Below are 72,089 nucleotides of genomic sequence, written 5' to 3'. Positions count from 1 at the left end.
TGCATATGTTGTTGTACAAATTTCAGGCCCATCTGTGATATGATTTTGGGCATTGTTTGGAACTGTTTGTGATGCTTTTTATCCCTGATTTCTTTATGGATTTTCTAAGGCATGGATGCCACTTTGATGTGGTATGAGGCCCACATCCATTACCCCTTGATTGAGACCTATAGGATGGGCCAAAGGAGGCTGACTGTCAAGAAATTTTTGGACAGTCCAGCAAGGTTACATGTTGGAAACGATCATTTTCATCTTGATTTTTGGAGTAAGTGGGCCACTCTAGTGGACCGCACTTGCTATCCATATGTGGGACCATCAAACCAACTAATTTTTCAGTGATTTGGGCAGGCCTAGGCGCACTTCATGAGGTGTCAAACATGGCAACAGTAACATTTTCTGCAGCAGAAATTTCTAGATATGCATTGCTGTCCATTTTTGTAAAAAATACTTAGCTTGTGTTTGAAATCTTAAAATTTACTTCCATGGTGGCCCACCCTTGGTAGGACCCCCCTTGCATGATCATAGGCCACTAAGGCTATCAAATTTTTAGGGCAAGTGGCGGGACCAGCCACCTTGCTGGACATCCCATGGTTGTTGACGTCAAGCAAGGCTGGCCATCCCACCATTTTATGGTCCACCTCGATGTAGTGTTTCATCCACCGTTCATCCATCTTATGTAGCCCACCTTGAGCTTTGGTGTGGGCTAGCCGTCCAGGCCATTGGACCATCCAGGCCAATGTGGGACGCCCACTACTTGGGCTGTTGCTGGACCTTTAGTCCAGCAGTACGGTCCACTTGTTTATATGTTGATGTGTTGTATGTGCACTCCCTGTGTGGTGGGATCCCCTGTGTATGATGTTGGACCACCCTGAACTTGTATCCCAAAATAGAAATTCATATTACTGGGCTCCAGCAGGCCCAGGTAACTAGTGGACTAAAAAAATCTAGCTGCAGAAAATGTCAAGGGTCGAGCAAAGCTCTACTCTTGAGATTTCGAACATCACTTATGCTTATGGATGATGATATTCAGATTTTTTCATATTCATGAATTAAGCATGCATGGGATTATACTAAATAACACATCATACTCCGGATTTAATGAAGTTAAGCAAGTGCAGAATTTTAAAACATGTCTATGTAAGTATGCAGGTGTTGCACAAGATTTCTTCCAGAGAATGAGTACGTGACCGAGTTCAATATATACATGTAAATTTTCAAAATGTACAAAAAGTGGTAGTGTAAATGTGTTCAACTAAGTCCTGATGCCCAGAGTCCCCTGCGCAATGGTACGTGGTCTACATCGACCGGCCCGATAGTTGGAAGTAGGAGAATTCCTCCTCCTCATCCAAGAAGTCCTGCTCTAGAGTATAGACGTCGTCTATACCTGCATCTAAATCAATATCTGGTTGGTGTTTTAAAACATCGTCCTAGAGTGGGAGTAAGTGATCAACTCAGTGGTTCTATAAGGCAAAAGTGACACATGTTATCAAGTCAATCAAGCAGTAATAATAAAGCAATCATAAACAATCACTTCCTAACTATTCTCTTTAGTGCAGAAATGGAGTGCAAGTAATGATACATGCCCTCACCCATCAATGCTCCCTGACACGCGACTCTGATAGCCTATTTCGCATATGACAACACTTCCTCAAATGGGCAACTCCAACACATTTTTGCCACATGCTAACTAATGTAGTGTGATGCATGATCATGTTAGCCAAGTGATTAATTATGCTCATTCACACAACAAGTTTGGGAAGCTAGGGTACCTCCCTTTTTTACATTAACCCAAATCGAACATTAGGCATCAGACAACTGCAGTGGTCCTACTCCTATGTTCTAGATCCATTTAGGTTCGTCACTCCTAGTTAAACACATATGAAAGGTAAGTTGCAAGAAGTTGTGCTCACAGTCACTACGGGGAGGCTCGTCACCCCAGCGTAGGCCGACAGCACGAATACGATGTCCCATACCACCATGCCCAACTTACGAGTCTTAAGGATCGTGGTACCATGGTTAGAGGTGGGTCTTTACATTGGTGAGGGGTACCTATGATTCAAATAGTCGCATCCATACATGATGAACACATAATAGGTCAACTGGCTTATTAGGCAGGCTCAATTAGTACAAGCGCACGTTGACTTAATCGACATGGAATGCATATGATCCCCTCGTGGCCTAGCCACTGCCAACAGGTGTCATACGACTCGTATTCGTCGAGTTTACCCAAAGTGGTAAGACTAATTTATCCACCCAAACATGGACGTTTACCAATTGTCTGGACTACATTTGTAGCCCAATCATATCCACATGCTACTACAACCACGTGTAATATCTATCCCAGCATTCAACAAACAATCCAAGGGGATTTCTCATTCGGGCATTTCATCAAACACATAGGTCATGTCAAATATAACTTGCATTTTATCAATTGATTTCATAGAGAAAAACATACTTATGCATACGATAATAGGGAATCATACCTTAATACTTATAGTAAATACAAATCATCAACAATTTCTCATTTAAACAATTTATTAAACACAGACTACGTTAGTTACAACATATGTTTTATCAATTCTTTATATAGAGAAATCTATATGCATATGACAATGATGAATCCTAGATTAGAAATCATAACAAGCACTAATCATTCTCTATTTCCCATTTAGATATTTCAACAAACACATAGGTTGCATCATTTACTTATCATAGTTCATAGGCGTATCTCATACAAAAATCAACGTATTTAAGATAATATGGTAGCAATCATGACAAGCATAAATCATTAGTTGACATGAGAGCACTGATAAATCGTAACCTAAGCGTTTATAATCCACACCTTTCGTTTGTATGCTCAACTTGGACTCGGTCCAAATTCTATGTTTCGAAAAATGGAACGTCGGGCACCTAAGTGATGAAACTGGTTAACTAGGTTGACAAAAAACTAACCTGGAGCTCTACATCGACATTAGGGTTGGTATTTCTTACCCGAAATTGTAGCCAAAAGAGGTTTGGGTAGCGAAAAAGAGGCGGTGATTAAGCACGTAGGTGCATGAGAGAAGATTTCCCACAGTTACAGCGATCTCCCCAAGTTTCCTCTTCTCTATTCTCTCTTTTCTCCTCTCTCTCCCTCTAAGGTTTGTGAAATTCATATATGGGAGAGAGTGAAATTAGGGTTATTTATTGCCTTAGATGTGGTGTAAATAGCCCCAGGGCCACTTTATACTATATTGCTACCCTATGCGCGACCGTTTCTGACGAACAGGGTTCTTAGGGAGGCCCACTGCTCTTCTATGTCATGGGGTACACTCCCTGACAATGGGTCCATGCCAGGACATGATTTCGGTGCGATCAAATGAGCCGATCGACCGTGGAGAGCCCGTGTTAGATCAATGATCATACGTGTCCAATCAGGGCCACAGTTATACGGATGTGTGCAGGGAAATTTCCTTTCTTCATGTGTAAAGTTTGGTCACAAACCAATAGTCAGAAATCCTCAACTTTGCGTGAGAGCAAACGGCCCAATTCACTTATTCAATTCATTTTCTAAGGATATTCGCGTTTCCCATACACTTAACTCATGGGTCAAGTTGGGCATTTCTAGACACTATCTAGGCTTGATTCCTGTGATAGTTGTCAAGCCCAGTAGGACGGACGTCTTCCTATAATTTCACGGTCATTGGACCATCGACGTGCAGTCTAGGTCCGTTACCGATTTTCAATGTACTCCCAAGGGTGACAGGCCCTTGGGATTTCTCCTAGGTCTTAAGATGACATTGAGTCAATGGTACTTATGGTTTTAGGGTTTCCCATTTGTGAAAATGGTGGCCCAAGCTTAATCCACTGATTATTTACTACTTAACTAAATCCCGTCTAAATTATACGATAGGATACGGTCCTTGGGTTGTTCAGCCTGAGGTTATACTCGAGTCTTTATACAGATTTTTTCGAGACGTTACAGTGTGGGGTCCACCATATTGTGAGGATTTGTAGGGATACTTTCATGCTCTTATTCCCTTAACATTTGCGCTTAATTAATGCATTTTAGAGGCCCACTTTGATTGGGTTATATGGACCTAGGTGCAACCAAATTTAAGGACATCTTGTAGGCCCAAATGGGCTGGAATGTCCTAGCTAGGCCCAGTGGATCTATGGGCTATGTCCATCATTATGTTGGGCTAGTTGGGCTGGAAATATATGTATGGATTGGCCCCTTAGTTGCCCACCAAATCAACTAGATTCTTGGGCTAAGGTTTTAAGGCCCAATTTGCTTAACTTGAATATGATTCTTGCCCATGTGATTGGGATAATGGGCTGCCCAGTAGGCCCACCATAATGTATGGACTTGGTGACCTTACTCTTGGGCCATAACCTTCCCTTTGGGCCCATGATATTAGGTATGGATTGGGCCAAGTATTGCCCTTTGGACCCTTGTTATGTATGTAGGCCTTGGGCCATTTATTTGAGGCCCAACATGTGATGTATGTGGTATGTATATAACTACCCATTTCCTTTGTATGATTGTACTCGGGCCCCGGGCCTTGATTCTTGGTAGAATGTTAGTGGGATACCTTCTTGGGACAATAGTGGTTGAATGTCTACATTTGTGGCCCCATGGTAGGCCCACTTGCATCTATGAGTGGTTAAAGGTCCACCATAGACTCTTGTTAGGCTCATTCTCATCATTTAGGCTCATGTCATTGTTTATCTTAGACTTGTGGGCTACCCCAGGCTATTAGGCCCCCACTAGAGGTTGTACTCCTTATGAAAAATTGTCTAAGTACCTAGACCCTACTTGGTTAGGAGGAGAGTACATCTTCACCGCATTGACATCTTTATTCATCTTCATGACCCACTCCCATACGCATCATATGCATGCTTAGCTGAGATGTGATTGGTCATTGGGCAGGATATTTTGGTATTCCCTGAGGGATGAAGTACCCCCTTTTGAGCACGTTGGATGCTTGAGATTGATGTAAGGTTGATTGTGTGATTCATGCATCTGCATTGCATAGCACTTGGATATTCGCCCTTACTTCATCAAGGTCACAGCCTCCACAGGTATATCATGGATGGCCGTGTTTGGACACTAAAAATATTACTTGACCATATAGGGCACGTAGGATGTCCTTAGGTGAAAGCTCCTAAACCTTCATAGTACCAGGAGACGCCTCAACGCTGAGACCGAGTGGAAAACATAAGCGCTCGAGTGCCTTATACCATTAGGCCGCGACTCCCACTGTAGCATGGTCGGTTAAGATGGGGTGTGGCCTTACCCACCTGAGTTAGGGGGCAATAGTTAGGCTGAGTCTGACTAGTTTATGAATGGGTTCACTACCGTCAAGCCTTGCTGGTGATTGACTGTCCACAGGCGAGTAGTGAGGTCTCTTACGCTCGTTGGACTGTGCGGCTAGGAGAGCGGCAGTCGGCTGGCAGTGCATTTGATCCCAGTGGATTCCCTACAGTGAAATTATATTGATATGTGGACTTGATATGAGGATTGACATTGATTACATTGCACCTTACATTAACATTGGCTATGTAGGCCTCTAATGGATCACCTTAGTATGGCACCCAGTACTCATATGTTGCATTGCATAGCCTTGGTGTGACTTATAGCATTTATGCTAGTATAGCATAGCCTTGGTATGGCTGGTGGCATTGATGGTATTCATGGTTCATGCCGCATTCTTCTACGTACTCTAATATTGCATTCATGGCACCTGTCTTGCACACACTTACACCGCCCTATAAGCTTTCTGTATGCTTATACACGATTGATGCATGCAGGTGATTCTAGGCCAAAGAGCGGAGCAGGAGCTAGAGCATGCCACTGATCCTTTTGGAGTTTCCTTTATATAGACTCTATATTTCCCTTTGCACCTTGTATCTTGTAAAACTTTAAATTCTTACTGGATCTTGTAATGTGTTCCTGTAGTTATTTCCTGTGGTTACTATGTTATGATCTTGGGTATTCTCTTATGGATTGGACTTATGTTATAGAAATCCTCCTTATAGAATCCCAGGATCAGAACTTAGTGAATGGGTACCAGGAGCCGAGATGGGGTACTACGGAGGCTATCGGTGCTGGAATTGGCTATCGAGATTCTAGTGAGTTTTAGTCACCAAATCTGGGGCGTGACACCTATCCTATTAAATTGGAAGATATATCAATAAAATCAATCTGAACTTTCATTGACCTAATTCTCAACAGATGAGAGTTGTGAGGATTGGAAGTGATTCCATCATCTAACCATGCCCTAGAGACAATGAAAAACAACAGGATATACCAATCCACAACCAACATAGGAGAATTATGAAGGTTAGAAGAGATTTCATCACCTAACCATGCCCAAGGAACGATGATGAACAACAGGATTTACTAACTTCACAATCCCAATTCAAAAATAGAATATACTCAAAGTTATTGCAGATCCATTGTAATTTGAGTCACAACAAACCATTAAAAACTAAAAGTATTCTTTAAATATCAAATTAGAATCAAAGAAGTTCAACAAGAACAAGAATCAAACAAAAAAAAAAACATCCTAATCATGCTACAAGCTTCACCCCTTAGCCCTAGCTAAGGGATTTAGCCAACCATAGACATGATTGGATTCAAAACCCTAGAAGAGAGTATTAAAAACTAAGAAGAAAGGAAGAAAGAATTCTTGGATGATGGCTTCACCCCTTGCTCTGCTCCTCCAAACCCTAGATATCCTAAAAAAGACTTAGGAAACCTATATTTATAGGCTACTCTCCGTAAAATCGTAAAACCGTCTCAACTTTACATAGTACGCATAACTCTGCGTAATGCCTTCGATGTCATCAAAGGGGTTTGAATCCGGAAGTCATATCATTTTTTCATTAGCATTGCATAAGTCTCTGCATCATCGAACCTTCCTTCATTGTCATCAAGAAGTCCTTCGATGCCATTGAAGGGTCTTCAATCCATCAAAAAAGTGTCCAAAACAGTCCAACGAGTTACTTCAATTTCGTCAATAAATTTGATGCCATCAAACAGTCTTCGATGTCATCGAGCATCTTCTTCGAATCATCGAACATTTCTTCAATTCATCGAGAATTGCATCCAATATGTCCAGCAACCAACTCAATTTTCCTGTGAAAATTTAATGTCATCGACCTATAATTGATGTCATCAAACGATGTCTTCGATGTCATCTAACAGTGGTCGATGCCACGGATATTGAAGTGAATTTAAGCACTTTGTTCTTCCGATTTCCTTCCTTCACTTAGTTTTCTTAGATCTTGGGGTATCGAAATCTTCAGTCTTGGTCTCCAAATATTCATTGCCTTGGTAATTCTTGAGCATTAAATCCATGCTTTTAGCATTCTTTTCAATCCAAGCTCTTAAAATCGCCTTGTAACACAAACATGTATAAAATATACCATTAAGCTTATCGTATTCATAAAACCAAGTTATAAATGGGAGAAAATATGCAATATTTGATTCTTAACACTAAACTCCGCTCTCATACCAATTTTAACGCCCTGTGTTTTCAAAACTCGAGTATATGACTCATTTTCCAAAAACCTGAGTGTTAACCTTTAAAGATATCAAAATTCCTTCTGTATGTGTGTGTGACCAGTTTAGCGGAAGAGAAACAAATCAAGCATAAAGAAAATTTTCATACCCATTCAAAATATTTGCCCAAAATGACTTATACAAACCAATGTCTCTTTGTTAACAATTACAAGAAATACATAATTTAACAATGAGAAGTAATGAAATGTATATAAACTTGAGCCGCAAGATCGCGCAACTTCTCTTGGCAGATATAGCCATGCATCCCTGATAATTGTACCCTGTTCTTCATTAATCTGGATATGAATATTATTTAAACCACCTGTTTTACCTATATGGTTAGATATTCGATGAATGAATGGCCAGCTCAGTGTGAATTCTCCTCAAGATTACACATCACCACATTAGTTAAGCATAGTTGTAAATAAGAAATCATACAAAACAAGCCAATGCAATCTTGTTAAATGCATGGATGCATGAATGCAAATCAATTGGGGATGCTCATCTAGTTCACTTTTAGGCGAAACCCATGCATGTGGTCAGTCACCATCAAAAGTACATCCCGTATGTGTGTAGTGCCAAACTCATAAAAAATGGGTCGATAGTTAATGGTCTGAGAGCTAGCGAAATGATACTACGAGTAAGGGCATATGCTACAACATCCAGAATTAACCACCCGTATTATTGGTGGTCTATGAGCTAGCAAAATGATACCAGGGCACAAGCTACAAGATCCAGAATTAGCCATTTATCATTGCCCGTATGCTATGAATGTATGATTAGCCCAACCGTTATTATTCCGATTACATCTAGCCAATTTAAGAAAGCTCAAAGGTCACTATGGGGGGCTCATCACCCAGCATAGGTCAACAGCTAGAGCATAGTGTCCCATACAACCATCCCCGGCTCTTGAAATTCTAATATTGGGATGTTTAATGGAACCTCATCGACTAGTGGTCTATCATAGTTCAACATGTGGATTTACCATCGCATTGTTGTACAAAAATAATACATCGAACCAACATAGGGCAAATATCAAAACTAAGCCACATAGGGCAAATATCAAATCAAAGTCACATAGGGAAAATATCAAATCAAAGTGATAAAAAGACCATCCTCAAAAGCACGTAGACACAACAACCATGGATGGTAGGCCCACATCAATATTTCATTTAACCCATCATTCAAGTAGCCACTAAGTTGAAGGTCCATTATAATCACAATTAATCAAGTTACATCCCAAGTATGGATGTACATATATAAGTGGGGTTCTTCACTGATAAATATACCAATTCAAGTTCCAGAAGCAATCCACAAGTAATCCACAATCATGAGAAAATAAACAAGTGCAACATATAGATGTCCATGCAAGATAACTATTGAACGCATAATCTAGAATTCAATTCCAACAACTAGCACAAGTAATTATAAGATAGAGATATCAATTATCAATCAAAATTAAAGCAAAAACTATCACTTAAGCTAATGGGAAAGTGAAAAGTTCAAGGGGAAGAAATCATCATCTTATGAACTTGGAAGCACTTTTTAAGTCCCTAGAATGAAACATTATACTTTAGATGCAAATCCTAAACCAAATCATCACCAATGGATAGTTAGGATCAACCTAAGAGTTTTAATTACGAACCCTAATGTAGCTAAATCCACAACCCCGATCCTAGGGTTAATATTGGAAAATTTAAGTTTCACGACGTACCTCTAGCAATGCAACTGAATATGCATTTATACAAAAGGGGCATATAAATTACTAACCTCTCAGCATGAAGTTGTACTATTAGATCTAGATCAACCAAAATTGGATGCAACTCAATGAAGTATGAATTCAAATGGAAAAGTTGGGAGAACAAGATCCCTGCACCCAATCTAAAAGCATAAATCCATAAACTTAGATTCTAATTAAACTCTTAAGTAAGGTTTAAGAGGGAATACTACCTTGCAAGCTCAGTTCGTACTTGACTCGGTTTTAAACCAAGTTGACTCGATGACTCCTCTTCCTTCATCTTCTTTACTCTCTTTCTTTCTGACCTGTCCAACAAGTTTGCTGGACCAAGATCAACCTGTAATTTGGTCAGCAACTCAGCCAAGTCGAGTTGGTGCGGCACAAATGCACGAATTCGACTCATCTCACTTTCTTTCTTTCTCTACTTCTCCTTTCATTTTCTTCTCTCTCTTAGCGATGGGGCATCCAAAAACCCTAGATATGAACCTGTAATGCCCTGAAATTCTGGGGTCAAGCATAACCCAGCTCCCGAGTTCCAAAACATCACTTATGCAACATATTTAATGATGGATGTATGTTGACTGTATTAGTGCATAAAACATGGAATAGATTAAGCCAAAACATAGATATAATTCAGGGATAAGTGAAGAAAGCAAGCGGAAGACTTATAGAAAAATATGTGTACAAGTGTAAATCCCTGAAGTACATATACAACTAGGTTGTATGAAAGTGTTACTTATCAAAATTAAAGTATCAAGTTACATCATTTAAATTCCCAAAAATAATCCCAGCATCCCGCGCATCAGACCAAGGCTCGCTAGAACCCGTCTAAAAACTACATACAAGAGAAAGCAGCCTTATCATCATCCATCTCCCGCTCTGCCTTAGAAGTCGCATCAACATCTGTAACATCAGAACCTAAGACAGAGTCTGGTGGGTGTTTAACACCGCCCCAGAACGTGGGAGTGAGTGATCAACTCAGTGGAATAATAAGGCACTGGTTAACATGTTTTCAGTTCAATCAAGCAGTAATGATAAAGCAGAACAATTAAATAAATCCTAGGTACTCTTGTTAATGCAAGGATGTATGTAAAATGATGCGTGCCCTCACGCGTACACCCTCAGCTTCTTCATCTTACGTTATGCATGACACCACCTCAAAGTGTGCCACATCTACAAAGCACATGCAAATACGGTGCATGGATATGATTAACAAGTTGTTATTAGTCCATTTCATACAGCAGGATTGGGAAGCTAAGATACCTTCCTCATATCACCATCCAAACAGTGATCCATTCTATGGTCGTCGGTCCTAGACATCTCATATGATCATATGTTTGAGGTCGTAGCAAAGGGCTCGTCACCAATCAATGCACGCCTTTCATACCTTTACTACCACAGTTCGGCTCGTCACCTCATTTCGGTATCCAGATATGCTCGAGGTCACTACAAAGGGCTCGTCACCAATCAATGTAGGCCGACAGCACGAATATAGTGTCCCATACCACCATAATCGGCTCACGAGTTTAGTTGCTCACTGGTCACTACGAGGAGGCTCGTCACCCCAACGTAGGCCGACAGCTCGACCACGGTGTCCCATACCACCATGTCCGGCTCATGAGTCTTAGCGGATCAAGTACCATGGTTAATAGGATTTCACTGGTAAGTTCAGTACCCTAGATTCAAACAGTAGCGTCCATACATGGTGAACATACATCGGACAATCGGGTTACTTGACGAACTCAACTAGCACGAGCGCACGTTGGGTTGAACGACATAGAGTGTGCAAACACTCCGCGTGGCCAAACCACTGCCGACAACTCTAATACGACTCGGGTTCGTCTAATACGTCCTACGTGGCGAAAGCAACCTCAGCCATGATCTTAAGGTAGATTACCGATTTCCTAGACTAATGCATAGTCCCAAACACATTACACTACAACAGATATATGAATTGAAAGTAGAATAGTAAAAGAAACAACAACTCAAATCATGGTACATAAGCACTTGAGGAATATCAACTTAACATAAATGTAAGCACATGTAATGCTTGAAATTAAATGACAAGGAATGTAACTTGCATAAAGGAAATCATGCACATCAATAGGAGTGTTGAGAAGCACTTCTCAACGCCCGCAATTAGTGTAAGGAGTTACACTTTAGATCATTCATGCATTCCTACAAACACTTAGAATACATGATACAACATATACGACGTATGTTGCAAAACACACCTTTGGACAATTCCTTTTACCAAGGAGTCGTCATACATGCATCTAGCACACATACATGACAAATAATCATGGCAAACACAAGTGCATATTTTATACGTATACGGTACTTTATAAATACACATAGAATACACAAATCTCAATATCACGCATGCATATCAGGAAAGCGACGTAAACACAACATTTGGCATGTGAAATCTCATCCATAACAAGAATAAATCATTAACTGACATTGAAAGCCTTGAAAACCATAACCTATACACTTAAAGTCCGCACCTTAAGTAAGGAAAGAACACCGAACTGATTTCAGACAAGTTGTCTTCGTCAACGGCGCTAGAATACCCTAAAACAAGGATAGAAATGAGATACAACAACACCAAGACTAATCTAAGCTCTAACACAGATTAGGGTTAGGTTAACTTACCCCAAGATGAACTCAGAATCGTCAGAATAACGATTCAAAGTGAAGGTTCAAGGATGTAGAAGAACAAGAAAGAATCCAAGATGATTCACCAACTTCTCTCTCACTGTCTCTCTCTTTTCCACTCTCTTTCCAAGCTAGGGTTAGAGAAAATTCGTATGGAAAAGAGAGCTAGGGTTTAAGGACTATAAATAGGCCTCATATTGATGAAAATAACCCCAGGGCCAAGGTATACTTAAAGTATAACCAAAACCTGCCTCTTACGATCTAACGAAGCACTTTTGGTGGGCCTATAACCACGTAAGGTCGGACTTAAGCTCATTGACCATGGATCTAGGTTAGGCTGAGTTTTCGTACCGACCGACTCTTCAGATTAGCCGTGGCGGACCACACACAATTCAACGGTCACGGGATCTCAATCAGGTCCATAAGCACAAGGATATGCCTGGGCCACCTTCCCTGATCAGAGGGTAAAATTGGGTCAGAATCCAACGGTCAGATAGCTTAAAATCATCGCGCAAGCGACAAGACTCAGATTTCATAAAAGCTTATTAAATTCCAACCGTTCTCACACTCTTCACTCCGACCTCAATCAAATCGACCCAGAACATCGTCTAGACTTGATTTTCAAGATGATGGTCAAGCCCAACATGGTGATCGCAACAGCCTAAGATCATCGCTATCGGACTTTCGACGCGCGGTCCAGGTCCGATTCAGAACTTCCAAAAATTCCCCAGAACAACTGGATTTAGCGATGGATCCCAGATTTCAGAGTAACATAGCGCTAACTAATTTACAAGTTTTGAGTCATGCAGATCTAATTTAAAGTGACTGATGCGAATTTCACAAGCAATTGAGTATAGCGTTAATTACCCCAAAAATAACTACTTAAGGGAAGATTAGCACAAAAATTTCTAAGGTCGTTACAGAACCAGACTTCCCCCAACCTACCTCTACTCAAGAGTAAGTTGGTTTGATGCAGCGACTTAGCACCATGACTAGACAACGTCTCGGATGCGGTTCAACACTTGTGTAACAACAACCCAACCACCCTTCTTCATCTTTCCATTCTCTCTCTTTTTTACTTCTTCTTTTGCTAGAACTCCAGCAATGCCCGTTTCGGACACGACTTGGGCCACACTTCCACTCAACCAAGTCAGGTTAGTGCTACAGCCTGGTTCGGTAATTCTCTCTTTGTCGTCTCTCTTTCACAATCTCATCCTTCCTTTATCTTTTTTACTTTCTTCCGTTTCTTCCTTTCTATCAACATCAACAAGCTCGAGACTCAACCTAACCGAGTCTGAGCTAGTCAGTGACTCGATTTGAGTTGGGCAAGTGTAGCACAGCGGCAGCTGGCTGCTCCACTTTCGGACTGTCTCTTTTTTCCACCTACTTCATCCTCCTTTTTTTTTTCTTCCTCTACATTCTTTCCCTCTCTTGTAGCTGTTACAACAATCCCTCTTGACCCAAGTAAACTCGCCCAATAACCCAGCTAAAGCAATGGAGAAGAAGGTTGCCATTAATGGCGTTTTCTTTTGCATTGCTTCTTCCTTTGTTGCGATTCTTGTGGAAGGTCTGGCTAAGCTTCAGTGAGCATATAGACACTTTTTTTTTGAACCTTAGGGAAGGTTAGAGTGGTGGGTTCGAGTTTGGGAAGACTACAGTTAGTTTTTCTCGAGTCTTTTTAAGAGACACGAGAGAGTTGTTTTCTCTCCCTTCTTATGGGAATACCTAGATTTCCTAGGCCGTTGGATGAAGATTTAATGACTGGGATGTGATCTGCTGATGGGAGTGTTTGCAAATAGTTGGCGCAACCAAAATCGACCGTTGTTTGCTTGGGAACCGTAAACCGTGTTATTATGAGTGGAGGGTTGTGATAACACCGGGGTGGATGGCTAAGATGGAAAAGGGAGTGAGCATGCGGATCACAACAGCTGGCAGCATGCAAACAAGATTTCCATTTTCAGAAATTCTCAACCACATGCAACTCTCCTTTCGCTCGAGTTTGTGCATAAGCACATGGGCAGATACAAGCGAAAGCTACAGGGGCTTAGTCATAACTCACGTCCGCATTAGATGGATGGTTCAAATCATATAGGCGAATAATGGTGGTGGGCCACAGAAGTCACAAACGGACGTCATCCATTTAAATCACAGTAGCAGGAAAGAGGGAGAGAGACCTTCCTCTTTGGGTATCCTTGGTCAAACATGGTTTGACCAGGCTGGGTAGTTTGGTGCAGCGTGGGAGTGCACAGGTTGTGTACTCGCGACCCCTAAAGTGAGGCCCACTAAAATGGTTTTGATGGATCCACTCTAACCATTTGCTCTAGGGGTCCCCATTAGAGCCTCTAACCAAGGACCAGGTAGATCTAAAGCTTAGGCAGGCCCCACAACTTGATTTGTGTGATAAGATGACACTTTCTAACAACCTAATGGCTGGATTTTCTTTGATCTTAATCCATCCCTATCCAAAAGGTCATAGGGTCCAAAGGCTATCCATGTAGGAATGAGTTGTGGGATTTTAAGCCCATGTAGTAAGGCCTTATAATTTTAGCTTGTGTGTCACTCAGACCTTGGTCTTGGAATTAATGGATAATGGATTTGGTGATTTGGGCCCCACAATTGATGTTCTTTTAGGATCTACCCAGTCTAGGAAGTTCTATAGTTTTAAATAGTAGATCCGGCCAAAGGTGGGGTGGATCTAACGCTCAGGTGGGCTATACAACTTGATTTTTGGGTCCTACTTGCGGATTCCCATCAATCCGATGTCGGATCATCTTTCGATCTGACCTTCAAGGTTTCTACAGGTTCCTAGCCTTTTTTTAGCTGAAAATCATTGGTATATCTAGTGATTGAATGGCCTAATTATAATGTTTAAGTATTATATCATCTGATAGAGTTTTGAAAACTAGATGAATGATGGGTTGATTGATCCGAATCTTTAGAGGTTGTTTTTTCGTAATTAGGTGGTCAATTTCATGATCAGATGATAAGTTGACCAATAAGGTGTTGTGGACATTTTGAATAGTGGATCTCATGATTCAAGGTTCTAAATCTAAAATGGTTAGTTAGATTTGTCCATCAATGAAATTAGAATAGGTCTCTCTAACAATGTGATAGTCCATCTTGAATAACAATGAATGGATAGCTTGACATATGGGTGGAGATTGTTTTCATTGGTCAGAGCTAGATTAAAATGCACGTGAATGTTCACTTAAATTAGGTTTGTATTTATACTAAATTAGGTTACATGGTAACACATGAGTATTGAAAGTACGGGGTGTTAGAAAATAATAAACATTCACCATAATGCACAAAGGAATTATAGTGGTTCGGGGCTTAAACCCATACCTACTCTACTCCCAAAATTACTGCTCTCATAATTTTGGCTTTCATTATTTAAGGTTTTCCCAGGGTCACCTTAACAGCCTAATACAGTTCTTGTGATTTTCATAGGCTATCACAATAAAACCCAGTTTGTGATTTTCACGGGATCACCACAAACAAACTGCTGAGATTTTTGGGCTATCTTAGAAAAACCCAAAATGAAATAAATTAAATTTACAGTACTTATCTTCTAATGGCGAGCGAAGACGTTACTGTAGTCTGATTGCAGTGATCTTCTTCTTGAGATATTAATGAAGTCATGTATGACTTCAACCCAAAAGAATATATGAATCCACAGAGTATTTAATATAAACAGAAACCCTAGATGCTGCAAATTCTATTCTCTAGATCTCAAGTAGAATTTGGATCACTCTATTACAAACTGTTAAAGCAACTTGAGAAAGAGAATAAAATAAGTTAAAACAGAAGATTAGAAATACCACTCAAAATCTTAAGAGGAGTGTGAGTTTCTCTTTTGAATAGATGGATTTTCTCACTAACTTTCGTGTCTTGAAAGAATGAGAGAATGCCACTATTTATAGCCACAAGATATGGGAATTCGGCTAGCCTGAGAGTTGGTTTGGCTAGCCAGATTCCAATGATTTCATTCCAACGACACTCGGATTTCGCAGGATAAGATCTTTCAAAAATTCGACTGGCCTAATTTCTCTAAAATCTGAAATCTTGCATTGCTAGCAACTTGATCAAACATGTTTGGGCTGGCCAATTGGTCATGTTCAGCTAGCCAAACCCAAGGTCATGTTGGTCAAACATGCCACAGAAAATCTTATATAATCTATAAATTTGCCTGAATCAAGTAGGGTTAGCCGAAAGTAGTTAAGCTAGCTGAACTAGATGTTGGGTTGGCCTAATTAGAGTGTATTTTTACATAAAAGATGGTCATTATAGTGCTATGTAAAATACACCTAACCTAAGGTCAATCTAAGGTTATACCACCCGATGGTTGACTCATACGGAGTGTTCCAGTCTTCGAACCATGTACTTTCATGCCTTGAGATGTTGAGTCTTCCCTGAGATGCTTGATCTAGTCGATAACATATCTTCATGAGTTGTCGAAAAGTATCTTCGTGAGAGCTTGTGATCCTTTTAGGACTATAAATTTTAAAAAACTTGACTGTGCTTGAGTATAAGCACTTACAATCTCCCCCTATGCAAATTTTGTGACAAAACAAACTCAAACAACTCATTACAACATACTACAACATCTCAATTAATTCATCATATAGGATCTTGTTACTCCCCCTTAGATCATGCATACGAAACTCCCCTTGAGCACTTAGTCACATATGTCACATACAGTAAAAATATATATAATTCCATAGAATATCCACATGCAAGTGTAGGTGCTCATATGTGTATTCAATGTGAGAGAGTTGTGCTCATGATCATATCCACATGTTATCCATAGCCTTTCTTCCCCCTTTTGTCAGAAGTTGACAGAGGAAGAAACAAAATAAATGAAGTATTTAAGTGGATAATCAAGTATAAGAACATACAACATAAGGATAAAAACTCATTTAAACATTAGATATCATCCAAATGTATATAAGGAAGAAGTTATCATCATGGTGCAAATAATCCAAAAAAAAAAGAATTATAGTTATTACAAACCATAATAAAAGTTTACCAATCAAAGCTAGAAGAGGACGGTGCAGGCATATTAGGATCATTGATCTTCACACTCCTACTAAATCGATGAAAGTACTTTTTCCTGTACTTCATTTGTTGTTTCTGATTATGAAGTAATGAATATTGTGAAACATGTAAAGCATCCACCTTCTTCTCTAAACTCTCCAACCTCATAGAGAATTGCAAAGGCTGGAAGTTTGAATCATTAGTATCACCAGATTCTTCCAAATCAGCAAAGATGTCATCCATGTGGACATCTCCTTCAGGAACTGCTTCCTGATGACGTCATTGCTCAGGTCTAAATTCAAGTTTCATCATGTTTAAGTTTGCATTGATGAATGGAAGCTCGGACTCTGGTGCTTCAATGCGGGAATTTGGACATTATACCATAAAGTAAGGGAAGTTATAAGGAATGCAAATAGAATAGACCCATGACGAGGATGGAGACGATACTGAATAATCAAATGCATTATCAATGATGGAAGACAAATGAGAATACCGGTTACAACAGACTATATAATGCGCATATATAGGGAGTAAGATCAGTCTTATTCCTAGTCAATGGATAAATGTTAGAAGTGAAGATGTGATGAAGAACGCAGTATTTTGAAAGAAGATAAAAGTGGGGAGAGAGTTACCGGTACGCCATTGTGCGTTAAAACCACATAACACCTAGGTGATTGTTCACAACCCCAAGTGTAGGGTCGCGATGTAGTAATAATCTAGGTGAGACCGAGGTTGAATCCACATGGACTAATCTCGTGTGTATCCTGAAAGTAACTAGAAGTAGAACTAGAAGAAGATGTGAATCTAAATTTGAAATTAAAGGGAGTAATTTTGAAGTGTTTAATTAGAAACTTAAGAATTCAAAGGTGGTAAGCAGGGTTTTTAAGGATCCATATGTAGCAATTAGGGTGATCTATGCTTGATTTAGGGACACAACTTGAATCGGAATCCTATCTTGTCCAGTTGGAAGATATGGCATTTAAGATCAAATTTGAACTTCTATTGACCTAATTCTCAACAGATGAGAGTTCTGAGGATTGGAAGTGATTCCATCACCTAGCCATGCCTAGTAGACTATGGCAAACAATAGGATATACCAATCCCACAATCAAACATTGGACAATTGTGAAGGTTAGAAGGGATTCCATCACCTAACCATGCCTAAGGGACGATGGTGAACAACAGGATTTACTAACTTCACAATCTCAATATATGAAAAGAAGATACTCAAAGCTATTACAGATCTACTGTAATTTGAGTCATAATAAACCATTGCAAACTGAAAGTATTTCTTAATTATTAAACTAGATTCAAAGTAAGTTCAACATAAACATGAATCAAAGCAATAGAAACATCCCATCACGTTACAAGCTTCACCTCTTAGCCCTAGTTAAGAGGTTTAGCCAACCAAAGACATGATTGATCTAAAACCCTAGAAGGAAACATGAAAAACTAAGAAGGAAGAAAAACACTTGGTGACATCTCTCCACCATTGTGTTTTTCTCTTCCAAACCCTAGATTGGTGCCTAGGGATGCCTTGGGGACTCCTATTTATAGTTGTGCAACACCTCCTTTCGCACCCCCTTGGAAAAATCCAGAAACTGCCTCAAATTTACGCACTCCGGGTAATTCTGCACAACTCTACATAAGTCGTTCGATGACATCGAACTGCCTTTGATGTCATTGAAGGTGCCTTGAACCCATGCTTTTTCTGCATTGTATAACTTCGTCCAGACTGCATAACTTTTTATGTCATCAAAACTACTTTTGATGTCATTGAATGGTGTTCGAGGAATTAATAATGCATCCAAAACAGTCCAGAGAGTTAATTCAAGATCTTCAATAAATTTGATGCCATCGAAGAGGCCTTCGATGTCATCGAGCAGCTCTTCGATAACATCGAGGAGGTCTTTGAGTAATTGAACATTGTTCCCAATGTGTCTAGAGAGTTTTGTCGAGAATCCACAAAATTCGATCTCATCGAATTGCCTTTGATGTCATCGAGCAGGGCTTCGAGTCATCTAACAAGTCCTCGAATCATCAAAAAATGTCTTCAATTTTTCCAATAACCAACTCAATTTTCTTTCATAAATTCAATGTCATCAACCAGTGTTCGATGTCATCGAATGGTAGCTTCGATGTCATTGAATGATAATCGATGACACGGCAATGTGAATTCTGCACTTGTTCTTTCGACTTCTTTCCTTTTCCACTTAGTTTTCTTGAATCTTGGGACATTGAAATCTTCAATCTTTGTCTCCTAAGATTCATTCTTTGCCTTGGTGATCTTTGAGTGTCAAATTCATGCTTTTAGCACCTTTTCCAATCCAAGCTCTTAAATTTGCCTTGCAACACAAACATGAGTAAAATAGGACAATAAGAAATATCATATTCATAAAACCAAGATATAAATGGGAGATAATATGCAATGTTTAACCCTCAACACAATCCCCAACCAGCATTTTGCTAGTCCCAAGCAAAGTATCCGTGAAATAAATCTCAATGCTCAATGTCTAAAACCTCTTTCAAAAAACAATCTTTTGTGCACTCAAGTATGAATGGGTAGAAATAAGATACGAAAGTGAGATTTTGAAAACCTCGAACCAAATCACATGAGCAGCCGATCAAATAAGTTCTTTGTCCATTAAATTAAAGCATAATTTGCATATCAAGTTTTTTCAAAGTGCTTAGTGAAAAACAGCTTACTTCCCGTACGAATACTATCAATTCATCATGTTAGCCATGCTCATCACTTCAAGATCAGTTTGAAACTCAAGTTTTGATTCTGAACTTATCCCCTTCTCCTTCATTTTCCAGTTTTTGATTTTATATCAATAGTTAATTTTTATTCATTCTTTTTATTTTTGCATTCTTCTCTAGATTTTCATTCTTTTCATTCTTTTTCATGACCTCTTTGTCAATCTCCTATTTCTTAACTGGTTCTTTTCTTCTTTTGAGGTGGATAAAATTCTCCAGACTTGATTCTAACCATCTATCAACAATTCACATACTAACAATAAAAAATTCTAGTATGCCTTATAGAAGACAAATTGAATGTGTCTTGTGATTTAGATTAACATGATATTCAAACTTCCTTTTAATCAATTGAGCGTAAGAACTTAGGTGATAGATTACTTAAATGATCAAACTTCAACAATCCAAAATTCAATCTCTATCTTATCATACTCAAAGCATTCTTAAGTACACAATTCATCACTTTCCAAACAGGTTTTAACTTGAAACATTAAAAATTTTCAAAATTTTTGCTCAAAACTGAGAAAACACTAATTAGTTTACCTAATCCCCCATCCCCAACCTAAAAATCTGCATTGTCCTCAATGTAAAAGAAATAAGCATGTAATGCAAAAGAGACAATGAAAAGAAAAGGGAAGTGATGGAAAGGTAATACCTGAAGAATGAATTTTGAGGCTTTTTCTTTCAATGATTTCAGTGTGAAGATGGATTAGCACAAGAATTAAACCAACAGAAAGCAAACTATCCTAAACAGCATAAAGCAAACTATCCTAATCCTAACATATATGAAAGCAATAAACTTAACTATGCCTCCGTCAAACTAGTAGGTTAATCCTGGTAAACAGGATCAATCAAAGGTATGAACATGTCCTCTGAATCAAATTTTTCAACAAATGGCTTTAATCGATGTCCATTCACTTTGAAAATATTGCCATTATTTGGATTCTAAATCTCGACAGCCCCATGAGGATAGATATTAGTAATAGTGAAAGGGCTAGTCCAACGAGATCGGAGTTTACCTGGAAAAAGATGTAACCAAGAATTATACAAAAGGACCTTTTGTCCTGGTGTAAATGATTTCTGAAGAATGTGTTAGTTATGAAACACCTTCATCATGTCCTTATAAATTCTTGAGTTATTGTATGCGTCATTCCGAATTTCTTCAAGTTCATTTAACTAAAGTTTGCACAGTGAGCCAGCATTGTCCAAATTGAAATTTAAATTTTTAATAGCCTAGTAGGCCCTATGTTCCAACTCCACAGGCAAGTGACATGCCTTCCCACAGAAAAGTCTAAAGGGACACATTCTAATAGGGGTCTTAAATGCAGTACGGTAAGCCCATAAAGCATCAGTTAATTGGATTGACCAATCCTTACGGTCAGGGTTAACCATTTTCTCCAGAATATGTTTAATTTCCCTATTAGAAATCTCTTCTTGCCCACTTGTTTGTGGATGGTATCGAGTGCTCACTTTGTAGGAGATGTCATATTTCTTCATTAAGTTAGTAAATGGCTTATTACAAAAATGTGAACCTCCATCACTAAGGATGGCTCAAGCATTCCGAATCGGGAAAGGATGTTCTCTTTTAAGAATTTAATGATCGTTTAATGTTCATTATTCCAGCATGGAATCGCTTTGACCCATTTAGTGACATAGTCTACTGCTCGTAAAATATATAAATTTCTAAAAGATTAGGGGAATGGTCTCATGAAATCAATGCCCCAACAATCAAATGCTTCAATGATCAGAATAGGGTTGAAGGCATCATATTTCTACAGGACAATGCTCCCAATTTCTGACAACGCTCACAACTCGTGCTTTTTCCGTAGTGCGTAACTTCTTCGGGACTACGTAACTTTTTATGTCATCAAACCTACCTTCGATGTCATCGAAGGTGCCTTCAATTTCATCGAATGGTGTTCGAGGAATCGAAAATGTGTCCAAAACAGTCTAGAGAGTTAATTCAATTTCTTTAATAAATTCGATGCCATCAAAGAGGCCTTCGATGTCATCAAGTAGGTCTTCAATAACGTTGAGGAGGTCTTCAAGTAATCAAACATTATTTCCAATGTGTCCAGAGGGTTTTTCGAGAATCCACAGAAAATTTGATGTCATCGAGCAAGGCTTCGAGTCATTGAACAAGTCCTCAAGTCATCGAAAACCATCGTTAATTTATCCAGCAACTAACTCAATTTTCTTCCATAAATTCGATGTCCTCGACTAGTGTTCGATGTCATCGAATGATAGCTTCGATGTCATCGAGCGGTAATCAATGACACAGTCAATGTGAATTCTGCACTTGTTCTTTTGACTTCTTTCCTTTTCCACTTGGTTTTCTTGAATCCTAAGACCTTGAAATCTTCAATCTTTGTCACCTAAGATCCATTCTTTGCCTTGGTGATCTTTGAGCATCTGATCCATACTTTTAACACCTTTTCCAATTCAAGCTCTTAAATTTACCTTGCAACACAAATATGAGTAAAATAGGACATCAAGAAGTATCATATTGATAAAACTAAGATACAAATGGGGGATAATATGCAATATTTGACCCTCAACAGTGATGAATTTTTTTTTGAAGAATATGTGTCTTAAAAAAGAGTTGGGATAGGAATTCCATCCTCCGCCATATCAGTGCCTATAACAGATGATATGATGGATGGTGTAATGGTGACAGTAACTTCCAAAAATTGAATAGAAAATATTAATGTTTCAGAAGAAACTTCACTGATGGATGCATACATCCATTGAGCAATTGACCGGTAAGTCACTCCACCCCAATTAAAGATTTTCTCTCATCCTACCTCAGAAAATTTTTTAAGAAGACCGAATCGAGTAATGTGATTGACATTCACAATACAATCAATGATTATACTCCGAGTACAGAAATCACGTACATTCTCTAGATCATCCTCTGGTGTGTGAATGGTGTGCACAACTCGAGTAGCAGAGTGGGATGAGGAACCAGACTTAGGGCGACGAACTGTACGTTTATACTGATGTTCCATGGAAGAAATGGCTAAAGAGTATCAAGAAACCACAAGGAACTAGATGGGTTTATCTAGATAAGATTTTTGAACTAAACCCACCAAAAAGAAAGCTTTAAATTTAAGAAAAATGATAGAATCTCAAATAAATCACAACTAAGAACTTAAATCTAGAAGACCAGTGTGAGGGTTTGAACACCAGTGTGAGGGTTACCGAATATTTGATTAGTCGAATGATCCTAACTAATCTATTCTCAGTTGAATCTGATTTTGATGATGGTTCAGATTGATTGACAATAATAACTTCATGATCATAATTGGGAGTGATCATTTGATCATCAATAACATTGATTCTTATATCACTCCGGTCCTTTTATTCAGGACACGATATGCTATGCTATTTAGAACATATCTCAAAAATATGCCCTCATCATTTTTTGCTTCAAAATTTCTCGGATGTTCTCGATCTTGTAAAATGAAGCATTTACTTCTAAAAGTACGAAAATATTTCACTAAAGGGTTTTTATTAAACCAGAGTTCATAAACTGTTTTATTTTTACCTGCTCTTATATAAACTCAATTAATAATATAACAAACAATATTAACAACTTCAGCCTATAAGTTTTTTTGCTAATTTTTTATTGTTAAGCATAACACTCCCCTTTTCTTATAAAACTTTGTTTTTCCTTTCAGCTACACCATTTTGCTCAGGAGTTTTAAGAGCATAATATTCATGTAATATGTCATGGTCATTATAGAACTTCTCAAAATTGTTATTTTTAAATTCAGTACCATGATCACTTCTTATTCTTTTCACAGATAGTTCTTTTTCAATATGGAAGCATTTAAATAGCTTTCTGACTTCGTCAAAAGCATCTGACTTTTCTCTTAAGAAGGCTACCTAAGGGTATCTAGTATAATCATTAACTACAACTAGAAAGTATTTCTTATCATCTCTACTCTTTGTTCTAGTTGGTCTAACTAAGTTCAGATGGACTAGTTCAAGAGATCTTGTTGTGGCTAAGGAGTTTACCTTTTTGTGGCAACTCCTAATTTGTTTGCCTATTTGGCAGGCACAACATACTTTCTTCTCATTTTTTTTAAAAAGTTTGGGTAAGCCTCAAAGATGATCTCTCTTCCTTAATTTATATAAGTCTCTATAATTTACATGTCCAAGATGTTGATGCCACAATTCAGTTTTTTCTATTTGGACCGTGTAGAAAGAGTGATTTGAAGAACAAGATTCATCAATGATATAGAAATTTTCAAAGGTTCTTCGACCATTTAATATTATATGGCCTTAGTTATTAGTTATCTCACATCCATGATCAGAAAATTTAACACTATGATTATTATCACAGATTTGAGATATGCTCAACAAATTATGTTTTAGACCTTCAACATATAAGACATCTTTAAAAACAGGTAAGTTAGGAAGTTTCACATTACCTCTTCCGATGATCTTTCAGTTGCTATCATCTCCAAATGTTACTGAGCTGCTATCGATTTGATTGATGTCCGATAGTATTGCCTTATCACCTGTCATATGTCTAGAGCATCCACTATCCAGGTACCATCTTGAATAGCTACTTGCTTTGAAAGTTGTGTGGATGACAAAACACTTATCTTTTGGAACCCATTTCAGTATGGTTTTGGGTTTAGGAGGATCTCTTATAATAGACTTTATTTGGGAGTAAGAGTTTTTCTTGTTTTTACTTACTCTATTATTTCTAGAGTTGGATTTTAAGAGCTCTATAAGTCTACTATCTTATTTGCTAGAGAAGGATTATTATTTTTCCTTTGATATTTACGATAGTTGGCCTTAATTTTTGGATTAGAAGTTTTCTTTAAAAGGGTTTTCATTCTTCAGTATTTCCTTTATAATTTCTACTTTATATTTTGAAGATTCATCTTTTACAAATATGGGAGCAAAATTTTTAGATTCTTCTTTACGATTCTTCATATATCCCAAGCCAAATTTGTTGCTAGTTCGACGAGATGCAATTAATAACTTTTCAAGTCTCTGGTAACCTTGGGTGTATATTAAAGTCTCTTTTAAAGTTTTAAGAGAAGCAACTTCAAATTTTAAATTCTCATTTTCAGTTTTGAGATTTTGAATTTTAGAAATTTTCAGATTTAAATCTAGTTTGTTTTTCTCGAAACAATCAGGAAAATGAGATTTTTCCAAAATAGATTTTTCAAGTTCTAATTTCAAATCAGCAAATTTTTCTTTTTGAATTTTCAATTTGGCCACAATCTTACAACTCTCTTTATATAGGGCATCATAAGCAATTTTAAGATATTCTTCTTTTTCAGAATCACTTTCAGGGGTTTCATAGTCAAAAATTTCACAATCATCCGAGGAAAGTGATTCTTGCTATGGTCATGAATGCCTTTGTTCTTTCTCAGTTTCTTGGTCTGATTCGTTAGTTTCTGAGTTGGATTTAGATTCTGATGATTCATCCCTAGTGGCAATCATACCTCTTCTTCTCGATTTATCCTTTTTAGGACATTTTGAAGCTACATGCCCATATTCAGAACAGTTAAAGCATTAGGTGTCTTTGGATTTTGATTTTTAAACATTTGAATTTCCTTTTCTTTTATCAAAAGCTTTTTGAAAATCTGAACTATTTTTATTTTTAAAAATTTATAAAACTTTTTACCCAACATAGACATATCATCTTCATTCTCATCATTTTTCAAAATATGAGTCTTTAGATTTAGATTTAGATTTAGAAGATTTAAAGGCTATGGACTAGTTCGTAAGATCTTTGAAATTCAGCTCATAGGTTTGTTAAGATCCAACTAATTCCTCTACCTTCATTGCATCGGTATCCCTCAATTCTTGAATCGTAGTGACTTAGAATTGAACCTATCAGTAAGTGATCGAAGTATTTTTGTGCACACTTTGCTTTCAGGGACTTTTTCTTCAAGGTCCCACATAGAGTTAACAATGTCATTTAGTTTCGTATAGAAGTCCATGAGTGATTCATTTTCTTCCTTAGGAATTTTCTCAAACTTTGTTGTGAGGATTTGAATCTTAGACATTTTGACAATGTTAGTCCCTTCATGTGTCATTTTGAGAATATGTTCACAACCCCAAGTGTAGGGTCACGATGTAGTAATAATCTTGGTAAGACCAAGATCGAATCCACAAGGACTAAACTCGTACATTTCTGAAAGTAATTAGAACTAGAAGAAGAAGATTTGTAACGCCCTTAATTTCGAGGGTCAAGCAAAGCTCTACTCCCGGGATCCAGCACATCACTTATGCAATATGGATAATGATGCTCAAATTTCGTCTGTATGGATGAGTTAAACATGAGTGGGATTATACTAAAATAGCATATCATACTCCAGAGATAATTAACCTAAACATGCAGAAGTCTGAAGTGTATATATTTAAGTAAGTGAGTATTTTACAATCTCTAGAGTATGATGATGTAACCGGGTTGAATATATACATGTATTGTTTTAAAATATCCAAAATGTGGAAATGTAAGATGTCCATCTAAACCAAAAGTCCCAGTATTCCCCGCATATCAACACGAAGTCTACATAGACCAGCATAAGAGCTGACAGTAGGAGAACTCCTCCTCCTCGTCCATGAAGTCCTACTCCATTGCATAGACTTCAACATCACCTACATTTAAATCAAAGTTTGGTTGGTGTTTTAAAACACTGTCCAAGAGTGGGAGTGAGTGATTAACTCAGTGGTACTATAAGGCAAAGGTTAACATGCTATCAAGTCAATCAAGCAGTAATGATAAAGCAATATAACAATCACTTCCTAACTACTATTGTTAATGCAGGAATGAAGTGCAAGTAGTGATGCATGCCCTCACATTAAAGCTCCCTTAACAAGCGACACTGACACCAATATTGCATGTGACAACACTGCCTCCTATGCAACTTCCACGCTTTTAAAGCACGTATTGACTAATGCAGTGTAATGCATAGTTATGTTAGCTCAGTAGTTAATTAAGCTTATTCATATAGCAAATTTGGGAAGATATGGTATCTCCGTTTATATCGTTGACCCAAACCGAAGGATCCATCTAGGTTTGTCACTCATAGTCAAGTACATACAATAGGCAAGTTGTGGGGTTATCACTCCAAATGAAAAGCAGTCGATAGGCAAATTCATAAGTTTATACTCACGGTCACTACGGGGTGGCTAGTCACCCCGGCATAGGCCGACAACTAAAACACGGTGTCCCATACCACCAAGCCTGACTCACTAGTCTGAGTTGCTCACTGGTCACTACGGGAAGGTTTGTCACCCCAGCATAGGCCGACAACTCAAACACGGTATCCCATACCACGATGCCCAGCTCATGAGTCTTAACGGATCGTGGTACCATGGTTAAAGTGGGCCTTTACATTGGTAGGGGGTACCTTAGATTCAAGCAGTAGTATCCACACATAGTAAACATACAATAGGCCAATCGATTTATTAGACAAGTTTGATTGGTACGAGTGCACCCTGACTTAATCAACATGGAGCGCATAAGCACTCTGCATGGCCTAACCACTATCGATAATCGTCGTGCAACCCGGATTCATCGAATTTACCCAGTGTAGCGAGATAAATTCAGCCACTTGAACAGGAACTATTGCTGATTGTCTGGGCCACATTGTAGCCCCAATCTTACTCAGATGCAGCAATTAAACACATGTAATAATCAATTCATCATTTAACAAACAATCCAAGTGAAGTTCTCATTTGAGCATTTCATCAAACACCTTAATCGTGTCACCAAATACTAGCATTTTATCAATCATTTGCATAGAGGCGAATATGATTTCATGGAAGAACTATACATATGTATAAGGCAAGAAAGAATCATATCTAAGCACTCATAATATATACAAATCACCAATCATTTCTCATTTAGATAATTCATCAAACAGTTAGACTACACTTTATCAAATACATAAATTAGATTAGTTACAACATGTATTTTAGCAAATCCTTACATAGAGAGGTAGCATGCATATGACAACGATGAATCCTAGATGACAAGCATAAATCATATTTACATCCTCATTCAAAAATTTCAACAAACACATGAGATGTATCTTTTGTTTGACATAGTTCATACATGTATATTATATCGAAAATAGAGTATTTAAGACAATATGGCAGCAATCAAGTCAAACATAAATCATTAGCTGACAATGAAAGCATTGAAAACCATAACCTAAACGTTTATAGTCTGCACCTTTCGTTGGAATACTCGATTCGAACTCGGTTCAAACTATACATTTTCGAAAATAGAACGTCGGGTACCTAAATGGTGAAATCGGTTAGCTAGGTTGACAAACAACCATTCTGGATCTCAACTACAGTATTAGGGTTAGGATTTCTTACCCAAATCGGAGCCAAAACAGACCGTGTAGCATAATGGAAAGGTGATTCAGTGCGCGGAGTTGTGGGAAAGAATCATAGCAACGATCTCCCAAGGTTTCTCTTCTCTCCTTACTCTTTTCTCTTCTTTTATCTCTTCTCTCTCCTAAGGTTTGGAGAAATTCGTATGAGAGAGGGGTGAGGTGATATAAGGGCTATATATAGGCCCATAAGTGATGCAAATGGCCCCAGTGCCACTATATACATGGGTTATACCCTTTGGGTAGTTGTTTCTGACAACCAGGGCACGTAGGGAGGCCCACTACTCACATCATAGAGCAAGTTCCTTGACAATGGATCTATGTTAGGATGTGATTTCGATGCGATTGGATAGGCCGATCTCCCGTGGAGGACCCGTGTCAGATCAACAGTCATACTTACTCGATCAGGGCCACAAGTATATGGATATGTGCAGGGAAATTTTCTTTTCCCATGGGTAAAGTTTGGTCGAAAACTGATGGTCCAAAATCCTCAATTTTGCATGTGAGCGAATGACCCAATTTACTTAGGTTTCATTACATTTTCTAAAAGCATTCGCGTTTCTCACACACTTTACTCAGGGCTCAAGTTGTGCATTTCTAGACATTATCTGGGCTCGATTCCTATGATGGTTGTCAAGCCCAGTAGGACGGATATAATCCTATATTTTCGCAGTCATCAGACTCTCGACACGCGGTCTAGGTCTGATATGGAGTTTCAATGCGCTCCCGAGAGCAACAGGTTCTTGAGATTTCTTCTAGGTCTTTATGTAGTGTTAAATCAGTGGTATTAATGGCTTCAGGTCTTTCTATTTGTGAAACTGGTGGCCCAAGCTTAATCCACTGATTATTTAATTTAATACTTAACTAAATTTTGCCTAAATTAAGAAAGGATACTGTCCTTAGGTGATTCTGCCTGAGGTGATACTCAAGTTCTTGTACGGATTTTTCTGAGACGTTACAAGATCTAAATGCAAATTTTAGAATAATTTGAGTAATTATGATATTGTTTCTTGATTCAAGAGATCCAATTGGAATCAGAGTCCTATCTTATCTAATGAGAAGGAGAGATGCTTAAATCTCTGAACTTCTCATTGATGCAGCCTCAATGGAAGAGGATTGTGAAGATTTGAAGGGATTCCGTCACCAAACCATTCCTAGGAGACGATGGCAAACAACAGGATTTACCAATCCCGTAATCTTAAATAAGAAAAGAAGATACTTAAAGCTATTATAGCATCTATTGTAATTTGGGTTACAATAAACCAGTGAAAACTGAAAATATTCCTTAAAATCAACTAAAAATCCATGAAGTTCAATATAAACAAGAATCAAAGAAAAGTAAACATCCCAATCACACTACAAGCTTCACCTCTTAGACCTAGCTAAGAGATTTAGCCAACTATAAATATGATTGAACTAAGAACTATTAAATAAAATATAAAACAACTAAGGAAGAAGAAGAAAGACTCTTAGTAGCAGCTCTCCACCCTTTTGCTCTACTCCTTAAACCCTAGATGATGCCTAGGAACATCCTAAGACTCTTATTTATAGTTATGAAGCTCCACCTTATGCACCAACTTAGAATTTTTGCAATCCGATCGCGAAAGCATCTTAATTTACGCAGCCGCGTTACAAATTGGTCGGACCGAAGTCACCTTTAATCGGACTGAAGTCGAATCTAAAGTTAAGTCTGTATTTGGAAAGGATTCTGTTTCAGCAGTTACTCAATTTCATTTAGACCGATCTGTCTTCGGTGGGACTGAATTAATCTTTGGTCGAACCGAATAAACACACATTTGGTAACACCAAATACTCCCTTTAGTAGGACCAAATTGGGTTTCGGTTGGACCGAATTAACTATTGGTTGAATCGAATTAGCTTCCGAATTTCATTGTTGGCTGCTGGATTCTTTTATGCAAGTTCGGTCCGACAGAACATGGGTTCAGTCGGACCGAACTTGTCTGTTTTCTGCTACTAATTCTGCAATCTTTCGAGTCCTTTCATTAGCTTTTGTACTTGGTTTCCTTGGATCTTTGGCATGTGAACTCTTCCTTCTTGGTCTCTTAAGATCCCTCCTTTTGCCTTAGTGATTCTTGAGCATTAAATCTATGCTTTCAGCATTCTTTTCAATCCAAGCTCTCAGATTCACCTTGCAACACAAACATATATAAAATATACCATTAAACATTATCATGTTCATAGAACCAAGATATAAATATGGGAAAATATACAATAATTGACACTCAACACACTCCTCAACCAACATTTTGCTAGTCCCGAGCAAAACATGCGTGAAGTAATTCTCAATTCTCAATGTTCAAACCTTTTTTAGAAAATAATCTTTTGTGCAATCGAGTATGAATGAGTAGAATTAAGACAAGAGAGTGGGACTTTGAAAACCTAGAGTCGAATCATATAAGTGGTCAATCAAATAGGTTCTTTATCAATGTCTTTAGAGTAGAAGTTCCTATATCATGTTTTTTAATGTGCTTAGTGAAAATCAATTTTCTTCCCATGAGAATACTATCAGTTCATAATGTTAGCCATGTTCACATATCAAGATTAATAAAAACTCAAGTACTAATTCTGAACTCATCCCATTCTCCTTCTTTTTCCAATTTTTCATTTTATATCAACAGTCAATTTTTTTATTCATTCTTTTCAGATTCTTTTCATAATTTTTTACTCTTTTTTAAACTTTTTCCAGTCTTTTCATCATACATGACCTTTTTTTTCGATCTCACTATTAAAAAAAAAAAAACTGGTTCTTCTCATCTTTTAAGGTGGACGAAATTCTCCAGACTGAATTCTCAACATCTATCAATGATTTACATACTAACAATCAGAAATTCTAGCATAATTCACAGAAAGCAATTTAATTGTGTCATGTGATTTAGATCAACATGATATTCAAACATCATCTTAATCAATTAAGTGCAAGAACCATAAGTGATAGGCTACTTAGCAGATGAAACTCCAACAATTCAAAATTCAATCTCTATCTTATCATCATACTCAAAACATTCTTTACATGCATATATTATCATTTTTCAAATAGATTTCAACTGAAAACATTGAAAATTTCAAAAAATTGCTCAAAACTAAGAAAACACTAATTAGTTTACCTAATCCACACCCCCAACCTAAAATCTACATTGTCCTCAATGTAAAAGATATAAGTATGTAATACAAAAGAGGCAACAAAAAGAAAGGAGAAGTGATGGAAAGATAGTACCTAAAGAAGGAATTTTGAGGTTTTTTTCAAGGATCTCAATGTAAAGATGGATTAGCACAAAGACTAAAAAAACAGAAAGCAAACTATCTTAATCCAAAATTTTATGAAAGCAATAAACCTAACTATACCTTCATTAGACTGGGAGGTTAATCCTGGAAAACAAGATCAATCAGAGGTATAGACATGTCCTCTGAATCAAATTTCTTAGCAAATGGCTTTAAACAATATCCATTCACTTTGAAAACATTGCCATTTGTTGGATTCTGAATCTCAATGACCCTATGAGGATAGACATTTGTAACAGTGAAAGGGCCAGTCCAATGAGATCGGAGTTTACTTGAAAAAAGATGTAACCGAGAATTATACAAAATGACTTTTTGACTAGTCAGGAATGATTTTCGAATGATGTTTCTGTCATAGAACACCTTCATCTTATCCTTATAAATTCTCAAGTTTTCGTATGTGTCATTCCGAATTTTCTTGAGTTCGTTCAATTGAAGTTTACGCAGTGAGCTAGCATTATCCAAGTTATAGTTCAGATTTTTAATAGCCTAGTAGGCTCTATGTTCCAATTCCACGGGGAAGTGGCAAGCTTTCCCATAAACAGGTCTAAAGGGAGACATTCAAATTGGGGTTTTAAAGGTAGTACGGTAGGCCCATAAGGCATCGGTCAAGCGAATTGACCAATCCTTGCGATCAGGATTAACTGTCTTTTCCAGAATGTGTTTAATTTCTCTATTAGAAATCTTAGCTTACCCACTTGTTTGCCGGTGGTATGGAGTGCTCACCCTATGAGAGATGCCATATTTCTTCATTAAGTTTGTAAATGGTCTATTACAAAAATGTGAACCTCCATCACTAATGATAGCTCGAGGTATTCCGAACCAGGAAAGGATGTTTTCTTTTAAAAATTTAATGACTGTTTGATGGTCATTATTCCAGCACAAGATCGCTTCAACCCATTTCGTAACATAGTCTATTGCTAGAAAAATGTACAAATCCTTAAAGGATTAAGGAATGGTCCCATGAAATCGATGCCCCAACAATCAAATGTTTCAATCATTAGAATGAGATTCAAATGCATCATATTTCAACGGGACAATGATCCCAATTTCTGACAATGCTCACAAGCTTTGCAAAACTGATGAGTATCTTTTAACATAGTGGGCCAATACAAGCTGCACTGCAGAATTTTAGTCGTGGTCTTTTTAGCAAAAAAGTGATCACCACAGGCCTGAGAGTGACAGGAAGAGATGACACTTTGGTGTTCATTGTCTGGCACACATCTCCTTAGAATTTGATTTAAAAAATATTTGAATAAATACGGGTCATCCCAGAAGAATTTATAAAAATTGGTGAATTTTTTTTCTTATCTAGCACAGTCCAATGAGTTGGCGTGAAACCTGTGGCAAGATAATTAGCAATATCAGCAAACCATGGTAATTGGGTAAGTTTAAACAATTGTTCATCAGGGAACATGTCATTTATAGGTGTCGTCTTAAGGGAATTAGGAAGATCAAGTCATAAAAGATGATCAGCCATTACGTTCTCTACTCCCTTTTTATCTTTTATTTCTAAACCAAATTCCTGGAGTAAGAGGATAGATCTTATCAGGCGGAGCTTAGAATCATTCTTAGAAAGAAGGTACTTGAGCACCGCATGATCAGTGTAAATGATGATCTTGGATCCGATCAAGTAGGACCCAAATTTGTCTAAAGCGAATACTACGACTAGGAGTTCCTTCTCCTTAGTAGAGTAATTCACTTGGGCAGGATTTAAAGTTCTACTTGTATAGTGAATAACATAGGGCTTCTTTTATTTTCTTTTCTTTGGCCTAACACCACCCCAATAGCATAGTCAGATACTGTAACACCCCGAACATTTCAATACCAAGTATTGAAAGTTCTCGAGTGTTAGCATGAAATTTAATGTAATACTTAGGTGTGTACGATACCAATCTAATTACCTAATTTTACACCTATACCCTAACATGGATCTAACCATTGAAAATGATCTCCATCCAATAGATCAAGCCATCTAACTGTTAATTTTAAGACAAGACCATCCATCATGCGATTTGACGTAAGTACCTTCCCTTGAATGAATTGGTGAAGACCCTCCATCTATAATGAATTAGATGTAAGTTCATTTGTAAGAATCGTTTAGAAAAGTGCAAACAACCACTTAAAATCATTAGATTTCACAAAACTTGCAAATCAGCGATAATTACAGAAATGCCATTAACCAAGACCCCTGAATTCTAGATCACATGGTTCCCACGATCCGTTTGATGTGAAATTTAATGCTTGCCTACATATCATAAATTAACCATACATGTCAAATTTCAATCCTTAGAACATTGTAAAAGTGACCCAATTTACAGATCAACTCCTTAACCGTTGATTTTGGTTTCCATCGAGTGAAGAAAGGTCATGGGAGGATATCTCCCTTTCATCTATGCCTGTATAATATTAAGAACAGGTTGGATGACAAACAAACATCATTATAGGGCCTAGAAAGGTTTCAACGGTGGAAATCACAACAGCCAATGTTTTATGGAGTATGATCCACTTGATCTTTGGATATGCTTCAAATTTGGGCTCAACCCCTTAAATTAAATGAAAAAAATGAAGGGACAGAGTAGATTTCCCGAGACATCTTTGTAGGCCCCACAATCTGATGCATATACACAAGGTGCACGTACACCATAACGCACCATAGTGACATACTTGATCAAACATGGTTTGACCCGTGAAATCCCAAGAATGGAGGGATCTTAGTCATACAGCGTTAATGGACCCCGTCCATTTGAGGACATTGATGGGCCACCATCACGATGGCCCATGACAATCAAAACCGTTCATCTTGTCTCTAGGTCAAATTCGACCAAACCCCAACCTTTTCACACCCAGTCTAACCATGTAACCCAGACAAATCCTGTCTACAAAATACTTTTGCAAACAGCGGGAAAAATGGACGAAATTCCGCTGCATAGAATGACCATAACTCAGGGCAAATATCCAATCCAAGCCGTCCAAAAGCTGAGGAAAGGAGTTCTAATCCAACCTAAGACATTCAGAATGAATATAAGGGAGAGAAGAATGTGGCATTCCGCCATTTTCCCCTTGCATAAACCATAACTCTAGAAACTTCGACCTAAGATTCCCGAAGATCGACTTCGTAAGATATTAACGCAATTAGGCCATAAAGTCTGTGGGCCAGGGATCATCAGAAAGTAATCTCAAACCGTTCGAAAGGACCGCCTCAAACCAAAAAAGACTAAGAAGCAACCTGCTAGTAAAACAACAGTTGTCCGCCTAATTGGACGCTGGATTGCAAGACCATGGTCAGGCATTCAAGGAACGATCGAAGATGTACATCTGATGGCCCTTTAACGAAGAAACCTTCCTCTATAAATAGATGGGACCAAATACAACAATTGCAGTGTGGCATTGGAACCACACACAGGCCAAACGGCGAAATCTGTGCGTAAACAAGGTGCAGAGTGCGAAACCCACCCGATCAGGATTCTTCCTTTAATACAGATGAAGGCTATAAAATCTTGACGCTGGCAAGAGAGGAGAACCATCCAGTTCACACCAGGGGAGAAGGAGGAAGAAAGAGAGAGAGAGAGAGAAATGAAAAAAGTAGGAAGTCATCCAACGGCTATTCTCCCTAAGGAATTGGAGAAAGAAAAGAGAAAAAAATAAGAGGAGAAAGAGAGAGAGAGAGAGAGAGAGAGAGAGAAGAAGCTTTTGTGGAGGAGAGCTGGTCACAAACTCGACAAGATGAGAGCAATGCCTAAAACCCTCTAAGTTGCTGCCCGAGTAAGGACCGAATCTCATATTCCTCTTACTTCTTTTCTTGTTTTTTTATTCTTTTGAAAATCTTTATTTTTCCAAGCAACGGAAGTGGAGAATTCCATGGTGTCAACATGGGCGATGTGTATCAAGTCTAAGTCCACTGAATCCAGCAATAATTGGGTTCAGTTGGAGTGATCCTGACCAGCCATCTAGCTACAATGAGAGAGAAAGGAATCGAGTGATGACTCACCCAACAACATGCAACATCCAGTCCGGGTCCAGACCTAAGTTAGGTCCCCTAACATTAAAAGATGTTTAGGACCGAGTTGAACTAAGTTGACGTGGTGAAGGAAGGTATTAAACTCCAAGTTTTCATCAAAGTAAAGAATTACGTTGAATAAGGATATAGCTTGATGTTAAGGTGTATACATGGACATCTAGCCTCGAATGTGGACGATTCAATTCAAGAAGTGAGGGTTTTATCCTTTAAGCTTACTTAATTTAAGATATCATTATCCTACCATTTACAAGCTTTCATGACACCATGATATTCTCTGCAATTGTTTAATTTACCATCAACACTTATTCATCCTTTTGGGAATCATGATTCAGTTTACATTCTCTATCAATGCAAGTGATGTGTTAAAGGCATCATAACTAGTGAATCAAATATTTTATCCTGGACGTAATGCGTTATAGGTAGCGGCCCTCTTGGTCAGCATGTAATTCCATTGGTTGGTTGGCATGGTGCACAATTGATGTAAGTAAATCACCATGCGTGTTACATCACTTCTTAGGATTGGATGTCATAAAGTCGCTTCATGAGCACATCGTTTTGCTTAAATCCCCCAATCGCATTGTTGTGTCGCCTTGAGATACTTGCATAAATCCACATTAACGTGGGACACGCCAACGAATATCCTTAGTGTGAGAATGCGGGTCGAGCAGGATATTATGAACTGTCTTCCACATTGTGATAGTGATCACTACGTATGATGAGCCGCACACACTTTACTAGGCATACATTTATGGAGATTGTTTGTAAATACTAATATCTCTCATAGTGGTCGAGTACATAACATATCAAAACCCTTACATTACCTTTATAAATTTCTTGAATTATTGTTAATATTAAAGTATAACCATAACTATGAGTAGGGCATTGATCCTCTCCAACCATACAGATGATGTAAGTGATGTACAGAAAAAAGACCTAAAGGACCACCTCCATACGGAAGATTATACTGAAAGAATAAGAAGATAGTTTTATGACTTAGTTTTATACTTCATCTATGAACTCGATCAATATAATAAGCTCCCTTTGAGAGGGCATTTGATTATTTACTAAATTATTTTACTTTGATGAAACAATCGATACGGTCAATTTTATTCTCATGAATGTTACCTTTATAAATGTATCTCGATGAGATCTAACTGGGAAAAAATAATAAGGTGCGATTTTTAAGGCATCCAATTTATTCTATTATTAACACCCAGTTTTCTCAGGCACGAGTATAAACTTGGGCTATGAAAATTCAAGATGTTACAGACTCATCACACATAATATTGAAAGGTATGCTCCAATCGGGTGGCTGGATGATAGGTGCGGTAGTCAACATGCACTTGAGCTTAGTGAAGGCTTCCCGGCATTGCTCAGTCTACTCGTATGGTACATCCTTTTAAAGTGGATTGCATAAGGGACGAGAGAGGTGACTAAAGTTCTTTATGAATCGTCTATAAAATTCGGCATGTCCTAAGAAGGATCGCTTGTTTCGTATGCTCTTGGGTAGAGGTAGGTTAGAGATAAGGTTAATTTTATCCTTGTCTACCTCAATTCCCTTAGATGAGATTATATGTCTAACAACTATTCCCTTAGAAACCATGAAATGACACTTCTCTTAATTTAGTACCAAATTCTTTTCCTCACATCACTTTAGCACATTTTTAGATTTTCCAAATACTTGCTAAAGGATGGACCAAAGACAGAGAAGTCATCCATGAAGACCTCTAAATATTGCCCCACCATGTTAGAAAATATACTCAACATGCATCGCTAAAAAGTGGCAAGGGCATTACACAGTCCAAATAGCATCCTTCGGTAAGCAAAGGTGCTATAAGGACAAGTGAGCATTATCTTTTCCTGATCTTCAAGGGGCATCTCTATCTAATTATAGCCTGAATGTCCTTCAAGGAAGCAATAGTAAGAGTGACCAGCTAGCCTTTCTTAGATTTGATCAATGAAGGGCAAAGGAAAGTGGTCTTTCCTCATGACGGTATTCAAGATTTGATCAAGAGGAATGAGGTGAGTACAAATCAAAGGGTCAATTCCCTTAAGGTCCATAATCGACCATCCAAGGCCTCCTTTATGCTCAATGAGAGTTGAGATAAACATACTCTCCTAGTCTTGCTCAAGGTGGGAAGAAATCACCACCAGGTATTTCTCATCTTAGCCTAAATAAAAATATTTAAGATCAAAGGGTAAAGATTTTAGGTCAAGCTTTGGTGCTTTGAGGCTAGATGATAGAGGTACAACATTAGTTTGGGGCAATGTTTCAAAATATGGCCTCCACCAGTTAACTTCAAGTATTAGCGTAGCATTAAGCAAAGCATATATCTCCCTAATCATGTCATCATCCAGATAAGGGGAGTGGGCCAAGAACGTCTCTAGAAGATCAGAGGATAAGGTCATCAGAGCTCTATATTCAATAAAAGAGTCTATTATATGAATATCGTGGGCCTCGTTATCATCCTCTGTCTATCTGCTCATGTTGAAAAGGATATTGAACTCTAATGTCATATTTCTAAAAGACAAATTCATGATCCCATTCCTACAATTGATGATAGCATTGGATATAGCAAGGAATGGGAAGCCAATATGACAGGGATTTGAGTGCTCATGTCTGTGATGGGCTGAGTATCTAGGACAATAAAATCCACTGGATAGTAGAATTTATCAACTTGGACTAATACATCCTCAATCATTCCTCTTGGTACACGAACTGAGTGATCAACAAGTTGTAATGTGGTCTGGGTGGGTTTTAATTCACCTAAACCCAGTTGTTCGTAGACCAAGTAGGGGATTAAATTTATGCTTGCCCCTAAGTTAAGAAGCGCATTCTCAATTTGGTGATTCCCAATTACACAAGTGATAGTTGGGCTACCTAGATCTTTATATTTTTGTGCTACATTTTTCTTAAGGATGGCACTCACTTTTTTTGTTAGGAAAATTTTCTTTTTAATACTTTCTGCCTCTTAGTTGTGCAAAGGTCTTTCAAAAATTTGGCATATGAAGGAATTTGTTTCACAGCATCCAGAAGAGGGATGTTGACCTTCACTTGTTTCAACACCTCTAGAATATCCTATGAGTTGGCTAGAGATTTTGGTGCAATCAACCGTCGAGGGAATGGAGCTATCGGCTTGCTTAGAGGTTCCGATTCTAATCCATGTGGAATAGTGCTAGCTCTATTATCTGTCTTCTTCTGAATCCTTAGACTTTTTAGCCCTTATCGGAATATATTTGTCGATTATTTTTCCACTCCTAAGAGTGGTGATCGACTTGGCTTGCTCCATTGGGTTTGAAGAGCTTGGTTCACTAACTCTGTATTGTGGTTTAGGATTGGGGATGGGTTGAGCTGGAAGGATCCCTTTCTTCATAACCACAATGCGTGAGTCAATTTTTTGTATAGCCTTTGTAAGTTCTTGTAAGGCTTAAAGAGTACTTTGCAGGATAAGCTTTTGAGTTTGTGTGGGATTTTGAACCGATTCCTCTGGAGGTTTCCCTCGATTCAAGAATTGATTAGTGATTTCTTGAGTAGTAGTTTGTCCATTCCTCCAGCTAAAGTTTGGATGATTTCTCCAACTTGAATTGTATGTGTTTGAAGTGAGTCCTTTGAAAGGCCTTTGGTAGTTGTTCACGACATTCAATTGCCCATTCAGTATTTCTTAAAAAGCAGGTATTATTGGACAATTTTCAGTTATATGAATGTTACAAGCACAAATACCATAAACCACTTCTTTAGCCTTATCCTTCTTAAGTTCCATGGCCTCGAGTTTCCCTATGAGACAAGCCACTTTAGCTTTAGATCATCTTCCTCTTTCAACAAGTATATTCCGCCCTTTTCCTTTGATTGAGTATGCTTTGAAGTGGTGTTTAGTCTTAGAGAACTGTCCCATGATTGTGTTTTCAGCAAGTTTGCCAAAATAATCCCACACATAATTGACATCTTTGTTCATGAATTCCCCATTGCACATTGTCTCGACCATTTGGCGCATGGAAGATGTCAGTCTATCATAGAAGAAATTTGTTATGCGCCATATTTCAAAGCTGTGTTGTGAGCATGAACTGACAAGATCCTTGAACCACTCCCAAAATTAGAAGAATGTCTCATCTTCCTTTTGGGAGAAGTTTAGGATCGACTTTCTGATAGTGTTCGTCTTATGGTATGGGAATAATTTCTTTATGAACTCCCTCATCATGCCATTCCATCTGCCAATAGATCATGGACGTAGTGAATGCAACCACATCTTAGCCTTTTCTTTCAAAGAGAAGGGAAAGAGTTTCAGCCTGATTGTGTCCTCGAATACATTAGGAAAATATAGTGGCTATTATCTCGTCAAACTCTTTCAAGTTTAGATATGGACTTTCAGAATCAAGTTTATGAAACTTTGGAAGGAGTTGGATCACCCATAACTTAATATCCATATTTCCTGTATTTTCTGGAAAAATCATACAGGAAGGTGCGCTCACCCCTGCCAGTTGTAAGAAATCTCATAAGGTACGAGGCGGGGCTGGGTTATGCACCTCATTCTCATCTTGAATTTCCTCACCTGGATTTTAAGGTTGATTTGTAGCCATCACTTATATTGACTCTGAGGATCTCTGGTGGTGTCTAATCTTGTGATGGATAGGAAACCCTTCAACTAATCATCCTTCACTCAAAAGACGTAGAGTGTTGTCATGAACCCACTTGGGCAAGAAACGCTCTCAGCTTTCAAGTGCAGATTTTAACCTAAAATCAAAGAATTGAAAACTACAATAAAAAAGAAGTAAGAGAGAGAGAGAGAGAGTTAGAATAAAGTTACCAGATAGAAGATGGTAGGCTATGATCCTACAAAACAGAGAACAAAATTAGTTTCTAAAAATAAGTTTAGACAAATTTCTAACCTAGAAACAAAATAGAAAGTTACTCATAATCTTAACCTAATTCTAAAAGTAATTAAATTCAGAAAAGCACAACCATAGTCCCTGACAATAGTGCCGAATAACTTATTCACAACCCCAAGTGTAGGGTCACAATGTAGTGATAATCTTGGTAAAACCGAGGTCGAATCCATAGGGACTAAACTCATAAGTTTTTAAAAGTAATTAGAACTAGAAGAAGAATAAGATCTAAATCTGAATTCTAGAATAATTTAAGTAATTGTGATATTGTAGATTGAAACTTGTTAATTTAAAGGTGGGAACTAGGGTGCTGAGGATCCACTTGTAGCTAATGGGATGCTACCTTACTAGATTTAAGAGATCCAATTGGAATTAGAGTCATATCTTATCTAATTGGAAAGAGAGTTGATCAAATCTCTGAACTTCTCATTGATCTAGCCTCAAAGGAAGAGGATTGTGAAGATTTGGAAGGGATTCTGTCACCAAACAATGCCCAGGAGACGATGTCAAACAATAGGATTTACCAATCCCACAATCCCAAATAAGAAAAGAAGATACTTAAAGCTATTGCAGCGTCTACTATAATTTGAGTCACAATAAACCATTAAAAATTGAAAGTATTCCTTAAAATCAACTAGAAATCCATGAAGTTCAATATAAACATGAATCAAAGTAAAGTAAACATCCCAACCATGCTACAAGCTTCGCCTCTTAGCCCTAGCTAAGAGATTTAGCTAACCATAAACATGATTGAACTAAGAACTCATAAATAAAACATCAAAACAACTAAGGAAGAAGAAGAAAGACTCTTAGCGGTAGCTCTCCACCCTTTTGCTCCACTCCTCAAACCCTAGATGATGCTTAGGAACATCTTAAGGACTCTTATTTATAGTTGTGAAGCTCCACCTTACGCATCGGCTTGGAATTTCCACAATCTGATCATGAAAGTATCTTAATTTATGCAGCCGCGTTACGCATCGGTCAGACTGAAGTCGAATCTGAAGTCGAGTCCGAATTTGGAAAGGATTCCATTTCAGCAGTTGTCCAATTTCGGTCGGACCGATCTGTCTTTGTTTAGACCGAACTTAAGTTATCGTCAGACCAAATTAACTCTTTTTAGTGCTGGAGTTTTTTGTACACTTTCGGTCACACCAAATACTCCCTCTGGTCGGATCGAACTGAGTTTCGGTTGGACCGAATTAACTACCGGTTGAACTGAATTAGTTTTCAAATTTCATCGTTGGATGCTGGACTGTTTTGTGCAAGTTCGTTCGGACTGAACGTGGGTTCGGTCGGACCAAACTTGTCTATTTTCTGCTACTAATTATATGATCTTTCAAGTCCTTTCTTCAACTTTTGGACTTGGTTTCCTTTGATCTTTACCATGTGAACTCTTCATTCTTGGTCTCCTAAGATCCCTTCTTTTTCCTTAGTGATTCTTGAGCATTAAATCTATGCTTTTAGCATTCTTTTCAATCCAAGCTCTCTGATTCACCTTAGAATATAAACATATATAAAATATACCATTATGAATTATCATGTTCATAGAACCAAGATATAAATAGTGGAAAATATATAATATTTAACACTTAACATAATATCCTGTGCTTGTCTTATTGTATCACAAGAAATGATTCTCTTGAATTCGTCTGGTGATGGAGCACAGGTAATAACATTAAGGGCTTTTGCTTTTGCACTACTTTCACTTTTCTGAATTGTCGTCCAAAAAGTATAAGTGATTTCTTTCATGAACGTGGTTCCATTTTCAGGCACTACTTCCATCATTGGAGGGATATCCATTGGGTCATGGTGGCTTGCCACACACTTTCATCAATGGACTTGAGGGAAATCCTTATCCTCTCTTTCTAATAAGAATAGTTTGAGCCATCAAATGGAGGTGGCCTGGAAATGGATATACTATCGAGATTTGACATTCCCATAGCTCTAGATCTAGCTCTAGGATGTTAATCCCGAAAAGAGCAATCTTGCTCTGATACCACTTGAAAGGATGAGCTATAGATGTCCTAGAGGGGGGGTGAATAGGACTATACCAAATATTTCGATATAATGTGGAATAATAAAACAATAATACTCAATTCCTTAGAGTATTGAATTCTTGATATCAAATAGTTTGTAAGATAACCTTCACCTAAAAGATTTAGGCAGGACAACCTTATTTCACGATGTCTTTGAAATCAAAATATCAAACTTAGCAAGAGGAAATTAATCACAAGACAAGCATGTAAATAATAAAAACATTCACCACAATGCATAAGGAATTATAGTCGTTCAGTGCTTAAACTCACATCTATTCCACTCCTAAAATTACTACTCTCACAATTTTAGCTTTCACTATTTAAGGTTTTCCTAGGGTCACCTTAACAACTTGATACAATTCTTGTGATTTTCATGGGATCACCACAAACAAACCCGCCGAGATTTTTAGGCTATCTCAGAAAAACCCAAAATGAAATAAAGTAAATTTATAGCACTTATCTTCTAATGGCGAGCAAAGACGTTATTGTGGTCTAATTGCAGCGATCTTCTTCTTGGGATATTGATGAAGTCGTGTTTGAGTTGAACCCAAAAGAATATAAGGATCTATAGAGTATTTAATATAAACAAAAACCCTAGGTGCCGCAAATTCTATTCTCCATATCTCAAGTAGAGATTGGATCACTCTATTACAAACAGTTAAAGCAACTTGAGAAAGAGAATAAAATAAGCTAAAATAGAAAATTAGAATTACCGCTCAAAAGTTTAAGAGGAACCTGGCTTTCTCGCTTGAATAGATGGATCTTCTCACTAACTTTCATGTCTTAAAAGAATGAGAGAATCCACTATTTATAGCTAAAAGATATGGGAATTCGGCTAGCCCGAGAGTTGGTTCGACTAGCCAGATTCCAACAATTTCGTTTCAATGACTGTCAGATTCATGGGATCAGATCTTTCAAAAATTCGGTTGGCCTAAGCCCAATTCGGCTGGCCCAATTTGTCTGAAATCTGAAATCTTACATTACTAAAAACTTAACCGAAAATGTTTGAGCTGACTAATCGGTCATGTTTGGCTGGCCGAACCCAAGGTCGTGCTAGCCAAATATGCCGTGGAAAATCTTATATAATCTGTAGATTTTCCCTAATCAAGTTGGGTTAGCTAGAGGCAGTTAAGCTGGTCAAACCATATGTTGGGCTGGCCTAACTATAGTGTATTTTTACATAAAAGATAATCATTATAGATCTATGTGAAATACACCTAACTTAAGGTTAATCTAAGGTTATACCACCTGATGGTTAACTCATACGAAGTGTTCCAGTCTTTGAACCATGTACTTTCATGCCTTAAGATGTTGAGTCTTCCTTGAGACTCTTGATCGAGTCGATAACATATCTTCATGAGTTGTCGAAGAGTATCTTCATGAGAGCTTGTGATCCTTTCAGGACTACAAAATTTGACAAACTTGATTGTATTTGAGTATAAGCACTTACAAATTGCAAAGTAAGAAAAGTCATAAGAAATGAAAATGGTATGGAAACATGACGAGGTTGGAGATGATACTAACTAATCAGGTGAGATAGTGAAAAGGCCAAGCTATTGTCCTAGAGGGGGGGTGAATAGGACAATGCCAACTAAAAACTTATAACAGCGGAATAATAAAGAATATGATAGCCAAAGTAAATCACAATGCAATAAATTAAAGTAACCTCAAAATTCAGATCTTGAGAGGTTGATACAAACGTTGTTCTAAGGACAGCCTTACACCAAAAACCAGAGTTTATGGTAGGACAACATTATTTCTAGAAAGATCTTTGTATCAAGTCTCAAATCGAAGAGGAATACAATAATAAATATAAACTGAATTGAAATAACTTATAATTAAAAATGTATTGTTCTAGGGACAGCCATACACCATAAAAATGGCAGGGCAACCTGGCTGGAACAACTTTCAAATGAAATTGAAAATCAAGCGATAAAGGAATAGTAGAAAATAAATTCTAAGCTATTACAACATTCTCACAAAGCTTGAATTAAATAATTACAACATTCACCACCAAACATACATCCCACAAAAGAATAAAAAATTAGAAGAATAAAACAATCAAACACAAGGGTTTATAGTGGTTCGCTTGTGTGTTCACCAACTGTTAAACAACAGCCATATAAAAAGCTACTCCACTCCTAATATCCTCACACAGGGGATATTAGCGTTCACTAAAAATAGGTTTTCCCAGGTTCACCCAAAACCCTTATAATTGTGTCTTTGTCCGTGGGCTTACACAATTAAAAAACCCCACTTCTGAGTTTTCCTGGCTTTCCTCAGATAACCAATATAACAAGATTTTTCTGGCAAATCTTGAAAAAAACCAAAATAATAGAAAGGAATTTACAATATGTAAAATACCTGAATATCTCCTTCATTGTAGCAGCCCGGTAGAACCAAATCAAAGTAGATGATTGAATGTCCAAGTTCAATGTCCAGTACTCGATTACAATGGTTCTAATTCTAATAGATTTTAAATTAAACCAAATAGGGCTTGCCTTAATTGATTTTGATTCCAAAGAAAGGGAATAATAATTCCTCTTATCAAATCAGATTGGAATAGCAGAAACAAAATCAATTAAAATAAAGCTAAGGAAAGAGACTATTAAATAAGCACACTTAGCTTAGAAGGAGCACAGAATTATCTCTCAGAAGTTCGACGAAGATTGGCTTGAATACTTTTATTAATTCGATAATTTCTTCTGAGATTCGTGCACTATTTATAAGTGAGAAGATCGGGTCTTCGACTGGTCTAGAGTGCTCTTCGACTAGTCGAAGCCATAACAGATATTTGAAAAATCCGGCGGGATATGCTTTGACCATTCTACGACTGGTCATAGGTCTCCTACGACTGGTCGTAGGTCACCTATGACTGGTCGTAGGTTTCCTTCGATCGGTCGAAGAACCTATAAAACCGTCGTTGGACTTCGAGTCGAAGATTGTATGACTGGTCGAAGATCAGTCGACACTGTTCCTACGACTGGTCGAACAGATTCCTGGACTAGTCGAAGGCTAACAGATTTTATTCGAAATTTGTAACAAACTCACGACTGGTCGAGGATTTTCTTAGACTGGTCGAAGTAAGTCTAGGACTAGTCGAAGAAGGCCTAGAACTAGTCGAAGAACAGACTAATCACATGTAAAATAAACATTTGGTTTATGTATCCGAAATGACCTACTTCTAAGGTCAACCTATGGTCAATCAAACCCCAACCATGAAGTATGGACATTGAAACATTCGGAACTTGAGACCTTGAAGTATGAGCCTTGTAATCTTGATGTAGATCAAACCTTGATGTAGCTCAATCTTGAAAGTGTACAAACTGCCTTGAACTCTTCTTGAAGTCTTGCAGCTTGAGTCTTGTCTTGTGAGCAGTTCTTTCATTCAAGATCTTGAGTCTTGTCTTGTGAGCAGTTCTTTCATTCAAGATTGATCCTTGTACTTGTGAGCTTTGCTTGATGTGAGCTTAGCTTGTTCATGAATGTTGATCTTTGAGAGAGCTTCACTTAAGCAAGTTATATATAACATAACAGTGATTTTGTCATCACAAATTTGACAACAGACAGGGATAAAAACTATAGCACTTATAGATAGAAAAGATGGAAGACAAATGCAAATACCGGATGCAGCATAATGCATAATACGCATCATATAGGGAGTAAGATCAGTCTTATTCCCAATCCTTGGATAAACATTGGATGTGAAGATGCGATGAAAAACATGGTATTTTGGAATTAAATTATAAGTGGGGTGAGAGTTACCAGATCGCCATTGGGCGTCAAAACCACATAACACCCTGGTAATGGTATTTCTTTTTAAGGATACATATATTCAAGAAGTGTAGGAATTGGAACTCCATCTTCTGCCATATCGATGTCCATAACGGACGATATGATGGAGGGTGTGATAATGATAGTATCTTCCAGAAATTGAACATTAAATGCTAAGGAATCAGAAGAAACTACACTAATGGATGCGTACATCCTTTGAACAATCGACAGGTAAGTGGCTCCGCCCCAACTAAAAATTTTCTCCCATCCTACCTCGGAGAGAATTTCACCAAGACCATATTGAGCAATATGATTGACATTAACTAATCACTTAATTATAATACTTTGAGTGCGAAAATCCAATGCATTCTTTGGATCATCCTCCGGTGTGCGTATAGTCCGGACAACCCGAGGAGCGAAGCGAGATGAGGAACCGAGTGAGGACGACGGATGGTACGTTTGGTCTGATGTTCCATGGAAGAAAAATGACTAAAGAATAATAAGGAATAACAAAGAAGTTGATGGGTTTGAGTAGATCATATTTTTGAGCAAACCCACCAAAATAAAAGATCTAGATTCAAGAAAAATGAAAGACTCTCAAATAAACCACAACCAAGAATCTAAATCTAAAAGAAAATAGCAAATAAACCACTTACAAGGAGGCTAGGATGATGAGTTGGGCGAAGGAAGCACCTACGAGTCGAAGAAGATGAAGTGGGAATGACCAAATGTGGGGTTTTTCCCCCTTTTGTTCAATCCACACTTGGATCGGCTAGCCCGAGTATGTGATCGGCTGGCCGATCCGGTCAGTCAGCTATGGGCTTGTCGAAATAATCCCAAAAATTTTATTTTATTATTTTCTTTTATATATTTCCTTCTAATGCAAAAATAAATAAATTACAATAAATAAATAAATTATAATAAAGGATGGTTAATCAAGTAATACAACATAATCCAATATCATTTTTCAAATTGGAGAATTTGAGACTATCTAATTGGTTTTGTTAGAATGTCTACAAGTTATTTGTCAGTATTAATGTATTCTAGCATAACAATCTTGCTTTCAACTAATTCTCGAATATAATGATATCGTATGTTAATATGTTTTGTTCGAGAATGTTGAATAGGATTTTTGGATGTGTTTATGGCACTGGTGTTGTCACAATAAAGATTCATGGTATCTTGATCAATACCACAGTCTGGTAACATAAGTTTCATCCACATCAGTTGGGTGCATGCATTTCCTAACGCAATATATTCAACTTCTACGGTCGATAGAGATAATGAGTTTTGCTTCTTGCTCATTCAAGAAACAAGACAATTTCCAATGTAAAAGCATCCACCACTTGTGGATTTTCTATCATCGACATTACCTGCCCAATTAACATCAGTATATCTAGCAATTTGTAATAATGTATCATAAGGATACCATAAGCCTAAATTAGTCATGCTAACAACATATCTGATTATTCTTTTAACCACAGACATATGAGATTCTTTAGGGTTAGATTATTATCTAGCACACATGCTTATGCTAAAGGAAATATCAAGTCTATTGGAAGTTAAATAAAATAGACAACCAATCATGCTATGGTAAAGACGAGGGTCAACACTTTTACTTTAATCGTCTTTAGACAGTTTATATCAAGGTGATATAACACATACATTAAGGTGGGCCCGACAGATAGATAGTACAGGGATAAAATACATACATCAATGGTGGGTCCCACTGTCCAGCCGGATGGTGAGCTCGTCTTAAGGCTTGAGACTAAAATAAAGATAGATCTATTTATCAAGTGGACCACACTACAAAAAAATGTGGGGATTGCACATAGACCATTGAACCGTTGGGGTCATAGAAGCTTTAGATCAATATGAAATTTATTTTTCTTCTTAACTCAGGTCTTTGTGACCATATGAACAGATTGGATGGAAAATAAATGTGATGGTGGGCCCTGCAAATTTTAAGCAGGGAAAATCATTATCTCCACTGCTATTTGTGGTATAGTCCAGATGATCTTCCGTTATAATTCATTTTTGTGGGTAATGCTCTAAAATGATCTCTAATAATAGATAAATGGTGTAGATAGTCCCACTAGGCGATGGGCCTACCTTGATGTATATGAGGCCCGTTGTTACGGCCTATGTTGATGTAGTTGAGGCCCATTGTTGCAGCCTACCTTGATGTATATAAGGCCGTTGTTGGGGCCTACCTTGATGTATGTGAGACCCATCGTGATATATATTTGAGGCCCATATGATGAGGCCCGGTATGATGTATTTGAGACCCATGAGTAAGGCCCAATGTGATGTATGTAAGGAGATGAGTGAGGCCCATTATGATTAATGTGTAGCCCATGAGTGAGGCCCATGGTGATGTATGTTAGGCCCTTATGTGAGGTCATGGGCTCACTATATGTTAGGCTCCATGTGGGCCCCTCCTTGGGAGTAATGTTGGTTAAATGTCTACATTGATGGGCAATGAAGGTTCAATGTTCACATTGTGACCTTTCCTTATGCCTTGTTAGGCCCATTCTTATCATTCTCTAAGTGGGTTAACCCAAATCATTGGGCCCCATTGATGTTGCATGGTCCATCATCGCCATAGATGGATGGCTCCGTGCTACCGGATTAGGTATACCCACGGCCGAGGTCCGATCTTTATATTATGGTCAGTTATTCATTTATGGACCCCGCCTTGCATATAGGCTGATTATCGATTCCGATTATCGATACCTATTATCGATACCGATTATGAGTATGCTTAGCATATTATCATGATACATGCCCATACACATCATCTACATGCTTGATACGAGATGTGGTTGACCATTGCATATGCCATTGGATAAGTTATTATGGGACTCCTTGATAGGCGAAGATTGTCTCACATGAGCACAGTATGCGTAGGATTGATGCATGACTAGATTATATGACCTATACATCTTACATTATGTGTTGTGATTACTCTATGCCCTAGCGACATCAGGGCAATAGCCTCCACAGGCATATCATGGATGGTAGGTTTAGCCATTAAAAATCTTCTCTTTACATGGGGCACGATAGATGTCCCTATGTGAAAGTCCCTAAACCTGATGGTACCAGAAGACGCTCCAACGTCGAGACCAAGTGAATACATGAGTGCATGAGGACCGAATACTAGGAGGCCACGTCTCCCACTATGTTGTGAAGGGATGTGGCCTTACTTACCGAGAGTAGGGGGCAATTGCTAGGCTGAGTATGACTATCTCGTAAATGGGTCTGCTATCGACATGCCGGATAGGTATTGGCAGGCTATTGGCCAGATGGATAGTGAGGTTTCTTACACTCACTTGGATTGCGCGCCTGAGGAAGGGGCAGTGTCATTTGGAGTTACTAAACCACGGTGATTGTCCAGAGTGAAAACTGTGCTCATACTTGATGCTCTAGTGATGAGCCGCATTGATATATGGATTTAGATGAGGACTATATGCTTGAGTTGCATTTCGCATCGCATGTCCTTAGTATGGCTAACATCATTCACGCCTTGCATCGCATGACCTTGATATGGCCGATAACATTCATGCCTTGCATCACATAGCCTTGGAATGGTCGATAGTATTCATGGATTCACCATCATATTCCACATTACTCTGCTATTGCATTCTGAGCACACTTATATTGTGCACACGCTCTCACCACCATCTAAGCTTTCTATAAGCTTATGCACAATTGATGCATGCAGGTGACGCCAAACCGTAGCTGAGCAGGAGTAGGAACGTGCTGTAGAGCTTCTGGATTTGTGTTATTATTATCATTGTATTTCCCTTTATGTGAATTGTACTTTAAATTTTTTTATCATAGTGGATTTTATGATGGTGTCTTAGTTTTTATTTATGGGTTATGCTTATGGTTATGCTTATATATGAAATATATTTCATGCTGAAAAATTCTCCTTGTAGGATCTCAGGATCGGAACCTGGTATATGGGTGCCGAGAGCCGAAAATGGGATACTACAGAGGCTGTTAGCACTGGATTTGGCAATCAGAAATTTTGTGATCCCGATTCTAAGTTTGGGACATGACAGAAGTTGGTATCAAAGCCTAACTTGGGAATAACTGAGAATAACATCACATGTCTGCTATGAGCTTAAGACAATTAGGTCCAAAGTATATAACCTTCCGATTTAGTTCCCTAACGTGCGTGCCTTTGAGAGTTCTCAAGGTTGATAGGCGCCTTTGTTCTTCCTTATAGGACATGCCGCCCAAGAGAGCGACCCGAGTAACTCCCACTCCGCCACTCGCGACTCCCGCTTTATCACCTATGACTCCCACTCCACCACCAAAGACCCCCACTCCTCAGCTTGAGGATGTCGCACCTTTACTTGAGATTGGTGCGGATCCGACTATACTCGTGAGTGCCTCCTAGTTACAGTAGATATTGCAGGTTGTGATGGCTGCCCTTCAGGGGCAGGGTAGGCACCCCATTTTTCGCCAGCCCAGGCAGAGCAGGAGCGTGCGAGCGCCCTTCTTCAAGAGTTCCAACAACTCGATCCCCCACGTTTCTAAGTCGAGCCAGATCCAACAGCAGCAGAGAAATGATGCTTCGAAGATTTTTGATACGATGACATGTACAACCCAACAGTAGGTCTGGTTAGCTATATTTCTTCTCCAGGGTGAGGCTGAGCACTGGTGGACCTCCATCACCCGTGTTGTAGGAGCTAACTTCGTCTGGACATGGGAGGATTTTATTGACTGATTTGACCAACAGTACTTCCCCGACCACATTCATCAGCAGCGAGCGTTAGAGTTCGAGACCTTGGTATAGGGAGACATGTCTGTGGCACAGTATGCGACTCGTTTTATGGCGCTATCAAGGTTTGTTCCGTAGTTGGTTGATAATGAGGAGCGGAAGGCCCGATGTTTTGATAACGGCTTACGTTACGGTCTCCAAAGCTGTGTTGTTGGGCATGAGCTCCCAACTTTTTAGGCGGTAGTACGGAGGGCTCAGATTTATGATACTAAATGGGCTGGCGTGTAGAGTGACCTTGATCAGAGGAGAGACTGGAAGAGACATGTCCCCTCCAGTACTCCCAGCAGTAGTAGCATCGTCAAGAGCAGAGACGCACAGGTTGCCCATCCGCCAGAGCACCAGCAGCACAGCGCCACCCCAGCGGCCATTTATAGGGACTTATTTTGGATGTGGTGGGACAAGACACCACATGTATGAGTGCCTCTGCCCTCAACAGCAGCAGCAGCCGAGAGGGCTACAACAGCCTCCATCGCAGCAGCGACCCTAGCCACCTCAGCCACTGAGGCCCCAACAGTAGTAGAGAAATAGTATAAGCTGCCCCAGCCACAACAACAGTAATAGCAGCACCCTTAGAGGGTACAAGCACCTCCCCAGCCAGCTCAAGCTAAGTTTTATGCAGCTCAGCAGGACCCGCAGTCTTTAGGAGGGGTCATAGAGGGTATTCTCCCTGTCTCTACATGCATCACCTGAGTTTTATTTAATTCCAGTGCTTCGCATTCTTTTATGTCTAAAGGATTTTTTCATTCGACTGGATTGTTGACAGAGTCTGTTAGTGAGGGGTTGACCGTATCGACGCCCTTGGGGAAGACTACTGTGTTAGGCCGCTTCTATTCATCTTGCCCCATGTTGGTGGGAGAGATTTTCTTACCTGTTGCCTTATTTATGCTGCCGATGTTCGAGTTTGATGCCATCCTAGGCATGGATTGGCTTGCCGAGTATCATGCTATCTTGGACTACTCCGCGAGGATAGTCACATTCTATATATCAGGCTTGTCATAGTTCCAGTTCATTGCCGAGCCCAGAGGAGAATCGTTGTCTTGTTTGATGTCATGTGCAATAGAGAAACCCATGGTAATGAGCGTTGATCAGTTGTCAGTTGTTTGTAATTTCCCCAACATGTTCCAAGATATTCTGGGGTTGTCACCGCACCGGCATATTGAGTTTCAGATTAATCTTGCGTCTAGTATCACGCTTATCTCGAAGGCCCCGTATCGTATGGCACTGATGGAGTTACGAGAGCTGCAGTGGCAGTTAGATGAATTACGTGAGTTAGGATTCATTCATCCGAGCAGTTCACCATGGGGAGTGTGGTACTCTTCATCAGGAAAAAGGATGGCTCGTTGAGGCTCTGCATGGATTACCATGAGCTCAACTGGGTCACGATGAAGAATAAGTATTTGCTCCCAAGGATAGACGATTTATTTGATCATCTGCAGGGTGCAAAGTTCTTTTCGAAGATTGACCTATATTCTACTTATCATCAGATTCTAGTTTGAGGGGAGGACATCCTGAAGATGGCTTTCAGGACGCGCTATGATCATTTTGAGTTTCAGGTCATGTCCTTCGAACTAACTAATGCGCCCGCAATATTCATGCAGTTGATGAATAAGGTCTTCCATCCGTATCTTGATCAGTTTGTTGTGATATTTATCGACAACATTTTGATATATTCAAGGACCCGTGAGGAGCATGTCAGCATCTAGAGATTGCATTTCAGACCCTCCGTGCCCATCAGCTGTATGCGAAGCTGGAGAAGAGTGAGTTTTGACAGGAGGAGGTGAAGTTCCTCGGTCACGTGGTGATGAGGGAGAGTGTCGCAGTGGACCCCTCGAAGGTTGAGGTAGTGCGTCAATGGGACCAGCCCACGAACACGTCCGAGACGTCCGAGATCCACAATTTCCTTGGTTTGGTGGGCTACTACTAGCGCCTTATTAAGGGCTTTCCTATATTGCAGACCCGTTGACCAGGTTGACTCGGAAGGGCACAGAGTTTGTTTGGAGTGACGCCTGTGAGCGAGCATTTATGGAGCTGCAGGACCATTTGACATCTACACCCATCCTCACTCTTCCCTGTAGGAGTGATGGATTCGTGGTTTTTACCGATGCCTCGCATATTGGTTTGGGTGTTGTCCTAATGCAGCATGAGAAACCGGTGGCCTTCATGTCTCGCTAGCTTAAGGTCCATGAGATGAACTACCCTACGCATGATTTGGAACTTACAGCAGTCATCTTTGCATTGAAGGTGTGGAGGCACTATCTCTATGGGGTTAGGTTCGAGCTCTTCTCCGACCATAAGAGCTTGAAGTATCTATTCTCTTAGTCCGAGCTGAACATGAGGCAGAGGCGTTGGATGGAGCTCCTAAAGGATTATGATTTTGATCTCCAGTATTACCCGGGTAAGGCAAACGTGGTGGCGAATGCCCTCAGCTGTCAGCCATGTGGTCTGGTGGCACACATGATGATTCAGGAGTAGAAGATGCTTGAGGATGTGTCAGCGTTCAACTTCGAGATCAGCTTTTAGTCTTCCATTGTGCAGTTATCGAGCCTATCGATTCAACCTCTCTTGTCACAAGGGTGATCAAGGCTCAGTAGGTAGATGAGTCGTTGCAGAGTTATCAGGTTAAGGCAAGATCTGAGAGTCAATCAGATTGGCAGATTAGTTCTGATTGTGGACTTCGCTTTAAAGGTCGATTATGTGTCCCGAATATTCCAGAGTTACGTAGAGATCTTATGACTAAGGCACATCAATTGTGATTTTTTATCCACCCTGGCTCGATGAAGATGCACCGTGATATGAGGCAACAGTATTTTTAAGTTAGGATAAAGCGCTAAATCACCAGTTTTGTGGTTGAGTGTGATACATGTCAGCATGTCAAAGATGATCATCAAAGACCCATTGGTCTATTGCAGCCGTTGAGCATCCCGACATGGAAGTGGGAGCACATGTGACATATTTCATTATGGGCTTGCTGAGGACTCAGTGCGGTTATGACGCCATCTGGGTTGTTGTAGATTATCTGACGAAGTCGGCGCATTTTCTCGTGATTCGTGCGACTTAATCTTTGGACTGACTTGCCAGGTTATTCATTGAGGAGATTATAAGACTGCACGGTATTCCAGTCTCGATCATTTCTAACTGAGACCCGTGGTTCACATCTCAGTTTTGAGGAGCTTTCAGAGAGTGATGGGGTCTGATTTGTAGCTCAACACCGCGTATCATTTGCAAACCGATGGGCAGACCAAGAGGGTCAACTAGATCATTGAGAATTTGCTTCGGGTCAGCGTGATTGACTTCGGGGGTAGCTAATCATACATCCAGCAATCGAACCGTTGATTTTAGGACAAGATCATCCAGCAGGTGATTTGACATATAAACCATCTCTTAAATAAATTAACAATTAAACCCTTCATCCATAATGATTTAGACATAAGTTCTTTTATAATAATTTCTTATAAAGGTGCATAAAACTAGCTAGAATAATTAGATTTCACAAAACTCTCAGATCAATAATAATTACGAAAATGCCATTAGCCTAAACCACTAGATTCTAGATCACCTGGTTCCTAGGATCTGTTTAATGTGAAAATTTACACCATGCCTATATATCATAAATTAACATTACACATTGAATTTCAGCCCTTAGATCTTTGTATAAGTGACCCGATCGACAGATCAGCCCCTTAATTGTTGATTTTGGTGCCCGTCAAAGGTCAGGGGTAGTCGGAGTAAGATATTTCCTTTCATCTATGCCTGTATGATTTTATGAACGGGTTTGATAATAGACAAACATCACGGTAAGGCCTAAAAAGGTTTCAATGGTAGAAATCACAACATCTACTGTCTCAAGTAGTATGGCCCATCTGATCTTTGGATATGCTTCAATTTTGGGTTCAACCCTTAAATTTGATGGACAAAGCAAATGGACGTGCTAGATTTCCATGGAAACATCGCTGTGGGCCCATATGAATGTTGTGTGTGCACTAAGAGTGGTGCACCCATAGCACATGGGTTCTGCCAGTCGGGTCAAACAAGGTTTGACCTGAAGAAAACAAAAAAGGGAGGTCACTTCCCTCGCTTTTCACAGATGAATGGACAATGTCTGATTAAAACAAGATGTTGGCCCATTTAGACCATCCATTTATTCGATACACACCATTCATCATGGTCAAAAGGTCAAAACTACCAAACCCTAGATTCTTTTCTCCTGAACTGATCTCCAAAATGAAACCAAATCTTCTTACTATTAGAAATTTAAACAGACGACCGTTCGCTGGGGCGAGTTATGGCCCACCATGATCATTGTAATGCCCTGAAATTCGGGGGTCGAGCATAACTCAGCTCTCGAGTTCCAAAACATCACTTATGCAACATATTTAATGATGGATGTATGTTGACTGTATTAGTGCATAAAACATGGAATAGATTAAACCCAAACACAGATATAATTCAGGGATAAGTGAAGAAAGCAAGCGGAAGACTTATAGAAATATATGTGTACAAGTGCAAATCCCTGAAGTACATATACAAACCAGGTCATATGAAAGTGTTACTTATCAAAATTTCAAATATCAAGTTACATCATTTAATTCCCAAAAAATAATTCCAGAGTCCCGCGCATCAGAACAAGGCTAGCTAGAACCCGTCTGAAAACTGCATATAAGAGAAAGCAGCCTCATCATCATCCATCTCCTGCTCTGCCTCAGAAGTCGCATCAACATCTGCAACATTAGAACCTAAGACAGAGCCTGGTGGGTGTTTAACACCACCCCAGAACGTGGGAGTGAGTGATCAACTCAGTGGAACAATAAGGCACTGGTTAACATGTTATCAGTTTAATCAAGCAGTAATGATAAAGCAGAACAATTAAACAAGTCCTAAGTATTCTTGTTAATGCAAGGATGCATGCAGAATGATGCGTGCCCTCACGCGTACACCCTCAGCATCTTCATCTTACGTTACGCATGACACCACCTCAAAGTGTGCCACATCTACAAAGCACATGTAAATGCGGTGCATGAATATGATTACCAAGTTGTTATTAGTCCTTTTGATACAGCAAGATTGGGAAGCTAAGATACCTTCCTCATGTCACCATCCAAACAGTGATCCATTCTAGGGTCATCAATCCTAGACATCTCATACAGTCATATGGTTTGAGGTCGTTGTAAAGGGTCATCACCAATCAATGCACGCCTATCATACCTTCGTTACTACACCAAGGCTTGTCACCTCAATGCGGTATCCAGGTATGCTTGAGGTCACTACAAAGGGCTCGTCACCAATCAATGTAGGCCGACAGCACGAATATAGTGTCCCATACCACCATAATCGGCTCACGAGTTTGGTTGCTCACTGGTCACTACGGGGAGGCTTGCCACCCCAGCGTAGGCCGACAGCTCGACCACGGTGTCCCATACCACCATGTCCGGCCCATGAGTCTTAGCGGATCAAGGTACCATGGTTAATATGATTTCATCGGTAAGTTCGGTACCCTAGATTCAAACAGTAGCGTCCATACATGGTGAACATACATCGGACAATCGGGTTACTTGACGAACTCGACTAGCATGAGCGCACGTTGGGTTGAACGACATAGAGTGCGCAAACACTCCGCGTGGCCAAACCACTGCCGCCAACTCTAATACGGCTCGGGTTCGTCTAATTACATCCGTTGTGGTGAAAGCAATCTTAGCCACAACCTTAAGGCAGATTACCGATTTCCTGGACTATTCATAGTCCCAAACACATTACACTTCAACAGATATTCGTATTAAATATAGAACAGTAATGGAACAACAACTCAAATCATGTGGTACTCAAGCATTTGAAGAATATTAACTTAACATAAATGTAAGCATAAGTAATGCTTGAATTTAAACAACAAGGAATGTAACTTACAAGAAGGAAATCATACACACTAGTGGGAGAGTTGAGAATCGCTCCTCAACGCCCATACTAGGTTCAAATATCACACTTTAGATCATTCAGACATTTCTACAGACACTTAGAATACATAAAACAACATACATGACGTATATTGAAAAACACGCATTTGGACAATTCATTTTGCCGAGGAGTTATCACGCATACATCTAGCATATATACATGACAAATAATCATGGCAAATACAAGTGCATATTTTAGACACATACGGTACTTTATACATACACATAGAATACACAAATCTCAAAGTGACACATGCATATCAGGAAAGCAACGTAAACACAACATTTGACATGTGAAATCTCATCCATAAAAAGAATAAAACATTAACTGGCATTGAAAGCCTTGAAAACCATAACCTATACACTTAAAGTCCGCACCTTAAGCCAAAAAAGAACACCGAATTGATTTCAGACGAGTTGTCTTCGTCAACGGTGATAGTGTAACGACCTTGGAATTTTTGTGCTAATCTTTCCTTAAGTAGTTGTTTTGGGGTAATTAGCGCTTTACTCGATTGCTTGTGAAATTCGCATCAATCACTTTAAATTGTATCTGCATGGCTCTAAACGTGCAGATTAGTGAGCGCTACGTTACTCTGAAATCTGGGATCCATCGCTAAATCCAGTTGTTCTGGGGATTTTTTGGAAGATCTGGATCGGACCTAGACAGCGCGTCGAAAGTCCGATAGCGATGATCTTAGGCTGTTGCGGTCACCGAGTTGGGCTTGATCTTCACCTCGAAAATCAAGTCGATCTGATGTTCTGGGTCGATTTGGTTGAGCTCGGAGTGAAGAGTGTGAGAACGGTTGGAATTTAATAAGCTTTTTATGAAATCTGAGTCGTGTCGCTTGCGCGACGATTTTAAGCTATCTGACCATTGGATTTTGACCCAATTTCACCCTCGAATCAGGGAGGTTGGCCCATGCATATCCTAGTGCTTGTGGACTGATCGAGTTTTCGTGACCGTTGAATTGAGTGTGGTCCGCCACGGTGATCTAAAGAGCCGGTCGGTACGAAAACTCAGCCTGACCTAGATCCATGGTCAGTGAGCTTAAGTCCAACCTTTCGTGGTTATAGGCCCACCAGAAGTGCTTCGTTGGATCGAGAAAGGCGTACTTTGGTTATAACCTAAGTATACCTTTACCCTGGGGTTATTTTCATCATTTTAAGGCCTATATATAGTCCTTAAACCCTAGCTCTCATTTCCATACGAATTTTCTCTAACCCTAGCTTGGAAAGAGAGTGGAAAAGAGAGAGTTAGTGAGAGAGATTGGTTGGTGAATCACCTTGATTCTTCCTTGTTCTTCTTCACCTTTGAATCTTCACTTTGAATCGTTCCTTCGGCGGTTCTTTCTTTGCTTAAGTTAACCTAACCCTAACCCGTGTTAGAGCTTAGATTAGACTTGGTGTTGTTGTATCTCATTTCTATCCTTATTTTAGGGTATTCTAGCGCCGTTGTCGAAGACAGACAACACGTCTAAATCGGTTCGGTCGTTCTTTCTTTGCTTAAGGTGCGGACTTTAAGTGTATAGGTTATGGTTTTCAAGGCTTTCAATCCCGATTAGTGATTTATTCTTGTTATGGATGAGATTTCACATGTCAAATGTTATGTTTACATTGCTTTCCTGATATGCATGTGCTATATTGAGATTTGTGTATTCTAAGTGTATTTATAAAGTACCGTATACGTATAAAATACGCACTTGTGCTTGCCATGATTATTGGTCATGTATGTATGCTAGATGCATGTATGACAACTCCTTGGTAAAGGAAATTGTCAAAGTGCATGTATTCAACATGCGTCATGTATGTTGTTCCATGTATGCTAAGTGTTTGTAGAAATGCATGAATGATCTAAGTGTAACTGATTACACTAAGTGTGGGCGTTGAGAAGTGATTCTCAATACTCCCATTGATGCGCATGTTTTCCTTTATGCAGTTACCTTTCAAGTTATTTAAATTCAAGCATCTCCTATGCTTACATTTATGTTAAGTTGATATTATTCAGATGTGTATGTAACATGATTTGAGTTATTGTTCCATTACTGTTTTACATTCCATATGAATATCTGTAGTAGTGTAGGATATTTGGGACTATGCCTTAGTCCAGGAGATCGATAATTGACCCTATATTCGTGGCTGAGATTGCTTTCGCCACGTAGGACGTATTAGACGAACCCGAGCCGTATTAGAGTTGGCGGCAGTGGTTTGGCCACGCGGAGTGTTTGCGCACTCTATGTCGTTCAATTCAACGTGCGCTCGTGCTAGTCGAGTTCGTCAAGTAACCCGATTGTCCGATGTATGTTCACCATGTATGGACGCTACTGCTTGAATCTAGGGTACCGAACGTACCAGTGAAATCCTAATAACCATGGTACCTTAATCTGCTAAGACTCATGAGCCGGACATGGTGGTATGGGACACCGTGGTCGAGCTATCGGCCTACGCTAGGGTGACGAGCCTCCCCGTAGTGACCAGTGAGCAACCAAACTCGTGACCCAATTATGGTGGTATGGGACACTATATTCGTGCTGTCGGCCTACATTAATTGGTGACGAGCCCTTTGTAGTGACCTCGAGCGTACCTGGATACCGCAAGGAGGTGACGAGCCGAACTGTGGTAGTAAAGGCATGAAAGGCGTGCATTGATTGGTGACGAGCCCTTTGCTACGACCTCAAACATATGATCGTATGAGATGTCTAGGATTGACGACCCTAGTATGGATCACTGTTTGGATGGTGATATGAGGAAGGTATCTTAGCTTCCCAATCCTGTTCTGTGAAATGGACTAATAACAACTTGGTAATCATATCCATACACTGCATTTGCATGTGCTTTGTAGATGTGGCGCACTTTGAGGCGATGTCATGCGTAACGTAAGATGAAGACGCTGAGGGTGTACGCGTGAGGGCACGCATCATTTCGCATACATCCTTGCATTAATAAGAGTACTTAGGATTTATTTATTGTATCCTCGCTTTATCATTCTTGTTTGATTGAGCGATAACATGTTAACCGGCCTTATTGTTCCACCGAGTTGATCACTCACTCCCACGTGTCTATTCTGAACACCCACCGGACTGTCTTAGGCCCCGATGTTGCAGATGTGGATGCGACGTCGAGGCAGAGCGGGAGCCGGATGACGACGAGGCCTTCTCCTATATGCGGTTTTCAGACGGGTTCTAGCGAGCCTCGGTCTGTTGCGCGGGATCTATGGGATTACTATTTTGGGAACTGAAATGATGTAACTTGTACTTATAATTTTGATAAATAACACTTTTACACGATCTGGTTGTATATGTAATTCAGGGGCTTACACTTGTACACATATTTTACTATAAGTCTTCCGCTTGCTTTATTCACTTATCCCTGAATCATATCTGCGTTTTGGCTTAATCTATCCCATGTTTATGTGCTAATACAGTCAACATACATCATTCATTAATTATGTTGCATAAGTGATGTTTTGGAACTCGGGAGCTGAGTTATGCTCGACCCCCGAATTTCAGGGCGTTACAAGTTGGTATCAGAGCATGATCTGGATTAAACCGGACCTGGGTTATGGTCACACACCGCACGTTGTCGCCACTATAGTGTAATTGGGTACGGGTCTATCATCGCTTTGTGTTTGTGCTCCGTAGTTTCTATCGGCGAAAGTTTCCTGAAAACCTTTGCCGAGATCGAGTCTGTACTCCTACCTGATCACACACAGCGACCCGAAATCTTTCCTAGACCTTCTCTTACTGAGTGTAGATGGTCTATCTTCCCATTATTCATCTTTAAACCTTCCAGAAATCGCTGTTTGAATCAGATTTCTGTCAGAATGACCCGATAGGCTTCAAACTACACAAGGGGCCAATCGGGGCATTTTCTGTGGGACCCAGGGGGGGAACCACATCATTTGGACCAAGGAGGACCAGGAGGACCTCGCCAAATCGGCGAGGCATCGCCGATATGTCCAGAGACCGGCGATGCCATCGCCGGTTCGGCGAGGGATCGCCGGTCGGCGGGCCAGGCGGGCCGGGCCGATCGTCCCTAGGCTCAATGTGGCCCACCCCTCCACGATTTTCATTTTAAAACCCTTCCATTTACCTCCTTCCTTCACAACACCCACCTCCAAGCTTTCCTTTTCTCCCAAAACCTCTCCAAACTCTCTCAAATCTCTCCCAAATCTTCATCTTCCTCCCATTTTCGTGCAAACCCATCACTCCATTCTCAAATCTTCCATTCCATTGCTGATTTCTCCATCTTTCCCTCTCATTTGAGCCCTTTCATTCCCTTTTTGGCTCATAGTTGTGTGGAAGCTTCACCATCTTCCTATTTCTCTCTTTCTCTCATTTCTCATGGCCCTCTTTGAGATTGTGACGGCCATCTTTTCCATTTCTTCCCTTCTTTCCTTGATGGGGAAGAAGAGAGCGCCCGTGGATGAAGCCGGGCCGAGCCGCCCAACCCGTGCACGGAGGCCGAGAGGTGCCGCCGCTAGCACGTCCGCCACGCGCGAGTTCCAAACGAAGCGGGACCTCGATCCTCGAGCTCCTGTCAGTAGGACCTTGTTGGCGGAATTGTCGTATGGAGTCTATGAGGGGCGTAGAGTCCTTTTTGAGGCTCATGTTGATCCGCGGCTCTTTGGAGAGTTCTTTTTGTTGGAGCGCCTAGAAGGGGCCGGTTGGGGTCCCTTGTTCGAAGGCGAGTATCGCGCGAATGCTAGCACTGTTCGAGCCTTCTATGCCAACATTCTGGAGCCTTCGCTGGATCCTCTGCAGTTCAAGATTCCCTGTGGTAGCGGTCGAGTTGGTATTGTCAATGTTGCTTTGATATCCCGACTCTTAAAGGTGCCACTTGGGGAAGTGCATGCCAGCGAGAAGAATGTGGACAGTGTGCGCGAGCGGGATCGTGCACCCGATCCTTGTGTGGTCGTCTGGTCGAATGGCAGCCGAATAGGAGTCTTCTGGCTTCTTTCATGACGGACGACTTCCGTTTGCTTCACCACATCTTTACGTTCAATGTGTATCCCAGGTGGAGCAATCGCAGCGAGTGTACGCGCCTGATGGTAGATTTTCTATATCAGGTGGGGCAGGATGCGAAGTTGTGTGTGCCGACGTACGTCCTGCGTCAGATTATTCTCATCGCTCGTTCGAGTAGACGGACCGAGTCTCTTCCCTTTGGCTGCCTCATTTGCAAGATCGCACATGAGTTTGGCTATAGGCTTGGAGCTGAGAAGCCGGTCCCTATTCGTTATATCAACTTGAGGACCCTTAAGCTGATGGAGGTTGGTTCTGGTCGGCTTGCCTCTGAGGGTGAGGCCGGGTCTGAGAGTGGTGATGATGAGAGTTATGCTGAAGGCGGTGCGGAGTCTGAGGAAGAAGCAGAGCAAGACGAGGAAGAGATTGAGGCACAGGATTCGAGTGATAGCTCTCCTCCCGTGGCGCTATAGCAGGGCGCAGAGCAGACTGCCAGAGATGCCCGTCTTTCACGGCTTGAAGAAGGGCAAGCTGCTTTACGCCAAGAGATGGTTGATCTTCGAGGCTTGGTTAAGCACAAGTTCAAGAAGATGTCTCGGACTTTGAAGTCTATCTGTGTTGCTTGTAGGATAAGGGTGCTCCGCCTCCATCTCCCGATTCCGACGAGTAGCATCGTCGTGGCCGTCTTTGCTTTGTTTGTGTTTTTCTTCGTGTGTAGCCGTTGTTGGCTTGTAGTTGGAGTTGTTGTAGTGTGGTAGTGTTAGTGGTTGTAGTTGTTGTGGTTGTTTGAAGTGTTAGATGTTGTTGTTTTCATGCTTTCCTAGTCGTGATTCATGTATTGCCGCACTACTTGTATTGCGACGATTTTGATTAATGGAATGCATGTTGTTTGTCTTTGGAGTTGTCCTGTGTTGCTGTATGGATGGATTGATTATGTGACTTAGAATCTGACAGGTTGCATCCTTTGATTTAATGTAGGGATGCCTCCTAAGGGTTCAAAGACTTCGGCCCGTCTTTTCTGGTTGAGTCGCTTGTCGGGGTTCCTCCCTCGAGCGATAGCCGATCGGATCCACAGCGGGTCCATCTCGTCCGGTGTTGGGTCGACACCTATGGCTCCTCCGATCACACCCTCGGTTCTGAGCCGAAGCCATGCACCTTCTTACGCTTCACCCATGTTGATAGGTTTGAGCGAGATGATGTTGTTGATGCGAGATTCAGGCAGCGGCAGCAGCAGCGGCAGGAGTTCCTCTCCTCCATGGCCGGCATCTTTGCTCAGTGGGGGGCGACTCCACCTGTTTCACCTATGCCTCCATGGGAGTGCAGGAGGCCAGTGCCAGCGACACTTCTGAGCGATTCAGCGCTTGCGACCTCCTACTTTAGCGGGTTCTCAGACCCGAGGAGGCCGAGTATTGGATTGACCGCATCTCTAAGATGCCGAGGCCGTTGCACTGCTCTGAGGTCGAGCAGGTTGAGCTTGCCACCTTCATGTTTGAGAAGGAGGCCGGTTTGTGGTGGGACAGTGTGCTTCGCATTGTCGAGGAGGACTTCGTGTGGTCGTGGCGGGCGTTTGAGGCGTGCTTCCACGAGAAGTATTTCCGGTTGTGTCGACATGAGAAGGAGAGTGAGTTCCTTCACCTCCGCCAGGAGGGTTGTCGGTTACGGAGTATGAGAACCGTTCTGAGTTGGGGCGGTATGTTCCTTTGATCCTGGGTGATCACCGATGAGGATGCGGCATTTTTCTCAGGGACTGCGACCTGAGATCCGATCAAAGATTTGTTTGTGCTAGCATTTCTTCATATGCGGAGCTAGTGAGCATGTCCTTGCGAGCGAAGCAAGACGGAGATAGAGCGTCCCGCATGCGAGCACCGATGCCTCCTAGGCCGCGACCGGATTTCATGGTGCACCTTTCCTTGGCAAGAGGCCGCATATTGATTCTCCTCCGAGGCGTTCGGCGCCGCCCGCTCATGAGAGCTGATCTGAGATGTTCTTATTGTGGGAAGGTGGGGCACTTGGACCGTTTGCTTTTCCCGTATGCGAGCAGGTGGTTTTACTCCAACGCAGAGGGTTAGCCGTCCGATGCCTCGTGATTTCTCCTCCTCCTCTTCGATCGGCGCCAGCTCATCCATCCTTCAGACTGACAGTTCCCAGGCCACCTCAGCCGCCCATGGTTCCTCCGCCGAATTGTCAGCAGGCTCGTGTTCATGCACTTTCACCTGAAGCACCTATGTCTGACTTGGTGCCGAGGTCCTTTGAGGTGACAGCGCATATAGAAGGTATTCCCGTTTCTGTCTAGTGGATACAGGTCCACTACTTCTCTTATTTCTTATGTGGCAGCGTTAGGCGTTTGGGTTTGAGATCTGTTCCTATGCAGGAGTGACGCTTACTACCGCTACGGGAATTTCCTCCGCCTTGGGCAAGCGTTGTATGGATTGTTTGGTCGATCCGGGAAGTGGATCGATCCGTGTTGATTTGCTAGTCGCACCGCTTTATCACTACGATGTTATTATGGGTATGGATTGGCTCACGAGGATGCGAGTTGAGATTGATTGTGAAGCGAGATCAGTGACGATCCATGGACCTGAGGGCGAGACTGTTTCCCGATTCAGGTCGATTTACCCTATTCGTATTGATTTTTATTCTTCTCTGTTGGAGAGTTCGGCCGAGTCGGCGTTGGTTAGTACGCCGGTGGTTCAGGAGTTTAAAGATGTGTTTGAGTCGATTCCTGGATTACCTCCTCAGCGTGAGATTGATTTTGCTATCGATCTTATGCCTAGTGCGGCGCCCATTTCTTTACCCACCTATCGGATGCCTCCGAGTGAAATGGAGGAGTTGAGGAAGCAGATTGATGGTTTGCTAGAATTGGGTTTTATTCGCCCAAAGTGTGTCTCCTTGGGGAGCACATGTCCTGCTGTATGTGAAGAAGAAGGATGGTTCCTTGCGATTGTGTATTGATTATCGCAGTTGAACTTCTGGTAATCGTGAAGAATAAGTACCCCTTGCCCGTGATTGATGATCTGTTTGATCGATTGAAGGGGGCACGGTACTTTTCGAAGGTTGATCTGCGATCGGGTATCATCGATGCGCGTCAGGATGGGGGCGTAAGACCGCTTCGAGACTAGCCGGTCATTATGAGTTCCTTGTGATGTCGTTCGGTTTGACGAACTCCAGCCGTGTTCATGGATCCGATGAACAGGGTGTCGACCATTTCTGTTTCGATTCGTCATTGTATTTATTGATGACATCTTGATTTATTCGGCTAGGGGACGAGCACGAGGAGCACTTAAGAGCGGTTTTGGGTACTCTTAGGAGCATCAGCTTTTCGCACAATTCAAGAAGTGTGATTTCCGGAAAGAGGAAGTCAAGTTCACCGGGACATGTGGTGTCCAAGGAAGGTATAGCCGTCGACCTTGCCAAGGTAGGTGCAGTGCAGGACGCAGCCCGGTTCGGTTATCGAGGTGAGGAGTTTTCTTGGCCTTGCAGGATATTATCGATGCTTTATTCAGGACTTCTCGAAGATTGCCGGACCGTTGTCGTAGGTGACACGGAAGGATTTGAAGTTTGCTTGGAGTGAGCAGCGGAGTTAGCTTTTCAAGCTCAAGGACAAGTTGACGTCCGCCTGTGCTAGTATTGCAGAGCAAGGGGTTAAGTATATTATATATCCTGACGCCTTGGTTGGGGTTGTGTCCTTATGCGAAGGACAGGGTGATTGCTTATGCTTCGCGTCGGTTAAGGAAACACGAAGAGAATTACCCTACGCACGACCTAGAATTGACCATCTTCACATTAAAGCTTTGGAGACATTACCTCTATGGTGAGGAGTTCGAGCTCTTTTGCGACCACAAGAGCCTTAAGTATATTTTCACGCAGGGTGATTTGAATATGAGGCAGCGCCGATGGATAGAAACATTGAAGGACTTCAAGTTCGATGTTTCTTACCATCCTGGTAAGGCAAACCTTGTGGCAGATGCGTTGAGTCGCAAGAAGGCTTTGGAGTTTGCGCTCCGCTGATGATAGCAGAGTGGGAGATGTTGGAGTTCGTGCGCGATTTTGAGCAGAAGCTTACGATGGTTGAGCCGTATGAGGTTATCGCACACATTCGCCCTTATCGACGAGAGGATCGTTGCGGCTCAGGACAGGATGATGAGCTTTTGGTGAAGATGAGGCAGCGGGTTGGTACAGATGAGAGCTCCGACTAGAGTGTTAGTTCTGATAGGGGCCTACGTTTTTGTGGCCGGTTATGTGTTCCCGACATCCCTGACTTGAGACGTGAGGTTCTCGAGTTAGCCCATAGTTCTAAGCTTGCGATGCATCCAGGTAGCACGAAGATGTATCAGATATGAAGAGGTCTTATTGGTGGGACAATATGAAGGTCCAGTTGTTGAATTTGTTTCTCGTTGTCTCACGTGCAGCAAGGGCGAGCATCGCCGACCTCCTGGGTTGTTGCGCCCATGCCCATAGCCGAATGGAAGTGGGATTTCATCTCTATGGATTTTATTTAAGGGTTGCCGAGGACGAGAAAGGGATTTGACTCTATTTGGGTGATCGTCGATCGATTAACGAAGTCGGCGCATTTCTTACCGATCAGAGTCACTTACTCTGCAGACGAGTTGGCTAGGTTGTATATCAAGGAGATAGTGCGTCTGCATGGAGTTCCCCTGGAGATTGTGTCTGATAGAGACACGCGTTTTACATCTATCTTCTGGACTCGTATCCAGGAAGCGATGGGTGTGAAACTGAATTTCCACACCGCGTTTCATCCGCAAACAGATGGGCAGACGGAGCGCGTGAATCAAGTCCTGGAAGATATGTTGCGAGCTTGTGTTTTGGATTTCAAAGACAGTTGGGATGATTGTCTTCAGTATGCAGAGTTCGCGTATAATAATAGTTTCCAGGCGAGTATCGGTATGGCTCCCTTCGAGGCGTTGTATGGTCGCCCGTGCAGAGCACCACATTGTTGGGCAGAAATTGGTGAGCGTAGTTTGCTTGGCCCAGAGTTGGTGCAGGTGACTTCAGAGAAGGTTGACATCATTCGACGTCGACTTCTAGCAGCGCAGAGCAGGCAGAAGAGTTATGCGGATACGAGGCGTCGACCGCTTGAGTTCGTAGTGGGAGATCATGTTTTTCTGAAGGTCTCTCCTATGAAGGGAGTTCTGCGGTTCGGTAAGAAGGGGAAGCTGACGCCGAGATTTATTGGTCCATTTCAAGTTCTGGATCGAGTGGGAGCGGTAGCTTACCGCCTTGCTTTGCCCACTCTATATTTAGGTAACAAATACCTTGAGGGAAGCGCATTCCCTTTATGCGTCCATTGTACATCCAAATTGCATAAGTCCTTAGTCAGCATACGTTTTTCAATGATAGAGGGTTTATCATATAAAGTATGGATAGGAATACCCTCATCATTCACTGGAATATCCATAAGGGCTGAAATCAAATGTCGATCAACTTCAAATGGCCCTTCTCTTGTGGAGATAGAAAAAGTTAAATTTTCTAGTAAGAAAGCACATATGCATGCAAACATGGATTGGGCAATGGACCGGTATGCTAGCCCACCCCAAAGCAATAAGTTATTCCAACCTACCGATTAGAGCATAGGAAAAATATCAAAAGCAGCAACATGAGTAATATCAACTGGATGCTCAACAATAACATTACGCAATCGGATGTCCCGAACATAAGATGGATCGTCCTCAAGAGCCCTAAGATGACGCTTAGTAATAGGGGCTGATCTGGAAGAAGAAGACGGACCACGGGACGTTGATTTTCTTCCTCTAGAAGTCATATGCAACAATGATTTCAAGAATATAAAGAGTTGCAATGGATTGAGAAATGGATTTTCTCAAATCAGATTTTTCAAAAGAAAATCTCCAAATCTCAACTAAATTCGAAATAGACAACTCCAAGAGAGAAATAGAAGCAATCTAGACACAAATCTACAAGTAAAATGCAAATGGAGCATTAACCTTAAAGATTTTGGAAGATGGGTTCGACTAGTCGTGTGTCAGCTTGATGGAGAGTGAAGTTGAAATGAAGAAGAAGATGATTTCCCCCAAATTTTAAGTGAATCCACACGATTCACGACTGGTCGTGGATATACACGACCGGTCGTAGCACGACTGGTCATGGATACTCACGAATGGTCGAGTGCAGGCCAAAAAATCTAATTTTTGCATATTTTTCAAGATTTGAAAACTAAACTAGCAAATATATACAATATGATACAAATAAGCATAATTAATCATTTTAAAATGCACATGCCGAGATCAAATTTCATTTTGTTAAACCTGCTTTTGTCGAGCAGTTTAGTGAAAATATCAGCACGTTGATTCTCGGTAGGGATATATTCCAAAGATATAACCTTTTCTTCAACTAATTCACAAATATAATGAAATTTAATATCAATGTGTTTAGTACAAGAATGCTGAATTGGATTTTTCAAAATATTTATGGCACTAGAATTATCACAATATAATAACATAGAATCTTGTTTAATTTCATAATCACTTAGCATACGTTTCATCCAAACAAGCTGTGTACACGCATTACCAGCTACAATATATTCAGCTTCAGCTATTGAAAGTGAAATAGAACTTTGTTTCTTGCTAAACCAAGAAACTAAATAGTTTTCAATATAAAAACAACCACCACTAGTTGATTTTCGATCATCAAGATTACCAGCCCAGTCAGCATTCGAGTACCCAACTAATTGAACATTAATTTCATGAGGATACCAGAGACCGAGATTAACAGTACTTGCGACATATCTTATAATCCACTTGACAATAGTCAAGTGTGACTCTTTAGGTTCAGACTGATATCTAGCCCAAATACCAACACTTAGAGCGATATCAGGTCTATTAGCAGTTAAATACAATAGACTACCAATCATACTCCGATATAATTTCAGATCCACATTTTTACCTGCAGAATCTTTTGAGAGTTTCAAGGTTGTACTCATAGGAGTATCGAAGTTCTTACCATTCTCAAATCCAAATCTCTTAATCAAGTTCATAGCATATTTAGATTGAGAAATTCCATCAGGTTTTTGTTTTACTTGTAACCCAAGGAAATAATTCAATTCCCCAACCAAGCTCATTTTAAACTGAGATTTCATCAAATCTGCAAACTCAATAGTCATGTCAGTACAGGTAGATCCATAAATGATATCAGCAACATAGATTTGTACTAATAAGATATGATTCTTATGTCTTTTAATAAACAGATTTTTATTAACACATCCCATTTGAAAATTATGGCTTAATAGAAACTTTCTTAGTTTCTCATACCATGCCCTAGGAGCTTGTTTTAAACGGTAAAGTGCCTTTTTAAGATAATACACATGATTCACATTTTTGGGGTCTTCAAAACCCATTAGTTGTTCAACATAAACTTCCTCATGCAGATCGCCATTTAAAAATGCACTTTTCGCCATTTAAATCTTAAACTTTCTAAAACACGCAATGGATATAAAGAGTCTGATTGATTCAAGACGTGCTACTGGTGCAAAGGTTTCATCATAGTCAATACCTTCAATTTGAGTGTAACCTTGTACCACTAGTCTAGCCTTCTTTCTAATTATATTGCCAAGTTCGTCAGACTTATTTTTGAAAATCCATTTGGTTCCAATGATGTGTTTATCTTTAGGTCTTGGTACGAGATACCAAACATCATTTCTCACAAATTGGTTAAGTTCTTCTTGTATCGCAACAATCCAGTTTTTATCAGCAAGAGCTTCTTTTACGTCAAATGGTTCTATCTGGGATGTAAAACATACATAATTACATATATCCTCAAGTTGTCTATGGGTACGAACACCAGTGAGAGGGTTTCCAAGAATCTGTGTGGTTGTATGATCTTTAACAGTCCTTAGTTCAGAATCAGTCTGATTAGATGAAGTATCGGGTTTATCAATTACAAGAACTTCAACATTATCTGAACTTGAGACAGGTGTGCTTAAGTGATCATTAATGACCACATTGATGGACTCTTGAATCACACCAGTCCTTTTGTTTAGAACCCTATAAGCTCGACTGTTTAAAGAGTATCCTAAAAAGATCCCTTCATCACTCTTCATATCAAACTTTCCCAGATGTTCACGACTCGTAAAATATAGCACTTGCTGCCAAAAACTCAAAAGTATTTGATAGTAGGCTTTTTATCAAACCACATTTCGTAAGCCGTTTTATTATTACCTTTACTAGTGTAAACCTGGTTAATAATATAGCAAGTTGTATTAACTGCTTCAGCCCAAAGGTTCTTAGAGAGCTTCATACTATTCAACATGACATTAGCCATTTCTTGAAGCACTCTATTTTTCATTTCAACTATACCATTTTGTTGTGGAGTTTTGGGCACTAAGAATTCATGTAATATTCCCTGATCACTACAAAACTTCTCAAAACCGCTATTCTCAAATTCAGATCCATGATCACTATGAATTGTACTGACTTGAGAATCGTTTTCAGTTTGAATCCTTTTAAGAAACTTTTTCACTTCTTCAAAGGTTTCTGATTTGTCCCTTAAGAAGACTACCCATGTATATCTGGTAAAGTCATCTACAATTACCAAGATATATCTTTTGCCACCTCGACTTTCCGTCCTGGTAGGTCCTACTAGTCCATATGGAGAAGCTCGAGTGGTCTTGATGTGGTATTAGAATTCACCTTTTTGTGTGAGTTCCTTGTTTATTTGCCAATCTAGCATTCACCACATATTTTATCTAATTTTTGTAGTTTGGGTAAACCTCTTATAAGTTCCCGTATCTATATAGATTTCAGTAGTGTACATGTCCAAGACGTTTGTGCCATAAGTCAGTCTCGTCTGTATGGATCATGTAACATGATTGATTAGAGGAGCTGGATTCGCTAACAATATAGCAGTTTTTAGACGTTCTACGTCCAGTTAGTATTACTGAACCCTTGTTGTTTAGAATCTCACAGCTTTGATTAGAAAACCGTACACTATGGTTATTGTCGCATATTTGAGATATGCTAAGCAAGTTATGTTTTAGACCTTCAACATATAAAACATTTTTAAACAACGGAAGGTTATAGAGTTGAACAGTACCTTGGCCCATAATCTTGCAATTGCTGCCATCTCCAAATGTGACTGAACCGTCGGTCATGTCTTTGAGATCGGTGAATAAAGCCTTGTCGCCTGTCATATGCCTAGAGCATCCACTATTTAGGAACCACTTAGAATGGCTTGTTGCTTTGAAAGTGGTGTGGGCAACCAAGCAAGTGACCTTTAGAACCCATTTCATAACCATTTTGGGTTTAGGAGGATAGTAGGTGTTCTTTCAATTGTAAGAATTATAAGTATGACCTAGTGAGTTAGACTTTAGAAGCTCCTTAAGTAGATCAACTATCTTTTCTGCCAAAGGACTTTGGTTTTGCTTTTTATAGTTAATATGTCTTTTAGGTTTTTGAAAAGATTTAAAGTTTTTAGAAAACGTTTGATCTTTCCCTTTTGAGTTTAAGATCTCTCCCTTTACAAACGTGAGAGAAGTATTCTTCGGTTTAGGAGGAACACTCTTGTCATAGCCCAGACCGGATCGATCACTACATTTTCTCGATCCAGATAAGAGTTTTTTAAATTTAGGATCACCTAGGGCATATTTCTAAGTTTCCTTTAAACTCAAGAGAGAAGAGACTTGATGTTTTAGTTGTTCGTTTTCAGATTTAAGATTTTCAAACTAGGAGGTTTTAAAATCTAAATCGCATTTTGTCTTTTAAAAATAGTCTAAAATATGGGACTTTTCTAAAACAAGAGATTCATAAATTTCTTTGAGTTTAGAAAATTTTTCTTTTTGAAGTTTCAATTTCACAGCAATTTTATAACTTTCCTTGTATAGGGCATTGTAAGCATCTTGAAGATCATCTTCATTTTCATATTCACTATTCAGTTTTCTTCATTAGTCGAGTCATCATTATCTGAAAAAGTGAATTTAGATAGAGTCATAAGGGCCTTAACATCACACCCTGACTCAGTTTCAGAATCTTCTGATTCAGAAGAGACTTCAGAATCAGAGGACTCATCCCAAGTAGCCATCATACTTTTCTTTTTTGACTTGCCCTTATTAGGACATTTATTAGCCAAATGCCCATACTCATGGCAGTTGTAACATTAACTGTCTTGTAAAGATTTTTTAATTTTAGATTTAGGTTTATTTTTCTCAAATGCTTTTTGAAAATCAACCCTCTTTTTACTTTTAAAAATTTTATAAAACCTCTTTGCTAAAAGAGCCATATCATCCTCAGAGTTTTCTAAATCTG

Source organism: Magnolia sinica, chromosome 14 (genome assembly GCF_029962835.1).
Source record: "Magnolia sinica isolate HGM2019 chromosome 14, MsV1, whole genome shotgun sequence".
Lineage (NCBI taxonomy): Eukaryota > Viridiplantae > Streptophyta > Magnoliopsida > Magnoliales > Magnoliaceae > Magnolia > Magnolia sinica.
Note: the sequence above shows the minus strand (reverse complement) of the source record.